Source organism: Ranitomeya variabilis, chromosome 4 (genome assembly GCF_051348905.1).
Source record: "Ranitomeya variabilis isolate aRanVar5 chromosome 4, aRanVar5.hap1, whole genome shotgun sequence".
NCBI classification, from domain to species: domain Eukaryota; kingdom Metazoa; phylum Chordata; class Amphibia; order Anura; family Dendrobatidae; genus Ranitomeya; species Ranitomeya variabilis.
In genome coordinates, this window is record NC_135235.1 from 375,302,556 (window position 1) to 375,374,644 (window position 72,089).

A 72,089-nucleotide genomic window follows, 5' to 3' on the forward strand; every position below is an offset into this window, starting at 1 on the left:
TACTGAAGCTATGCCGGTGGTGGTTTGATCTAAATCCTTGTGGCTTTTATTTTCTAGGGGTTTATGGCCCCTTGTCTGATGACTCCATGATATCTCAGTTTCATCAAACCTTGAAAAGTGGCCACTTGAAGGTCTGGGTGAAACTAGAGTTACAACATAGTGTAAATCACTATAAAAGACCAGAGAAACATGACTAAGACAGATTCCAAAACTGGGGTACCTGTACATGTACAGTATGCTAATACCTGCATAATTGGGGACGCCCATGCAGTGTAGGTACCATTTTTTTGTGACTATAAGACGCACTTTTGTTCCCCCAAATTTTTGGGGAAAATGGGGGGTGCGTCTTACAATCCGAATCTGTGTGCTGTGTTGTAGAGAAGGGGAGCTCTGGAGTGGTGTCAGGGGGCTTGAGTGGGCTGGCTGTGGGCTGCAGAGACAGCAGGAGGTCCTGTGCTCCCGCTCATTAGCCTCATGTAATATTCACTGCACCTGCTGTCCATCATCTTGGTGCTGAAGCTGCCCGAGTTGATTCACAGGGGAGCAGCGAATATTACATGTGCCTGCATCTGCCCCCTCCCATCATGGATATGGCCCCATCACTCTTATATGCCCCCCTGTGCTGCTGGCAGGCACATGATAAAATAACAAACACTTAACTCACCTTCCAATGATGGCTCCCTGCTCACAGCTCCTTTGTTGTGCTTCCTGTGTCTGTGCTGACATCTGATCATGTGATCGGCACAGCACAGTGATGACAGCTGTGAGCACGGAGCCATCATCTGAAGGTAAGTTAAGTGTTTGTTATTTTATCATGTGTCTGCCAGCAGCACTGGGGGCATGTGTCTTCCAGCAGCACAGGGGGCATGTGTCTTCCCGCAGCACAGGGGGGGCATGCATCTGCCAGCAGCACAGGGGGAGCATGTGTCTGCCAGCTGCACAGGGGGGAATATAGTGACCGGGGGCCTGTACCTGCCAGCAGCACTGGGGGGCATATTCTGACCGGGGGGCATGTCCCTGCCAGCAGCACAAGGGGACATATTGTGACCAGGGGGGCATGTGCCTGCCAGCACAGGGGGGCATATAGTGACCTGGGGGGCATGTGCCTGCCAGCACAGGGGGGCATATAGTGACCCGGGGGGCATGTGCCTGCCAGCAGCACAAGGGGGCATATAGTGACCGGGGGCATGTGTCTGCCAGTAGTACAGGGGGGCATATAGTGACCAGGAGGGCATGTGCCTGACAGCAGCACAGGGGGGCATGTGCCAGCACAAGGATGGGGGTTATATAGATACCAGGATGAGGGAAATATGATTTGTAAGACGCACACTGGTATTATAAGACAGACCCCCATTTAACAAAAAAAATATTTTTTTCTCTTTTTCTTTACCAAATTTGGGGGTGCGTCTTATATTCAGGTGCATCTTATAAAGCGAAAAATACTGTAATCTCCCAGGGGTTCTCTGCCTTGGTGTTGCTTCTCTTATATTCCAGATGGATGATGTTTAAAAGCTTCTTGGTGATGATCTAAGTATACTGTATGTAGTTAATCTTCATATATACATAATCACTATATTTATTTAATCCTTATATGTACTTATTAACCTGTGTATGTTAACATATACAAAAGTGTACGCACTCACATTATTCACTCATACTATTCCTTGAATTTTGTATTTTGCAATAAAATTGTGTTGTATTGCAAGTATTAGCCTTTTTTTAAAGCTGTATCTGAACCTTAGTGTTAAAAAAATTTCAAATAAAATTGCCAAATTCTCCTGTAAATAATTGTGCAAAGAGGGAACCATCATACCATTAAAAAATACAAGTGGATTTTCATGGGCCCATCCAGTATGTGGGTTCAAAGGCGTAATGGGGTGCATATGACTGACTATGCAGCAGGGCTGGTCTTGCTGCCAATGTGTAAAACAAAGGAGTACGGGAGTACAAAATGCATATTGTGAAGTGGATTTTCATGGGCCCTTCCAGTATGTGGTTTCCAAGGCCTAATGTGGTGTATATCACTGACTATGCAGCAGGGCTGGCCTTGTTGCCAGTGTGTAAAACAAAGGAGTACGGAGTACAATATGCATATTGTGAAGTGGATTTTCAGGGGCCCATCCAGTCCAGTATGTGGGTTCCAAGGTCTAATGGGGTGCATACGACTGAATATGCAGCAGGGCTGGCCTTGCTACCAATGTGTAAAACAAAGGAGTATGGGAGTACAAAATGCATATTGTGAAGTGGATTTTCATGGGCCCATCCAGTATGTTGGTTCCAAGGCCTAATGGGATGCATATGACTGACTATGCAGCAGGGCTGGTCTTGCTGCCAATGTGTAAAACAAAGGAGTACAGGAGTACAAAATGCATATTGTGAAGTGGATTTTCATGGGCCCATCCAGTATGTGGGTTCAAGGGCTTATTGGGGTGCATATGAATTGGTAGCAGGGCAGGCCTTGTATTCAATGCAGCACTTTTTCAGGAGTCCCCCTGGGCATCTTATGAAAGGGGTATTGTTGTGCGTCGTAATTCTTGGCAGCCCATTCACTCACAGCATAGGCTACAACAGCTTAGGAGACCCACTGTTTCATAATGGCCCTTTAAGAAGATTAATGCCGCCTGATGCACCAGTAAAAATAGGCTCTGTGACTTTAAGAGTCCCTCCTTCTTAAATGAAAGAAGATGGGTCTGCTTATGTATCACACACCACATGGCCAGCTAGGGTTGTTAAATGTTACAATGACATTTCCCAGTGAATGCATTTGTAGTGGTTGAAAGCCATGTTAAAGTTGAAAAACGCTTTAGAAACGCTGCGTCTGAACTAAGCCTACGTGGCGGAGGACATTTTCGGTCTGGGGTTAAATATTTGGCCTTACAGGCAAGTCATTAAACTGCAAATGATGTACCTTGACAAATTTCCAATCAAAACCCGTTTTGGTTTAGTTTTAATGTGTTTTTTGTGGCACCGGGAAAAATGGCATGAATCTCTGAAAAAATTATTAAAGCTGTGAACTAGGAGTCAGGAATGCTTCCAGGGGCGATCCCCAGGATGTCCCTGTGTCATTTAAACAGTGTTTCCATCATTTTCAGATGTTTTTAGACCTTAAAGGGACCTCCGGGGGGATCGCGGTAAAATTACTCGGATCTCCCATAGACCTACATTGGGCTCGTTGTTCTGGCCGAGTACCTGAGTATACCAATCTGCTCAACCCGAGCAACGAGCACCCGTGCATTTTAGTGCTCGCTTATCACTTATAATGGCCCTATGTATTGCTCTATAAAGTACAATGGCCCCATATATATATATATATATATTGCTCCATACAGTATATAATGGCCCCCACATAATGCTCCATACAGTATAATGGGCCCTATATATTGCTCCATACAGAATTTAATAGCCCCCCAAATATTGCTCCAAACAGTATATAATGGGCCCCATATAACGCTGCATGCAAAAAAAATCAAATCCTCCCCTTCCCTTCTTTTCCTGCAGGTCCGGTATCTGCAGCGTCCTCTGACTCTCCAGTGCTCAGCACAGAGGGCGTGGCATCATTGCTCTCTCTGCCCTAAGATATCACAGAGTAAGGAGCTGCTGAAGACACTGGAGCTGTGGAGAATGAAGAGGGGTGAGTACTGAGGGGGGCCCAGTGCCAGCCCTGATCTTCACAGCAGATCAGGTCTGCGTGCGTGCGCCCCTGTCTCCTAGGCTTTTAAAGGTCCCCTACTCCTAACACTTTTTTTTCTTCCTTAATCTTCTCTCTCTCTGACCCACCAGACATTTCACCGGTAACCCGCCAGTCCAGTCTGACCCTGTGTGGGGGTGAGATGTCAAAATTAGCTAAGGAATTTCTATCTGCACATAGTGGAAAGGGATGAAATGCTTAAAGGAGAGTGACATAACTTCTAATGTGGTGTACTTAATTATTTGTACTAAACGTCCAACTGGGGTCTGTATGTAGGGGAGACAGGGCAGAAACTGAGAACAAGGATGGACTCTCATACGCCATACAATAAGAGAAAAAAGAGTGGATCTACCTGTGGCAATACATTTCTGTCTCCCCAATCATAGCATTATGGACATGAAATTACTTGTATAAAATGGTAACTTCAAATCTCAGAGATACAGAAGAGTATGGGAATATAAGCTGATGATGACCTTTGACACTCTCAGTGCGGAATGAATGTGTCCCAGGGATTTATGTCTTTTTACATCAACTAAGGAATTTGCTCCTCAGACCATGTGGGGTCATCATAACAGAACCAGACCCCAATCAGAGGACAATAAAACATTCCTAATCTATGAACTGTTCCAATATTTATAGACATAACTGTTTATCACTCACTCTTGTAGATTGTGAGCCTTCGCGGGCAGGGTCCTCACTCCTCCTGTACCAGTTATGACTTGTATTGTTTAAGATTATTGTACTTGTTTTTATTATGTATACCCCTCCTCACATGTAAAGCGCCATGGAATAAATGGCGCTATAACAATAAATAATAATAATAATAATAATAATGGTAATTCTGCTACATGTCACCTGTCTTATCTATGGCATTTTTCTGTGATGTGTTGTACATAAATATGTGATTCTTCAGAATTTCTTTTAGTCTATGGCTGATGAAGAGACCTGAGTAGTCTCAAAAGCTTGCAATTTGTTACCATCTTTTCAGTTAGGCTACGTTCACATTTGCGGTCTGCGCCGCAGCGTCGGGCGCCGCAGCGTTGCCGCATGCGTCATGCGCCCCTATATTTAACATGGGGGCGCATGGACATGCGTCGCACTTGCGTTTTGCGCCGCATGCGTCCCTGCGGCGCCCGCGTCCGGGCGCAGAGGACGCAGCAAGTTGCATTTTTGCTGCGTCCAAAATCAATGAAAAAAAGGAAGCATGCTGCGCAAAACGCAGCGTTGTGCATGCGTTTTGCTGCGTTTTTGTTTGCGTTGTGCGTTGCGGCGCCGACGCTGCGGCGCACAACGCAAATGTGAACGTAGCCTTAGCCATTAAAAAATATCAACCACTGAGGACTCTCAATTCTAAATATTATTCAACACTCAAATGAACTTATCATTCTTTTCTTTCCTGTTGGATGCAATTTGAATCAAGTAGAAAAGCTCTACATTCTTTAGTGTTATTGGACGAATAAAAAGAAACCATATACTTCCATGTGTTCTTTATTACAGTACTGTACAAGTCAGAGGAAGTGTGGGGACATGCAGTAGCCATAACCAGGAGCCTTTAATGTGAGATTACATTTTCTAGACTTGTACAATGCAGCTAAAAATTAGGCCCATGTTTAGCAGTCTGAACATCCACAAAGTTATTTTTATTTCTTGCATTTCCAAAGCAGAAGGTACTGTTAGCCTCATTTTAGCATATGTAAATACTAAGTATTTTAGTTTCATATTGTGTTTGCTGTTAGGATAGAAACGTGAATGTAGCTTATTAATAATAAGGCAACTGGTAAAAATTCCAGTATGAAAATAGAATTTTGTGCTTCATTTATCGAAAACATTTTCCACATATGTAAAAAATAAGAATCATATTTTTCACAAACTTTCATACATTTTTGTGATGATAATCTAAATATACGGTATATGGGGCCCAATTTATCATTTGCAATTTTTTGAAGTCACTTTTCTTTTTTTTCTTGTGGTATTCGCTGATGGGCTTTGTGCTACATTAAATTCTTCAAAATGTCACACACAGCTCATGAATTTGGCACAAACAAAATGCACTTTTTTTGTCTTTAACCAGTTTTAACAAAACTGTGCCATATTGAAAACAACTCCAGAAATCTTAATCCAGGGACGTAACTGAGATGTGCAAAGAAAATTTGACATATGGTAAAAGTTGCATTTTATGAATTTGTCTAAAATATCTGTAAAAGCAAAGTTGTCACGGTAAATAATGACTTAAAAAAAGACACCTTAAAAGTGGTGCAAATAGTATAGAGAATATAAATGCAAAAGCAGGAAAAAAATGACGCAAATTATTCCAGAAAACTGAAGAAATGTTTCCCCAAGCAGCAGTCAGCGTCAATCATGCTACTGTATTTGTTACAATGATTCCTATTAAAGCATAGAACATCTCCAAATAGAAGAGTGCAATTCCATCTCAAGCTGTTGCAGCTGCTGCAGGAACCCACGATTGGGAGCAATACAACGGCGCTCAGAGACATGGCGGATGGCATCTACTAAGGAAAACCCTTGGAAGATCATTAGGTAGGCAAGAATCAATGTAGCAGAGCGACTTTTTCCCAGAACACAATGTACAAGAACTTTTCCTGTAAAGAAAGGTTTATATTTTAGTACATATCTCTCACCATAGTAGAATTCCTTATACTTGAGTTTTTTAATATTCATGTTTGGCAGCAGATAAATAACTTGATTATATCTATTAGTCCACTGAAAAATAAAAATTATGAGGATATTTAATCTCATCCATTATGTGAGTGAGAGCTAACTACCTTAAAAGGAATTTGTCAGTAGGATGAGCCCTTCTAAGCCATCTATATGGCCATGCAGGTTATAGGAAGCTGAATAAAAAATCTCTTTATTAGGGATGAGCAAACGTGCTTGGTGATACTAGATTATCAATAGAGTATCTGGGTGCTCGGATGTGCTTGGCACTCGAGTATTGGCTGGTGCTCGGATTTGAACTTGAATCTCCGTTCACATGTTTGGCACCTGTTACACAGCCAATAAAAATGTGATGATTGCCTGCCAGTCACTGTAATGACATAGCCATCTTGGTATCATATTACTATGATTGGCTGTTCGCATTAGGTTACTAGAGGTTATAAAAGGACAGGCGCCGCCATGCTCAGCTCACTGACGCCATTGCACAGCTCAGAGACAGTTCTGTTTGGAGGGAGAGAACAGTTATCCAGGCCTGTATTTGCACTGTTTAACAAATCAGAGTCCTCTAGTGTTGATACTGGCACTGATGCTGAACCTTCATACTAACAGTCCTTCTAAGGGCTAATCTTCGCTTTGCTGTCAGTATAAGATTCATTCTTCATTTAGCCTAGGGACAGTTGCAGGAGCCTCTGGGCAGGGATTGGGGCTTTACAGTACGTTGCTAAATATATACAGTGGGGAAAAAAGTATTTTAGTCAGCCACCAATTATGTAAGTTCTCCCACTTAAAAAGATGAGAGAGGCCTGTAATTGACATCATAGGTAGACCACAACTATGAGAGTCAAAATTGAGAAAACAAATCCAGAAAATCACCTTGTCTGATTTGGCAAGATTTATTTTTGAATATTATGGTGGAAAATAAATATTTGGTTGTAGAGAGGAGAGCCAAGATAACGGTCTCGCTTGCATGTCTGGGCCAGAACTGTCAGGGCTATCACCATTGTTGCAGGGGAAAGAGATTTCTGACCGGAGCTGGTCAGGACACCTGAGTTATGGGGGTGGGTTCAACATAAATAGCTGTCTGAGCGGGAAGACGGGACTATTGACGGGGAATGCGCTTGTGAGCAGTTAGACGGTTGACTCCTTCTCGACGGACCCACGCCAGCTAGCTGCGCCTGTATTCCTGGCTAGCAAGACTGCCGACACATTCTACCCTCAGCCTAGAGACACTTCCTCACAGGGTAGTGACCAGGATAGAGCGCATACCTTAGCTCCGTTCACCATCGCGGAGGCACCGCTTAGGCCCATTCTTGCGGTGCCTGCTGAGGACTGGCCTGTGCCTGTGGCTGTGCCAGCTGGACTGTGTGCTTCTACTGCCACCTTGCCTACTGAGCTTTCTGCTTCTTTCACTGTACTGCCAACCATCATCTCTAACCCATCGTGTGCCCGGATCAGAGACCACTAGCCAAAGGACAGGGAGGATTTGTCATCACAAGGACACCAGATCGGAGATATCTCGCGCTGCCTGTGGCGCCGCAGAGGGATCTTCTAGCCACCTCCCTCCACCACACAGAGAATGATAAGTTAACCTGTATTTACCTTCTGCATTTGACTTTGCCCATCCGCAAGTTTACACCCTTTACCCCCCTGCTTGTAATATCTCTGTTTGATAAAAAAGAACCTGTTAACCCTTGCTCTGCCTCCTGTTTGTCTCTGCATCCTACACATCTGCTAGCATACTACACTTGGCATAGTCAGCAGGATGCAGTCCAATAGCATGCAGGTGGCAGACCAAGCAGTGAGGGGTGTCCTCAGGACTAGCCTTTCCCTGGAGGCCATGCTGAGCAATTTGCCCAAATTCACGGGAAGCAACACTATGCTGTGGAGCTGGGCTGAATGCCTTAAAGACATGATGAGAATGCACCCTATGACCCCTGTGCTGGAGGCTGAGGTGGCCATTATGGCACTGGATGGAGAAGCCAGGGATTCAGTAATGTTACGGACCCCACTAGACTGGAATACCTTTAACAAGGTGTTACAGATCTTGGGGGAGACTCATGGAGACCCCACAGACATAGGGGAACTGAGAACACGTCTTTTAGCAGAATGCAGAGGGAGAGGGAGACTGTAACCCAATATATGAATGCACAGATGGGAAGGGGAGTAGGACCCACAGACATAATGTTATGAGACTTCCTAGTGACAGGTTTGCAAGACATGCTGATGAAACAAGCTCTGCAAGAACGTGTGCGAGTTAACCCCCATATGACGTTCCCTAAAGTAGGGAGTGAAACATGCATGCGTGAACAGGAGCAGGGGGTGACAGTCCCGGTGGGAAGGTTCAGAGTGTGGGGGTGTCTGCTAATGCCATTACTGAACCCCAATGGGTGGAAGAACTGAGGAGAGAACTTCTGAGAGTGAAAGTAGAACTGGCTGACATAAAGAAGAGAACAGAGGCTACCAGTAATTCTCCAGAGAGCAGGGAAGGCCCAGAGCTCTGCCGTGACTCCAGAATGCTTTGCCAGCTGAGGCCCATCACTTGTTACAACTGTGGAGAGAGCGAACACATCACACGGGAGTGCAGCCGCCGAGGAAGAATGAAGTCTCGCCACCCGTTAAACTAGAGGGCTCTGAGCCGAGGGAACACCGTCCGGAGCCAGAACAGGTGAGGAAGAGTAGTGGAAGTCCTGCAAGATTAGTGTCAACATGCCCCCTAATATGGGCAGAAATGGACGGACATGCAGTGCGATGCCTGGTGGACACGGGCTCACAGGTGACAACGTTGCTCAGAAGCCTACTTCCGGTGACATTTTCCCAGAGCAAAATGGCCTGAATGGGACCCTGTGTGTTGTGAATTCTGTTTGTGGGCTCCCTCTGGTGGCTACGGGTGGTACTGGCTGACTTCTGTCTTTTATTTCCAGTGCACCTGTTCCCATCAGGAATTGGGAGTTTTCTATATAGTCTGGCTTCTCAGTCATTTACTTGCCGGCTATCAATGTTACCAGAGCTCCTCTGTTACTTGCTACCTGCTCCAAAGTCTGCTGATTCAGATAAGTTGGATCATCTGTACCTTTTGTGCATTTTTGTCCAGCGTGCTTTTACTTTGAATCTTGCTGCTGGAAGCTCTAGTGAACTGAAATGACCACTCCGGTGTCATGAGTTGATACCGGAGTTTAAAGTTATTTCAGGATGGTATTTTGTAGGGTTTTGAGTTGACCGCGAAGTCCACTTTTGTATTTTCTGCTTTCTAGTTAGTGGGCCTCTCTTTGCTGAACCTGTATTCATACTACGTATGTGTTTTCCTCTTAACTAACCGTCATTATATGTTGGGGGCTACTATCACTTTGGGGTTTTCTCTGGAGGCAAGCCAGGTCTGTGTTTCCTCTACTAGGGGTAGCTAGATCTCCGGCTGGTGCGAGACGTCTAGGGATAAAACGCAGGCACGTTCCCCGGCTATTGGTAGTTGCGCGTGAGGTTCAGCATCGCGGTCAGCTTAGATTCCATCTTCCTAGAGCTAGTCCTGTTTTTGCCTATGTCCCTGCCATTGGGAACCATGACAGTATAGCCGGCCTAACTGTGTTAAAAGTATTGGCTGAAGAAGGAGAGAAAAGAAGTTTCTGACACCTTTTTTTTTTTTTTTTTTTTTTTACTCTGAAGTCTGTCTAGCCATAATTGCAGTCTGCTGCTTTTCCCTCCTCTTAATCCCTGAATGGCTCAGATCTCAGCTGCTGAGAAATGGATATCCAGAGTTTAGCTTCAAATCTGAATAATCTTGCTTTTAAGGTTCAAAATATACAAGATTTTGTCATACATGCTCCTATGTCTGAACCTAAAATTCCTATACCAGAGTTTTTTTCTGGAGATAGATCTCGTTTTTTGAATTTTAAGCACAATTGTAAATTGTATCTTTCTCTGAGATCTCACTCCGCTGGAAACCCCGCTCAGCAGGTTAAGATTGTTATTTCCTTGCTGCGGGATGACCCCCAGAATTGGGCATTTGCATTGGCGCCAGGGGATCCTGCGCTGCTCAATGTGGATGCGTTTTTTCTGGCGCTGGGGTTGCTCTATGAGGAACCTAATTTGGAGATTCAGGCTGAAAAAGCCTTGATAGCCCTCTCTCAAGGGCATGATGAAGCTGAAATATATTGTCAAAAATTTCGAAAATGGTCTGTGCTTACTCAGTGGAATGAGTGCGCCCTGGCGGCGAATTTCAGAGAGGGCCTCTCTGATGCCGTTAAAGATGTCATGGTGGGGTTTCCTACGCCCACAGGTCTGAATGAGTCCATGACAATGGCAATTCAGATTGACCGGCGTTTACGGGAGCGCAAACCTGTGCACCATTTGGCGGTGTCTTCTGAGCAGGCACCGGAGAATATGCAATGTGATAGAATTCTGTCCAGAAGTGAGCGGCAGAATTATAGGCGTGGAAATGGGTTGTGCTTCTATTGTGGCGATTCTGCTCATGTTATATCAGCATGCTCTAAACGCACAAAAAAGGTTGATAAGTCTTTTGCAGTTAGCACTTTGCAGTCTAAGTTTATTTTGTCTGTGACTTTTATTTGTTCGTTATCATCTATTACCGTGAATGCCTATGTGGACTCTGGCGCCGCCCTGAGTCTTATGGATTGGTCCTTTGCCAGGCGCTGTGGGTTTAGTCTAGAGTCTCTGGAAGTCCCCATTCCTTTGAAGGGTATTGATTCCACACCATTGGCTAGGAATAAACCTCAATACTGGACACAAGTGACTATGTGTATGACTCCAGACCATCAGGAGGTGATTCGATTCCTTGTGTTGCATAACTTGCATGATGTTTTAGTGCTTGGATTGCCATGGTTACAAACTCATAACCCAGTTCTTGACTGGAAAACAATGTCCGTATTAAGCTGGGGATGTCAGGGGGCTCATGGGGAAGTACCTTTGGTTTCCATTGCTTCATCTACTCCCTCTGAGGTTCCGGCATTTTTGGCTGACTACTGTGATGTTTTTGAGGAGCCTAAACTTAGTTCGCTCCCTCCTCACAGGGATTGCGATTGTGCTATAGATTTGATTCCTGGCAGCAAATTTCCTAAGGGTCGTTTGTTCAATCTGTCTGTGCCAGAGCATGCTGCTATGCGAGAGTATATTAAGGAGTCCTTGGAAAAGGGACATATCCATCCATCCTCATCCCCTTTAGGAGCAGGTTTTTTTTTTGTGGGTAAAAAAGACGGTTCCCTGAGGCCTTGTATTGATTATCGGCTGTTGAATAAGATTACTGTCAAATATCAGTATCCTTTGCCACTGTTGACTGATTTGTTTGCTCGTATTAAGGGGGCAAGGTGGTTCTCCAAGATTGATCTTCGGGGTGCGTATAATTTGGTGCAGATAAAGCAGGGAGATGAGTGGAAAACTGCATTTAATACGCCCGAGGGCCATTTTGAGTATTTAGTAATGCCTTTTGGTCTTTCTAATGCCCCTTCAGTCTTTCAGTCCTTTATGCACAATATTTTCCGTGAATATCTGGATAAATTTATGATTGTGTATTTGGATGATATTTTGATTTTTTCTGATGACTGGGAGTCGCATTTTCAACAGGTCAGGAAGGTTTTTCAGGTTTTGCGGGCCAATTCTTTGTTTGTAAAGGGTTCAAAGTGTATTTTTGGGGTTCAGAAGATCTCTTTTTTGGGGTACATTTTTTCCCCTTCTTCTATTGAGATGGATCCTGTCAAGGTTCGGGCTATTTGTGATTGGACGCAACCTACTTCTCTTAAGAGTCTTCAGAAGTTCTTGGGCTTTGCTAATTTCTATCGTCGATTTATAACGGGTTTTTCAAGTGTTGTTAAACCTCTAACGGATTTGACTAAGAAGGGTGCTGATGTTGCCAATTGGTCCTCGGCTGCTGTGGAGGCCTTTCGGGAGCTTAAGCGCCGCTTTTCTTCTGCCCCTGTGTTGCGCCAGCCTGATGTTTCACTTCCTTTTCAGGTCGAAGTTGATGCTTCCGAGATCGGAGCGGGGGCGGTTTTGTCGCAGAGAAGTTCCGATTGCTCGGGGATGAGACCATGTGCGTTCTTTTCTCGAAAATTTTCGCCCGCCGAGCGAAATTATGATGTTGGAAATCGGGAGCTCTTGGCTATGAAGTGGGCCTTTGAGGAGTGGCGTCATTGGCTTGAGGGTGCTAGGCATCAGGTGGTGGTCTTGACTGATCACAAGAATCTGATTTACCTTGAGTCTGCCAGGCGTCTGAATCCTAGACAGGCGCGCTGGTCGTTGTTTTTCTCTCGGTTTAATTTTGTGGTCTCATATCTACCAGGTTCAAAAAATGTAAAGGCAGATGCCCTTTCTAGGAGTTTTGAGCCTGACTCCCCTGGTGATTCTGAGCCTACGGGTATCCTTAAGGATGGGGTGATATTGTCTGCTGTCTCTCCAGACTTGCGACGTGCTTTGCAGGAGTTTCAGGCGGATAGGCCTGATCGTTGTCCGCCTGGGAGACTGTTTGTTCCAGATGAGTGGACCAGTAGAGTTATCTTGGAAGTTCATTCTTCTGCGTTGGCAGGCCACCCTGGAATCTTTGGTACCAGAGATTTGGTGGCCAGGTCCTTTTGGTGGCCTTCCCTGTCTCGGGATGTGCGTACTTTTGTACAGTCTTGTGATGTTTGTGCTCGGGCCAAGCCTTGCTGTTCTCGGGCTAGTGGATTGTTGTTGCCCTTGCCTATTCCGAAGAGGCCTTGGACGCACATCTCTATGGACTTTATTTCGGATCTCCCGGTTTCTCAGAAAATGTCCGTCATCTGGGTGGTGTGTGACCGTTTTTCTAAAATGGTTCATTTGGTACCCTTGCCCAAGTTGCCTTCTTCATCTGAGTTGGTCCCTCTATTTTTTCAGAACGTGGTTCGTTTACATGGTATTCCGGAAAACATCGTTTCTGATAGGGGATCCCAATTTGTGTCTAGATTTTGGCGGGCGTTCTGTGCCAGGATGGGCATTGATTTGTCTTTTTCGTCTGCATTCCACCCTCAGACGAATGGACAGACAGAGCGAACTAATCAGACCTTGGAGACTTATTTGAGGTGTTTTGTGTCTGCTGATCAGGATGACTGGGTCGCCTTTTTGCCGTTGGCAGAGTTTGCCCTTAATAATCGGGCTAGTTCTGCCACTCTGGTTTCTCCTTTCTTTTGCAATTCGGGGTTTCACCCTCGTTTTTCATCTGGCCAGGTGGAATCTTCGGATTGCCCTGGAGTGGACACGATGGTGGATAGACTGCACCGGATTTGGAGTCATGTGGTGGACAACTTGAAGTTGTCCCAGGAGAAGGCTCAGCAGTTTGCTAATCGTCGTCGTCGTGTTGGTCATCGTCTTCGTGTTGGGGACTTGGTGAGGTTATCTTCTCGTTTTGTCCCTATGAAGGTCTCTTCTCCTAAGTTTAAACCTCGGTTCATAGGTCCTTATAAGATTTTGGAGATTCTTAATCCTGTATCGTTTCGTTTGGACCTACCAGCATCTTTCACTATTCATAATGTCTTCCATCGGTCGTTGTTGCGGAGGTACGAGGTGCCGGTTGTTCCTTCTGTTGAGCCTCCTGCTCCTGTGCTGGTGCAGGGTGAATTGGAGTATGTTGTGGAGAAGATTTTGGACTCTTGCGTTTCCAGACGGAGACTTCAATATTTGGTTAAACGGAAGGGATACGGTCAGGAAGATAATTCTTGGGTGACTGCCTCTGATGTTCATGCCTCTGATTTGGTTCACGCCTTTCATAGGGCTCATCCAGATCGCCCTGGTGGTTCTCATGAGGGTTCGGTGCCCCCTCCTCAAGGGGGGGGTACTGTTGTGAATTCTGTTTGTGGGCTCCCTCTGGTGGCTACTGGTGGTACTGGCTGACTTCTGTCTTTTATTTCCAGTGCACCTGTTCCCATCAGGAAATGGGAGTTTTCTATATAGTCTGGCTTCTCAGTCATTTACTTGCCGGCTATCAATGTTACCAGAGCTCCTCTGTTACTTGCTACCTGCTCCAAAGTCTGCTGATTCAGATAAGTTGGATCATCTGTACCTTTTGTGCATTTTTGTCCAGCGTGCTTTTATTTTGAATCTTGCTGCTGGAAGCTCTAGTGAACTGAAATGACCACTCCGGTGTCATGAGTTGATACCGGAGTTTAAAGTTATTTCAGGATGGTATTTTGTAGGGTTTTGAGTTGACCGCGAAGTCCACTTTTGTATTTTCTGCTTTCTAGTTAGTGGGCCTCTCTTTGCTGAACCTGTATTCATACTACGTATGTGTTTTCCTCTTAACTAACCGTCATTATATGTTGGGGGCTACTATCACTTTGGGGTTTTCTCTGGAGGCAAGCCAGGTCTGTGTTTCCTCTACTAGGGGTAGATAGATCTCCGGCTGGTGCGAGACGTCTAGGGATAAAACGCAGGCACGTTCCCCGGCTATTGGTAGTTGCGCGTGAGGTTCAGCATCGCGGTCAGCTTAGATTCCATCTTCCTAGAGCTAGTCCTGTTTTTGCCTATGTCCCTGCCATTGGGAACCATGACACCTGTGATAAAGTTATAAAGTTAATGGTGGCCAACCAACTGCCCATCCCAGTCACTGGGGTGGTATAGATGCAAGTGTCTATCTGTGGGAAAGACCTGAGATGGAAAGGCGTTTTACTGACACAGGGAGAAGTGAGTAATGGACCCACTGTCACCTTGGGGATGAATGTGCTGAAGGAGTTTGGAAGTCTCCTCATCAAAGAGCCTTCTAACGAAACTCTAAAACAGTGGGGCCCACATACACTGCAGAGAAGAATTTTCCAACAACTAGTACGAGTGGCACAGGTACAGGAGTCTAGTTGTGAGGGAGAAGTGTTAGGAAAGGTAATCGTCCCGGCCCCCACCAAAATTGTTCTTCCACCAGGACAAACAGTACTGTCCCTGCCTGTTCGTGCCTGTGTCCCCTTGGAGGGGGTTGAGGTCCAAATTGAATCATTTTCTCCAGAACAACTACCCACGGGGCGCCTAGTGGCGCATACATTAGCCATTGTATGGGAAGGGACTGTTCCTGTGTGGTGCATCAACTTAGGAGATCAGGACATTACTGGTGTTCCCAGAAGTGTGATGGCCCAAATAATGAATCTACCTGAGGAAATAATGCCCCCCCAAACAGTGCAATTGGAGATACAACTTGGAGACCCCTGAAATGTATCAGTAAACTCCGTTTCCACGTCAGAACCTCTTTACATCAAGGAGGGCCGACCTATACTGGAACGAATGTGGACTGAGCTGGCCGAAGTCAAACCCACTCAGGTGCAAAAGGTAGAAGCTCTGCTGGGAAGGTATAAAGACGTTTTCGCCCTCCACGAGGATGATTTTGGATGCACCACAGCCACTACGCATGAAATACCAACTGGGAGCACTGCGCCCATAAGAGAGCGTTACCGACAAATTCCCCCACAGTTATACTAGGAAGTGAAGAGCATGTTGAATCAAATGTTGCAAGCTGGCTTTATTAGAGAGAGCCAGAGTCCATGGGCTGCTCCAATTGTGTTAGTATGGAAGAAAGACGGCACCTTACGTTTTTGTGTGGATTACTGAAAACGCCTGTAGAGTGAGGGACTCGTACCCGTTACCCCGGATTGAGGAGTGCCTGTCTGCTTGGGGAAAGCCAGGTTCTTTTCTACACTGGACCTCGTCAGCGGCTACTGGCAAGTCCCCATATCTGAGCAAGATCGAGCAAAGACTGCCTTCATTCTTCCCATGGGCCTGTACGAGTTCAACTGCATGCTGTTTGGCTTAGCCAATGCTCCTGGAACTTTTCAACATCTCATGGAGAGGTGCCTAGAGGATTTGAACTTTGAGTCGACGCTCATCTACGTGGACGACATAATAGACTTTGCGGCTTCATTCGAGGAACATCTGCAATGCCTGGAATAAGTGTTGGCCGGCCTTCAAAAACACGGACTAAAGGTTAAGCCCCAGAAGTGCCATTTGTTCCACACGCAAATTGAATACCTGGGCCATGTCATTTCAGCCGAAGGGGTAGAACCCTCCAGAGAGAAGGTCGCGTGATTCAAAACTGGCCCACTCCAGAGACAATGAAAGATGTGCAGGTGTTCCTAGGACTGACCGGTTATTACAGGCGGTTTGTGAAGAATTTCACTCGACAGGCAAAGCCCTTACAGGAACTGTTGAAAAAGGTACCCTCAGGTGCCAAGAACTGGAAGATCTGCTGGAAGGAGCCCCAAGAAGAAGCCTTTCAAGATCCATAAAAGGCACTCACTGAAGCTCCTCCTGGCTTATGCAGATTTCTCTCAACAGTTCATTCTCCACACTGACGGGAGTCTGCCGGGACTTCAAGCTGTGTTGTCACAGATGCAGGACGGAAGAGAGAGGGTGATCGCTTATGCAAGTCCGTCCATTTACGAAACGCAATCCGGACAATTACAGTTCTTTCAAGTTGTAGCTGTTGGCATTGGTGTGGGCTATGACAGAGAGATTTGCAGAATATTTGTCTGGCTCCAAAGTGCATACTGATAACAACCTGCTTGTGCACCTGGAGAACGCGAGACTGGGGGACCTGGAACCACGATGGGTGGCCAGAATGGTGAAATTTCGCTATAAGATTGCCTATAGAAGAGGGGCAGAAAATACCCATGCCAATTCCCTGTCCAAGAGGAAGAGTACTAGACCCGAGCGGGACAGAGATGAAGAGCTAGAAGAGGATGAAGTCCCTAGATTCCGGAGGTCCACCTGGAAGGTGGAGGCAACGCAGGGGCAAAAACATTCTTCAGTCCAAGATGGTTTACTGGGACATACTCGAGACGAGTGGGTTCAACTTCAACAGGAAGATGGTGAACTGGCTTTATTAAGACACTGTGTGGCTTCTCGGAGACTTCCCAGCTTGACAGAAAGAGGTACTTTGTCCCTGGATGTGTTGCGGATCCTATGGCAATGGGAACAACTGCGGATGAAAAATCGCTTGTTATATTGGAAAATGCAACTGTGGACAGAGCAGAATGTGCACTGGCAAGTCCTCGTTCCAACAACGTCATTGTCTGAAATTTCTGTCGCTGCACATGAGCAAGGAGCCCATTTTGGTCCAGAAAAAACCTTCCAATGGCTACAACAGTTCATCTTCTACCCCCCGTTGAAGTTGAAAGTCGACGAGGACTGTAAAAATTGTGAGACATGTGAACTGGCTAAGCTGCCGGAGCAGAAGTCTCCCGTTCAGCCCATTGTAAGCTCTGCTCCTCTGGAACTCTTGACAATAGACTATCTAACCATCGGCCGGGCTCATCAGGGCTATGAACATTGCCTGGTAATGGTGGATCACTTCACAAAATTTGCCGTGATGACTCCAACCCGGAATCAGACTGCAGAGTCCGCTGTATACACAATATGTAAAAACTTCATCCAACCCTATGGGTATTCGAAGATAATTCACTCCAATCAGGGAGCTTGTTTCTTGGGAAGAGTAATGTATGAATTGCACCACCTGTACTGGATTGACAAGTCCCACACCACACCGTACCATCCTCAGGGTAATATTGCCTGTGAACGATTTAACCGTACACTGATTCAGATACTAAGAACTCCAGAGGAAGATGGAAAGGCCTGGTGGCCAGAATACATTCCTGAACTGGTGTGGGTATATAATAATCGAGTACATCTAACCACGGGATATACACCTTACTCTCTTCTGTTTAGCCAAAAAGGAAAAGGAATCACCGAGTTGGCACTGGACCCAGAAGAGGACTTTCCATGGACGGGGGTGTCCTCCTGGGTTTGGGAACATCGACACCACCTGCAGACCCTACACCGGTTGGTCCAGACCAGATTACAGGAGCTGGTACATGCAGAAAAGACCCCATCCGGAGCAACAGAGTTTTGAGCTGGAGATCGTGTCTTAGTGCGGGAGAAGCGCCCTCGAAACAAGCTGGAAAATCGTTGGGAGAAAGAACCGTATCAGGTGAAGAGAACAGTTAGTCCAGAAGAACCTGTCTACTAAGTCCAGCCTGAAGGAGAGGAAGATGCCCCCACTCGAACTCTTCACTGGAATATGCTCCAACCCTGCCTGTATAAGAATCCTGTCCTAGTAGAAGAGGAGCCCGAGACTCCAGAGATGGTCCATATGCCAGTGGAAGAAGAGGACGAAGTAGAGAGTGAAGGATCAAGATCCAAGAGGTTGGAACCAGAGAATACGGACTCACCTATGGCTCTTCCATCACAGCCGGATTCAACCCCACAAGAGAGCTCCACTGCTTTTCCTGATCTGAGACGCCCCTTAACGAACAACAGCTGGCAAGCCCCCGATCGCTATGACCAAGAACATTTTATCTGGCAAAAATAAAGGGAAGACAGTCACACACTCCTCGAAGAGTCTCACCCATGGAATGGCGAGGAAAAAGAGCGGGGGAGTGAAGGGAGGAGAGCCAAGCTAACGACCTCTCTTGCGTGTCTGGGCCAGAACTGTTGGGGTTGTCACCATTGTTGCAGGGGGAAGAGATTTCTGACCAGAGCAGTTCAGGACACCTGACTGATGGGGGCGGGTCCGACTTAAATAGCTATCTGAGCTGGAAGACAGGACTCTTGGCGGGGAATGCGCTTGTGAGTAGTTAAATGGTTGACTCCTTCTCAATGGACCCGCGCCAGCTAGCTGCACATGTATTACCGGCTAGTGAGACTGCCGACACATCCTACCTTGAAACCAGAGAGACTTCGGCACTGGGTCATTACCAGGATAGAGTGCATACCTTTGCTCCGCTCGCCGTCTCGGAGGCTTCGCTTAGTCCCATCCTTGCGGTGCCTGCTGAGGACAAGCCCGTGCCTGTGTCCACTAGACTGTGTGCTTCTACTGTGGCCTTGCCTACTGAACTTTCTGCTTCTTTCACTGTGTTACCGACCATCATCTCTACCGCATTGTGTGCCTGGATCAGGAGACCACGTGCCAAAGGACCCGGAGAATTCATCATCGCAAGGAGACAGTGCATCGCCCTTCCGCGGGACTGGATCGGAGACATCTCGTGCCACCTGAAGCGCCGCCGAGGGATCTTCCAACCATCTCCCTCCACCACACAGAGACTGATAAGTTAACCTGTTTTTACCTTCTGCATTTGACTTTTCCCATCTGAAAGTTTTACACCCTTTACCCCCTGCTTCTAATATCTCTGTTAACCCTTGCTCTGCCTCCTGTGTGTCACTATGCACTACACCACGCACCTGAAGCATACTACATGGTCACCTAAAAACATGCAAGATTTCTGGCTCTCACAGACCTGTAGTCTAGTTAGTAGTTCACAGAGTATTTTGTGCTTTGTGTTACATTTTTTGGCACATAACAATGCAAAAAATGCATTCAAAATTTATTCTGGATTCAGTTAGTCATCCATAGAGTAATATGTGCTATCTGATACATGTCAGTAGTATATAGCATAAAAGCGTTCAAAACATTTTCCGGATTGAATTTGTCATCCATAGAGTATTACGTGCTTTGTGTTACAATTCAATGGTATATAGCACTCCAAAACAGTGTTCAAAATTTTTCTGCAATGAATTTGTCATCTATAGAGTATTACACAGTTTGTGTTACATTTCTATGGTATATAACACTTCAAAAAAAGGTTCAATATTTTTTCTCAATTCAATTAGTCATCCATAGAGTATTTCATGCTTTCCGTTACATATCGATGGTATGTAACACTTGAAAAAAGCATTCAAATATTTGTATCGATTCAATTAGTCATCCATAGAGTTTTACATTCTTTCTGTTACATTTTGGTGGTATATAACACTCCAAAAATCATTAAATTTTTTTCCAGGATTTAATTAGTCAATCATAGAGTATTACGTGCTTTGTGTTACAATTCAGTGGTATATAGCACTCTAAAAATTATTTCAAAATTTTTGCTGGATTGAATTTGTTATCCATAGAATATTACGTGCCTTGTGTTACATTACATTGATAAGTTCAACATTTTTTCTGGATTAAATTAGTAATTTATATAGTGTAACATGTTTAGTGGGCAACAATTAGTCAAAGATCACAGAATCCCTCAAGACTCACAAGAGAACGACCAGAGAATGCTTTCCTAGAACCACCAAGTCCTGAACCCAGGCTGTAGACTTCACCCCGCTGGGGTTCTTGAGGACTGCGGACAGGAAAGGCAGAATCCAGCAACTAGTGAATGGACTGCGGGGCCTAGGCTAATCAGAAAAGCGTATGGGTGCCAGGACCAAGGTTGGAAACATGCTAGCAGGCCTACTAGCTGCAAAGTATTGATAATTGGCATCCCAATTGGAGGTTGTTACATGTGACTGGCAGGGGAGGTGGAGGTCCATTGAAGAGTTTGGAAGCCATCATCACATCTTGTTCAACCAGCAGGCAGTAGAGATGGAACACTTGCCTCAAAGGCTGCAAGAGGTGACAGCTGGAACCAAGGTCACATTTATCAAAATAGATATGCAACATGGCTGGCATGTGGTGGGTGTGATCTGAGAAGTAAGGTAGGAGGAGTAACCCTTCTTGCAAAATGAATGAGCCTAGGAGAGGCTCCTCGAGACGGGGCTACCACCACAGAGAGATAGGATTGTACTTAGGATTCCCCATCTCTTATGCAGGAGCAAACAATTGTGCAGGTGGCACAGGGAGTTGTCACCCATTTCTACATGTTGAGGTCTCCGGAAATAACCAAAGCCATGTCACGTGGGAATCAGGCTCTAGGAAGCAGGTGGAGGCAGTCCCCCCAGCCTCCCGAGGAAGAAGAAGAAGCGGACACCTGAAAAGGATGACTGTATTACCCTCCTAATATTTTTTTTCCTGGCTTTTGTTGACCCACCTTAATGCAAAGCCTTAATGAGTGCAGAAGTGCCACAACAACACTTTATTATATTTTTTTAAAGGCATTACAGTTGATGCCTTCATAGGTGTATGGATGACCCTGCTTGTAATTTTGGCAGTCTTTACACTGTGTGCAGAGCTTTTATGAGTGTAGGAATACCACAACTACACTTTGTACACAATATTTGAATGAGGCAATACAATTGGTGCCTTCAAGGGTGTATGGATGATCCTGCTTGTAATTTTTGGCAAGCTTTGTACTTCTTGCATAGCCATTATGAGTCTAGGAGTACCTCTACATGACAATTTGAACATAATGTGTATGAGGCCCGCCTTTATTTCTAAAACAGGGTATATCTGAGTTCCTCTTCCATTAAATTTTGGGCAGTTCTTGCTTCTTTCATTAATTACTGTAAAATTTCCATTTTTTTATGAAATATAATAAACATTAATAAAAATTTAAATTTTGGTTTACTTAAATTATTATTTTTTAAAATCCTTATTAACCCCTTTACCCCCAAGGGTGGTTTGCACGTTAATGACCAGGCCAATTTTTACAATTCTGACCACTGTCCCTTTATGAGGTTATAACTCTGGAACGCTTCAACGGATCCTGGTGATTCTGACAAAGTTTTCTTGTGACATATTGTACTTCATGATAGTTGTAAAATTTCTTTGATATTACCTGCGTTTATTTGTGAAAAAAATGGAAATTTGGCGAAAATTTTTAAAATTTCGCAATTTTCCAACTTTGAATTTTTATGCAAATAAATCACAGATGTGACACAAATGTCATATTTTATGTCACACAAAATACTTAATAAGTAACATTTCCCACATGTCTACTTTACATCAGCACAATTTTGGAACCAAAATTTTTTTTTTGTTAGGGAGTTATAAGGGTTAAAAATTGTCCAGCAATTTCTCATTTTTACAACACCATTTTTTTTAGGGATCTCATTTGAAGTCATTTTGAGGGGTCTATATGATAGAAAATAACCAAGTGTGACACAATCCTAAAAACTGCACCCCTCAAGGTGCTCAAAACCACATTCAAGAAGTTTATTAACCCTTCAGGTGTTTCACAGGAATTTTTGGAATGTTTAAATAAAAATGAACATTTAACTTTTTTTCACAAAAAATTTACTTCAGCTCCAATTTGTTTTATTTTACCAAGGGTAACAGGAGAAAATGGACCCCAAAAGTTGTTGTACGATTTGTCCTGAGTATGCTGATACCCCATATGTTGGGTAAACCACTGTTTGGGCGCATAGCAGAGCTCGGAAGGGAAGGAGCGCCATTTGACTTTTCAATGCAAAATTGACTGGAATTGAGATGGGACGCCATGTTGCGTTTGGAGAGCCTAAACATTGAAACCCCCCACAAGTGACACCATTTTGGAAAGTACACCCCCTAAGGAACTTATCTAGATGTGTGGTGAGCACTTTAACCCACCAAGTGCTTCACGGAAGTTCATCGTGCAGAGCCGTAAAAATAAAAAAATCATATTTTTTCACAAAAATGATCTTTTCGCCCCCAATTTTTTATTTTCCCAATGGTAAGAGAAAAAATTGGACCGCAAAAGTTGTTGTCCAATTTGTCCTGAGTATGCTAAAACTCCATATGTGGGGGTAAACCACTGTTTGGGCGCATGGGAGAGCTCGGAAGGGAAGGAGCGCCGTTTGACTTTTCAATGCAAAATTGACATTAATTGAGATGGGACGCCATTTTGCGTTTGGAGAGCCCCTGATGTGCCTAAACATTGAAACCCCCCACAAGTGACACCATTTTGGAAAGTAGACCCCCTAAGGAACTCATGTAGGTGTGTTGTGACAGCTTTGAACCCCCAAGTGTTTCACTACAGTTTATAACGCAGAAACGTGAAAATAAAAAATAAAAAATTTCCACAAAAATTATTTTTTTGGCCCCAGTTTTGCATTTTCCAAGGGTAACAGGTGAAATTAGACCCCAAAAATTGTTGTCCAATTTGTCCTGAGTACGCTGATACCCCATGTGTGGGGGTGAACCACCGTTTGAGCGCATGGCAGAGCTCGGAAGGGAAGGAGCGTCATTTGGAATGCAGACTTAGATGGATTGGTCTGCAGGCGTCACATTGCGTTTGCAGAGGCCCTAATGTACCTAAACAGTAGAAACCCCCCACAAGTGACCCCATATTGGAAACTAGACCCCCCAAGGAACTTATCTAGATGTGTTATGAGAACTTTGAACCCCCAAGTGTTTCACTACAAGTTTATAACGCAGAGCCGTGAAAATAAAAAATCCTTTTTTTTCCACAAAAATTATTTTTTAGCCCCCAGTTTTGTATTTTCCCAAGGGTAACAGGAGAAATTGGACCACAAAAGTTGTTGTTCTATGTGTCCTGAGTACGCTGACACCCTATATGTTGGGGTAAACCCCTGTTTGGGTGCACGGGAGAGCTCGGAAGGGAAGGAGCACTGTTTTACTTTTTCAACGCAGAATTGGCTGGAATTGAGATCGGACGCCATGTCGCGTTTGGAGAGCCCCTGATGTGCCTAAACAGTGGAAACCCCCCAATTATAACTGAAACCCTAATCCAAACACATACCTAACCCTAATCCCAACGGTAACCCTAACCACACCCCTAACCCTGACACACCCCTAAACCTAATCCCAACCCTATTCCCAACCGTAAATGTAATCCAAACCCTAACCCTAACTTTAGCCCCAACCCTAACCCTAACTTTAGCCCCAACCCTAACTGTAGCCTTAACCCTAGCCCCAACCCTAACCCTAACCCTAACCCTTGCCCTAACCCTAGCCCTAACCCTAGCCCTAGCCCTAACCCTTGCCCTAACCCTAACCCTAGCCCTAACCCTAGCCCTAACCCTAACCCTAGCCCTAACCCTAACGCTAGCCCTAACTCTAGCCCTAACCCTAACCCTAATCCTAATGGGAAAATGGAAATAAATACATTGTTTTAATTTTTTAATTTTACGCTAACTAAGGGGGTGATGAAGGGGGGTTTGATTTACTTTCATAGCGGGTTTTTTAGCGGATTTTTATGATTGGCAGCCGTCACACACTGAAAGACGCTTTTTATTGCAAAAAATATTTTTTGCGTTACCACATTTTGAGAGCTATAATTTTTCCATATTTTGGTCCACAGAGTCATGTGAGGTCTTTTGCGGGACGAGTTGATGTTTTTATTGAAGACAAAAAGAGAAATGATCCAGCTGGAGGTGGAGGCAGTTCAAACTTTGTGAGACTTTATTAGACAACTAAACCGATGAATAGTTCTTCAAAATGAAAAATCTTTACATAGCAAACACCTGGCACACAAGACGTTTTTATTGGTGACATTTTCAGGCACGTGACATTTTTTGATCGCTTTTTATTCTGATTTTTGTGAGGCAGGATAACCAAAAACCGGCTATTCATGAATTTCTTTTGGGGGAGGCGTTTATACCGTTCCGCCTTTGGTAAAATGGATAAAGCAGTTTTATTCTTCGGGTCAGTACGATTACAGCAATACCTCATTTATATCATTTTTAGATGTTTTGCTGCTTTTATACGATAAAAACTATTTTATAGAAAAAATAATTATTTTTGCATCGCTTTATTCTGAGGACTATAACTTTTTTATTTTTTCTTTGATGATGCTGCATGGTGGCTCATTTTTTGCGGGACAAGATGACGTTTTCAGCGGTACCATGGTTATTTATATCCGTCTTTTTGATCGCGTGTTATTCCACGATCCAAGATGGCCGCGGCATCCGGGTCCTGCAGGGAGGTGGCTTCACAGCGCCTGCTCAGAGCAGGCACCGGGAAGCCTCCAGGATCTGTGCATGTCAGATCGCCGATCTGACACAGTGCACAGCAAATTGTCAGATCGACGATCTTACACTATAACATGATGCCCCCCCTGGGGCAATGTTATAGTGTAAAAAAAAAATATTCACATGTGTAAAAAAAAATAAAAAAAAATTCAAAAAAAAAAAATAATATTGTTCTTATAAATACATTTCTTTATCTAAATAAAAAAAAACAATAAAAGTACACATATTTAGTATCGCCGCGTCTATAATGACCCGACCTATAAAATTGCCCCACTAGTTAACCCCTTCAGTGAACAACGCAAAAAAAAAAAAAAACAGGCAAAACACAACGCTTTATTATCATACCGCCAAACAAAAAGTGGAATAACACACAATCAAAAAGACGGATATAAATAACCATGGTACCGCTGAAAACGTCATCTTGTCTTGCAAAAAACGAGCCGCGATACAGCATCATCAAAGAAAAAATAAAAAGTTATAGTCCTCAGAATAAAGCGATGCAAAAATAATTATTTTTTCTATAAAATAGTTTTTATCCTATAAAAGCGCCAAAACATAAAAAAAATATAAATGAGGTATCGCTGTAATCGTACTGACCCGAAGAATAAAACTGCTTTATCCATTTTACCAAACGCGGAACGGTATAAATGCCTCCCCCAAAAGAAATTCATGAATAGCTGGTTTTTGGTCATTCTGCCTCACAAAAATCGGAATAAAAAGAGATCAAAAAATGTCACGTGCGCGAAAATGTTACCAATAAAAACATCAACTCGTCCCGCAAAAAACAAGACCTCACATGACTCTGTGGACCAAAATATGGAAAAATTATAGCTCTCAAAATGTGGTAACACAAAAAATATTTTTTGCAATAAAAAGCGTCTTTCAGTGTGTGACGGCTGGTAATCATAAAAATCCGCTAAAAAACCCGCTATAAAAGTAAATCAAACCCCCCTTCATCACCCCCTTAGTTAGCAAAAAATTAAAAAATTAAAAAAAATGTATTTATTTCTATTTTCCCATTAGGGTTAGGGTTAGGGCTAGGGTTAGGGTTAGGGTTAGGGCTAGGGTTAGGGCCAGGGTTAGGGCTACGGTTAGGGTTAGGGCTAGGGTTAGGGTTAGGGCTAGGGTTAGGGCTAGGGTTAGGGCTAGGGCTAGGGTTAGGTGTGGGTTAGGATTAGGGCTAGGGTTAGGGCTAGGGATAGGGTTGGGGCTAGGGTTAAGGCTACAGTTAGGGTTGGGGCTAAAGTTAGGGTTAGGGTTGGGGCTAAAGTTAGGGTTAGGGTTTGGATTACATTTACGGTTGGGAATAGGGTTGGGATTAGGGTTAGGGGTGTGTCAGGGTTAGGGGTGTGGTTAGGGTTACCGTTGGGATTAGGGTTAGGGATGTGTTTTGATTAAGGTTTCAGTTATAATTGGGGGTTTTCCACTGTTTAGGCACATCAGGGGCTCTCCAAACGCGACATGGCGTCCGATCTCAATTCCAGCCAATTCTGCGTTGAAAAAGTAAAACAGTGTTCCTTCCATTCCAAGCTCTCCCGTGTGCCCAAACAGGGGTTTACCCCAACATATGGGGTATCAACGTACTTAGGACACATTGGACAACAACTTTTGGGGTCCAATTTCTCCTTTTACCCTTGGGAAAATACAAAACTGGGGGCTAAAAAATAATTTTTGTGGAAAAAAAAGGATTTTTTATTTTCACGGCTCTGCGTTATAAACTGTAGTGAAACACTTGGGGGTTCAAAGTTCTCACAACACATCTAGAAAAGTTCCTTGGGGGGTCTAGTTTCCAATATGGGGTCACTTGTGGGGGGTTTCAATGTTTAGGCACATCAGTGGCTCTCCAAACGCAACATGGCGTCCTGTTGTGAAATTGGATTTTGGGCTCCCCCGGTGGCCACTGGTGGAATTGAACTGGTGTGCATCATCCCCTCTGTTCACCTGCTTCCATCAGGATGTGGGAGTCGCTATTTAACCTTGCTCCTCTGTCACTTCCATGCCGGTCAACATTGTAATCAGAAGCATTTCTGTGCATGTTCCTGCTGCTAGACAACTCCCAGATAAGTTGGACTTTAGTCCTCGTTTGTTTTTGCATTTTGTTCCAGTTCACAGCTGTAGTTTCGTTTCTGTGTCTGGAAAGCTCTTGTGATCTGAAATTGCCACTCTGATGTTATGAGTTAATACTAGAGTCTTAAAGTAATTTCAGGATGGTATTTTTGATAGGGTTTTCAGCTGACCATGAAAGTGCCCTTTCTGTCTTCCTGCTATCTAGTAAGCGGACCTCAATTTTGCTAAACCTATTTTCATACTACGTTTGTCATTTCATCTAAAATCACCGCCAATATATGTGGGGGCCTCTGTCTGCCTATCGGGGAAATTTCTCTAGAGGTGAGCCAGGACTATATTTTCCTCTGCCAGGATTAGTTAGTCCTCCGGCCGGCGCTGGGCGTCTAGGGATAAAAAACGTAGGCAACGCTACCCGGCTACTGTTAGTTGTGCGGCAGGTTTAGTTCATGGTCAGTTTAGTTTCCATCCTTCCAAGAGCTAGTACTTATGTTTGCTGGGCTATGTTCTCTTGCCATTGAGAACCATAACAGTTTGACCGGCCATAAAAAGGGTTAAATTAATTGACAGAGAAAGGAGAGAAAAGAGAAGTCTGCTGAAGATTTTTTTTTTTTTCCTTCCCTTCAGTTCTGAGTGTGCTTGTAATTGAATCTCTTGCAAGTCTGCCTATATTGCAGCCCTTCTCTCTCTCTCTCTCCTTCTAATCCTGGAATGGCTCTGTGTTCACCTGTTTAAAATGGATATTCAGAGTTTAGCTGCAGGTTTGAATAATCTCACCACGAAAGTTCAAAATTTACAAGATTTTGTTGTTCATGTTCCTATATCTGAACCTAGAATTCCTTTGCCTGAATTTTTCTCGGGGAATAGATCTTGCTTTCAAAATTTCAAAAATAATTGCAAGTTCTTTTTGTCCCTGAAATCTCGCTCTGCTGGAGATCCTGCTCAGCAGGTCAGGATTGTGATTTCCTTGCTCCGGGGCGACCCTCAGGATTGGGCTTTTGCATTGGCTCCAGGGGATCCTGCGTTGCTCAATGTGGATGCGTTTTTTCTGGCCTTGGGGTTGCTTTATGAGGAACCTCAGTTAGAGCTTCAGGCGGAAAAGGCCTTGATGTCCCTATCTCAGGGGCAAGACGAAGCTGAGATATACTGCCAGAAATTCCGTAAATGGGCTGTGCTTACTCAGTGGAATGAGTGCGCCCTGGTGGCGAATTTCAGAGAGGGTCTCTCTGATGCCATTAAGGATGTTATGGTGGGGTTCCCTGTGCCTGCGGGTCTGAATGAGTCCATGACAATGGCTATCCAGATCGATAGGCGTCTGCGGGAGCGCAAACCTGTGCACCATTTGGCGGTGTCTACTGAGAAGACGCCAGAGAATATGCAATGTGATAGAATTCTGTCCAGAAGTGAACGGCAGAATTTAAGACGAAAAAATGGGTTGTGCTTCTATTGCGGTGATTCAACTCATGTTATATCAGCATGCTCTAAGCGTACTAAGAAGCTTGATAAGTCTGTTTCAATTGGCACTTTACAGTCTAAGTTTATTCTATCTGTGACCCTGATTTGTTCTTTATCATCTATTACCGCGGATGCCTATGTCGACTCTGGCGCCGCTTTGAGTCTTATGGATTGGTCCTTTGCCAAACGCTGTGGGTATGATTTGGAGCCTCTTGAAACTCCTATACCCCTGAAGGGGATTGACTCCACCCCATTGGCTAGTAATAAACCACAATACTGGACACAAGTAACTATGCGGATTAATCCGGATCATCAGGAGATTATTCGCTTTCTTGTGCTGTATAACCTACATGATGTGTTGGTGCTTGGATTGCCATGGCTGCAATCTCATAACCCGGTCCTTGACTGGAAAGCTATGTCTGTGTTAAGCTGGGGATGTAAGGGGACGCATGGGGACGTACCTGTGGTTTCCATTTCATCATCTATTCCCTCTGAGATTCCTGAATTCTTGACTGAATATCGTGACGTTTTTGAAGAACCTAAGCTTGGTTCATTACCTCCGCACCGGGAGTGCGATTGTGCCATAGATTTGATTCTGGGTAGTAAATACCCTAAGGGTCGTTTATTTAATCTGTCTGTGCCTGAACATGCTGCTATGCGAGAATATATAAAGGAGTCCTTGGAAAAGGGACATATTCGTCCTTCGTCATCTCCCTTAGGAGCCGGTTTTTTCTTTGTGGCTAAGAAAGATGGCTCTTTGAGACCGTGTATTGATTATCGGCTTTTGAATAAAATCACGGTTAAATATCAATATCCGTTGCCACTGCTGACTGATTTGTTTGCTCGCATAAAGGGGGCCAAGTGGTTCTCTAAGATAGATCTCCGTGGGGCGTATAATTTGGTGCGAATTAAGCAGGGGGATGAGTGGAAGACCGCATTTAATACGCCCGAGGGCCACTTTGAGTATTTGGTGATGCCTTTTGGTCTTTCAAATGCCCCTTCAGTCTTTCAGTCCTTTATGCATGACATTTTCCGTGATTATTTGGATAAATTTATGATTGTGTATCTGGATGATATTTTGATTTTTTCGGATGACTGGGACTCTCATGTCCAGCAGGTCAGGAGGGTTTTTCAGGTTTTGCGGTCTAATTCCTTGTGTGTGAAGGGTTCTAAGTGCATTTTTGGGGTTCAAAAGATTTCCTTTTTGGGATATATTTTTTCCCCCTCTTCCATCGAGATGGATCCTGTCAAGGTTCAGGCTATTTGTGATTGGACGCAACCCTCTTCTCTTAAGAGTCTTCAGAAATTTTTGGGCTTTGCTAACTTTTATCGTCGATTTATTACTGGTTTTTCTGATGTTGTTAAACCATTGACTGATTTGACTAAGAAGGGTGCTGATGTTGCTGATTGGTCCCCTGCTGCTGTGGAGGCCTTTCGGGAGCTTAAGCGCCGCTTTTCTTCCGCCCCTGTGTTGCGTCAGCCTGATGTTGCTCTTCCTTTTCAGGTTGAGGTCGACGCTTCTGAGATCGGAGCTGGGGCGGTTTTGTCGCAGAGAAGTTCCGATTGTTCCGTGATGAGACCTTGTGCCTTTTTCTCGCGTAAATTTTCGTCCGCCGAGCGGAATTATGATGTTGGAAATCGGGAGCTTTTGGCCATGAAGTGGGCTTTTGAGGAGTGGCGTCATTGGCTTGAGGGGGCTAGACATCAGGTGGTGGTATTGACTGACCACAAAAATCTAATTTATCTTGAGTCCGCCAGACGCCTGAATCCTAGACAGGCGCGCTGGTCGTTGTTTTTCTCTCGGTTTAATTTTGTGGTGTCCTACCTGCCGGGTTCTAAGAATGTTAAGGCGGATGCCCTTTCTAGGAGTTTTGAGCCTGACTCCCCTGGTAACTCTGAACCTACAGGTATCCTTAAGGATGGAGTGATATTGTCTGCCGTTTCTCCAGACCTGCGGCGGGCCTTGCAGGAGTTTCAGGCGGATAGACCTGATCGTTGCCCACCTGGTAGACTGTTTGTTCCTGATGATTGGACCAGTAGAGTCATCTCTGAGGTTCATTCTTCTGCGTTGGCAGGTCATCCTGGAATCTTTGGTACCAGGGATTTGGTGGCAAGGTCCTTCTGGTGGCCTTCCCTGTCTCGAGATGTGCGAGACTTTGTGCAGTCTTGTGACGTTTGTGCTCGGGCCAAGCCTTGTTGTTCTCGGGCTAGTGGATTGTTGTTGCCCTTGCCTATCCCGAAGAGGCCCTGGACGCACATCTCGATGGATTTTATTTCGGATCTTCCTGTTTCTCAGAAGATGTCTGTCATCTGGGTGGTGTGTGACCGTTTCTCTAAGATGGTCCATTTGGTTCCCCTGCCTAGGTTGCCTTCTTCTTCTGAGTTGGTTCCTCTGTTTTTTCAAAATGTGGTCCGTTTGCATGGTATTCCGGAGAATATCGTTTCTGACAGAGGAACCCAATTCGTGTCTAGATTTTGGCGAGCATTCTGTGCTAGGATGGGCATAGATTTGTCTTTCTCGTCTGCTTCCAATCCTCAGACTAATGGCCAGACCGAGCGGACGAATCAGACCTTGGAGACATATTTGAGGTGTTTTGTGTCTGCAGATCAGGATGATTGGGTTGCTTTTTTGCCTTTAGCGGAGTTTGCCCTCAATAATCGGGCCAGCTCTGCCACCTTGGTGTCTCCTTTTTTCTGTAATTCGGGGTTTCATCCTCGATTTTCTTCTGGTCAGGTGGAATCTTCGGATTGTCCTGGAGTGGATGCTGTGGTGGAGAGGTTGCATCAGATCTGGGGGCAGGTAGTGGACAATTTGAAGTTGTCCCAGGAGAAGACTCAGCTTTTTGCCAACCGCCGGCGTCGGGTTGGTCCCCGGCTTTGTGTTGGGGACTTGGTGTGGTTGTCTTCTCGTTTTGTCCCTATGAGGGTTTCTTCTCCTAAGTTTAAGCCTCGGTTCATCGGCCCGTACAAGATATTGGAGATTCTTAACCCTGTGTCCTTCCGTTTGGACCTCCCTGCATCTTTTTCTATTCATAATGTTTTTCATCGGTCATTGTTGCGCAGGTATGAGGTACCGGTTGTGCCTTCCGTTGAGCCTCCTGCTCCGGTGTTGGTTGAGGGCGAGTTGGAGTACGTGGTGGAAAAAATCTTGGACTCCCGTGTTTCCAGACGGAAACTCCAGTATCTGGTCAAATGGAAGGGATACGGTCAGGAGGATAATTCTTGGGTGACTGCCTCTGATGTTCATGCCTCCGATCTGGTCCGTGCCTTTCATAGGGCTCATCCTGATCGCCCTGGTGGTTCTGGTGAGGGTTCGGTGCCCCCTCCTTGAGGGGGGGGTACTGTTGTGAAATTGGATTTTGGGCTCCCCCGGTGGCCACTGGTGGAATTGAACTGGTGTGCATCATCCCCTCTGTTCACCTGCTTCCATCAGGATGTGGGAGTCGCTATTTAACCTTGCTCCTCTGTCACTTCCATGCCGGTCAACATTGTAATCAGAAGCATTTCTGTGCATGTTCCTGCTGCTAGACAACTCCCAGATAAGTTGGACTTTAGTCCTCGTTTGTTTTTGCATTTTGTTCCAGTTCACAGCTGTAGTTTCGTTTCTGTGTCTGGAAAGCTCTTGTGATCTGAAATTGCCACTCTGATGTTATGAGTTAATACTAGAGTCTTAAAGTAATTTCAGGATGGTATTTTTGATAGGGTTTTCAGCTGACCATGAAAGTGCCCTTTCTGTCTTCCTGCTATCTAGTAAGCGGACCTCAATTTTGCTAAACCTATTTTCATACTACGTTTGTCATTTCATCTAAAATCACCGCCAATATATGTGGGGGCCTCTGTCTGCCTATCGGGGAAATTTCTCTAGAGGTGAGCCAGGACTATATTTTCCTCTGCCAGGATTAGTTAGTCCTCCGGCCGGCGCTGGGCGTCTAGGGATAAAAAACTTAGGCAACGCTACCCGGCTACTGTTAGTTGTGCGGCAGGTTTAGTTCATGGTCAGTTTAGTTTCCATCCTTCCAAGAGCTAGTACTTATGTTTGCTGGGCTATGTTCTCTTGCCATTGAGAACCATAACAGCGTCCCATCTCAATTCCTGTCAATTTTGCATTGAAAAGTCAAACGGCACTCCTTCTCTTCCGAGCTCTCCCATGCGCCCAAACAGTCTTTTTGCCCCCACATATGGGGTATCAGCGTACTCAGGACAAATTGGACAACAACTTTTGGGGTCCAATTTCTTCTCCTACCCTTGGGAAAATAAAAAATTGGGGGCGAAAAGATCATTTTTGTGAAAAAATATGATTTTTTATTTTTATGGCTCTGTATTATAAACTTCTGTGAATCACTTAATGGGTCAAAATGCTCACCACACATCTAGATAAGTTCCTTAGGGGGTCTACTTTCCAAAATGGTGTCACTTGTGGGGGGGTTTCAATGTTTAGGCACATCAGGGGTTCTCCAAACGCAACATGGCGTCCCATCTCAATTCCAGTCAATTTTGCATTGAAAAGTCAAATGGCTCTCCGCTTCCGAGCTCTGCCATGCGCCCAAACAGTGGTTTACCCCCACATATGGGGTATCAGCATACTCAGGACAAATTGGACAACAACTTTTGCGGTCCAATTTCTTCTCTTACCATTGGGAAAATAAAAAATTGGGGGCGAAAAGATCATTTTTGTGAAAAAATATGATTTTTTATTTTTATGGCTCTGCATTATAAACTTCTGTGAATCACTTAATGGGTCAAAGTGCTCACCACACATCTAGATAAGTTCCTTAGGGGGTCTACTTTCCAAAATGGTGTCACTTGTGGGGGGGGTTTCAATGTTTAGGCACATCAGGGGCTCTCCAAACACAACATGGCGTCCCATCTCAATTCCAGTCAATTTTGCATTGAAAAGTCAAATGGCGCTCCTTCGCTTCCGAGCTCTCCCATGCGCCCAAACAGTGGTTTACCCGTACATATGGGGTATCAGCGTACTCAGGACAAATTGTACAACAACTTTTGGGGTCCATTTTCTCCTGTTACCCTTGGTAAAATAAAACAAATTGGAGCTGAAGTAAATTTTTTGTGAAAAAAAGTTAAATGTTCATTTTTATTTAAACATTCCAAACATTCCTGTGAAACACCTGAAGGGTTAATAAACTTCTTGAATGTGGTTTTGAGAACCTTGAGGGGTGCAGTTTTTAGAATGGTGTCACACTTGGGTATTTTCTATCATATAGACCCCTCAAAATTACTTCAAATGAGATGTGGTCCCTAAAAAAAAATGGTGTTGTAAAAATGAGAAATTGCTGGTCAACTTTTAACCCTTATAACTCCCTAACAAAAAAAAATGTTGGTTCCAAAATTGTGCTGATGTAAAGTAGACATGTGGGAAATGTTACTTCTTAAGTATTTTGTGTGACATATCTCTGTGATTTAATTGCATAAAAATTCAAAGTTGGAAAATTGCGAAATTTTCAAAATTTTCGCCAAATTTCCTTTTTTTTCACAAATAAACGCAGGTAATATCAAAGAAATTTTACCACTATCATGAAGTACAATATGTCTCGAGAAAATAATGACAGAATTATCAGGATCAGTTGAAGCATTCCAGAGTTATAACCTCATAAAGGGACAGTGGTCAGAATTGTGAAAATTGGCCTGGTCATTAACGTGCAAACCACCCTTGTGGGTAAAGGGGTTAAAGTGGAGTAAAAGTGTGACATAATTATTCTCAGCAGAGATCTTCAAGTCAGAGATGCTTCCACAGGCCTTCTCATGCTGTTCTCCCTTCTATTCATCCCTTTTTCCATCCATTTCATCATTTTCATTGGCCCCCAGACTTCCTTGTACAGTCCGTCAGAAAAATGCTTGTATTTCCCTTTGACTCCCATTATACACGCTACTTGAAACGAGCACCGAAACATTAGGAATTGCACTGTTTGAGTAACAAGCATCCAAGCATTTTAGTGCTCGCTCATCCCTCTCTTTATATAATCTTGTAGATCTCCTTGAGAATCTGGCTGTAGACCTTATTAGAAATGATAGGATGCATAGTGTGAGACATGTAGTGACAGACAGTTTTTTAATTTATAATAATCTCTGGAGGCAGGTTCTCACGCAAATCAGTTTCTGATCCATAGTTCTTGATGGATAATTTACATATTAATAAAATGCAGATTTCTCTGGAATAAAACTTCAGATCGCAGATATCAAGGTACAATTTTATTCAGCTTCCTATGACCTACTTAGAAGGGATGATCCTACTGACAGATTCGCTTAAAGCCATTTGTCACAGTATTATGGGACAATTGTTTGAAGGGTGCATCTGCGACCGGGCGCATGTTGAAACTGTGCCTGCTGATGCCCAGCACCCATTTCAACTAGATATGTGTCTGAGAATGCACTTTCAACTCAAATGTATTGCAACATCAAGACTCGCTAGCTCACTGCACTGTAATACACGTTGCCAATGACCGACATGTCAATGAGATTGACATGTTGGTCACGGGTGGCATATGATGTCACTGCTAACATGATTAAGTCAACTGCCAGCCTCTGTGCCAGCTATGGATGATGAAATTGTATTGCTTGTTTTTTTAAAATATGTTCGAGAAGAATGGCAGAACAAGGAACATTGCAATTGGAAAGGGCTCAGGATGGGGCACTGTCATGATTCTCAATGGCGAGAGAACATAGCCCAGCATATATGAGAACTAGCTCTTGGAAGATGGAAACTATACTGACCATGAACTAAACCTGCCGCACAACTAGAAGTGGCCGGGTAGCATGCCTACGTTTTTTTATCCCTAGATGCCCAGCGCCAGCCGGAGAACTACCTAATCCTAGCAGAGGAAGAGACAGTCCTGGCTCACCTCTAGAGAAATTTTCCCAAAAGGCAGACAGAGGCCCCCACATATATTGGCGGTGATTTTAGATGAAATGACAAACGTAGTATGAAAATAGGTTTAGCAAAATCGAGGTCCGCTTACTAGATAGCAGGAAGACAGAAAGGGCACTTTCATGGTCAGCAGAAAACCCTATCAAAACACCATCCAGAAATTACTTTAAGACTCTAGCATTAACTCATAACACCAGAGTGGCAATTTCTGCTCACAAGAGCTTTCCAGACACAGTAACGAAACAGCAGCTGTGAACAGGAACAAAATGCAAAAACACACAAGGACAAAAGTCCAACTTAGCTGGGAGTTGTCTAGTAGCAGGAACATGCACAGAAAGGCTTCTGATTACATTGTTGACCGGCATGAAACTGACAGAGGAGCAAGGTTATATAGCGACTCCCACATCCTGATAGGAGCAGGTGAACAGAGAGGATGATGCACACAAGTTCAATTCCACAAGTGACCACCGGGGGAGCCCAGAATCCAATTTCACAACAGTACCCCCCCCTCAAGGAGGGGGCACCGAACCCTCACCAGAACCACCAGGGCGATCAGGATGAGCCCTATGAAAGGCACGGACAAGATCGAAGGCATGAACATCAGAGGCAGTGACCCAAGAATTATCCTCCTGACCGTATCCCTTCCATTTGACCAGATACTGGAGTTTCCGTCTGGAAACACGAGAGTCTAAGATCTTTTCCACAACGTACTCCAACTCACCCTCAACCAACACCGGAGCAGGAGGCTCAACGGAAGGCAAAGCCGGTACCTCACACCTGCGCAACAATGACCGATGAAAAACATTATGAATCGAAAAGGATGCAGGGAGGTCCAAACGGAAGGACACAGGGTTAAGAATCTCCAATATCTTGTACGGGCCGATGAACCGAGGCTTAAACTTAGGAGAAGAAACCCTTATAGGGACAAAACGAGAAGACAACCACACCAAGTCCCCAACACAAAGCCGAGGACCAACCCGACGCCGGCGGTTGGCAAAAAGCTGAGTCTTCTCCTGGGACAACTTCAAATTGTCCACCACCTGCCCCCAAATCCGATGCAACCTCTCCACCACAGCATCCACTCCAGGACAATCCGAAGATTCCACTTGACCGGAGGAAAATCGAGGATGAAACCCCGAATTACAGAAAAACGGGGACACCAAGGTGGCAGAGCTGGCCCGATTATTGAGGGCGAACTCCGCCAAAGGCAAAAAAGCAACCCAATCATCCTGATCCGCAGACACAAAACACCTCAAATATGTCTCCAAGGTCTGATTAGTCCGCTCGGTCTGGCCATTAGTCTGAGGATGGAAAGCAGACGAAAAAGACAAATCCATGCCCATCCTAGCACAGAATGCCCGCCAAAATCTAGACACGAATTGGGTCCCTCTGTCAGAAACGATATTCTCCGGAATACCATGCAAACGAACAACATTTTGAAAAAACAGAGGAACCAACTCGGAAGAAGAAGGCAACTTAGGCAGGGGAACCAGATGGACCATCTTAGAGAAACGGTCACACACCACCCAGATGACAGACATCTTCTGAGAAACAGGCAGATCCGAAATAAAATCCATCGAGATGTGCGTCCAAGGCCTCTTCGGGATAGGCAAGGGTAACAACAATCCACTAGCCCGAGAACAACAAGGCTTGGCCCGAGCACAAACGTCACAAGACTGCACAAAGCCTCGCACATCTCGTGACAGGGAAGGCCACCAGAAGGACCTTGCCACCAAATCCCTGGTACCAAAGATTCCAGGATGACCTGCCAACGCAGAAGAATGAACCTCAGAGATGACTCTACTGGTCCAATCATCAGGAACAAACAGTCTACCAGGTGAGCAACGATCAGGTCTATCCGCCTGAAGCTCCTGCAAGGCCCGCCGCAGGTCTGGAGAAACGGCAGACAATATCACTCCATCTTTAAGGATACCTGTGGGCTCAGAATTACCAGGGGAGTCAGGCTCAAAACTCCTAGAAAGGGCATCCGCCTTAACATTCTTAGAACCCGGTAGGTAAGACACCACAAAATTAAACCGAGAGAAAAACAACGACCAGCGCGCCTGTCTAGGATTCAGGCGCCTGGCAGACTCAAGGTAAATTAAATTTTTGTGGTCAGTCAATACCACCACCTGATGTCTGGCCCCCTCAAGCCAGTGACGCCACTCCTCAAAAGCCCACTTCATGGCCAAAAGCTCCCGATTCCCAATATCATAATTCCGCTCGGCGGGCGAAAATTTACGGGAAAAAAAAGCACAAGGTCTCATCACGGAGCAGTCGGAACTTCTCTGCGACAACACCGCCCCAGCTCCGATTTCAGAAGCGTCGACCTCAACCTGAAAAGGAAGAGCAACATCAGGCTGACGCAACACTGGGGCGGAAGAAAAGCGGCGCTTGAGCTCCCGAAAGGCCTCCACAGCATCAGGGGACCAATCAGCAACATCAGCACCCTTCTTAGTCAAATCAGTCAATGGTTTTACAACATCAGAAAAACCAGCAATAAATCGACGATAAAAGTTAGCAAAGCCCAAAAATTTCTGAAGACTCTTAAGAGAAGAGGGTTGCGTCCAATCACCAATAGCCTGAACCTTGACAGGATCCATCTCGATGGAAGAGGGGGAAAAAATGTATCCCAAGAAGGAAATCTTTTGAACCCCAAAAACACACTTAGAACCCTTCACACACAAGGAATTAGACCGCAAAACCTGAAAAACCCTCCTGACCTGCTGGACATGAGAGTCCCAGTCATCCGAAAAAATCAGAATATCATCCAGATACACAATCATAAATTTATCCAAATAATCGCGGAAAATGTCATGCATAAAGGACTGGAAGACTGAAGGGGCATTTGAAAGACCAAAAGGCATCACCAAATACTCAAAATGGCCCTCGGGCGTATTAAATGCGGTTTTCCACTCATCCCCCTGCTTGATTCGCACCAAATTATACGCCCCACGGATATCAATCTTAGAGAACCACTTGGCCCCCTTTATACGAGCAAACAAATCAGTAAGCAGTGGTAACGGATATTGATATTTAACCGTGATTTTATTCAAAAGTCGATAATCAATACACGGCCTCAAAGAGCCGTCCTTCTTAGACACAAAGAAAAAAACGGCTCCTAAGGGAGATGACGAAGGACGAATATGTCCCTTTTCCAAGGACTCCTTTATATATTCTCGCATAGCAGCGTGTTCAGGCACAGACAGATTAAATAAACGACCCTTAGGGTATTTACTACCCGGAATCAAGTCTATGGCACAATCGCACTCCCGGTGCGGAGGTAGTGAACCAACCTTGGGTTCTTCAAAAACGTCACGAAAGTCAGACAAGAATTCAGGAATCTCAGAGGGAATAGATGATGAAATGGAAACCAACGGTACGTCCCCATGAGTTCCTTTACATCCCCAGCTTAACACAGACATAGCTCTCCAGTCGAGGACTGGGTTATGAGATTGCAGCCATGGCAATCCCAGCACCAAAACATCATGTAGATTATACAGCACCAGAAAGCGAATAACCTCCTGGTGATCCGGATTAACACGCATAGTCACTTGTGTCCAGTATTGTGGTTTATTACTAGCCAATGGGGTGGAGTCAATCCCTTTCAGAGGTATCGGAGCCTCCAATGGCTCCAAATCATACCCACAGCGTTTGGCAAAGGACCAATCCATAAGACTCAAAGCAGCGCCAGAGTCGACATAGGCGTCCGCGGTAATAGATGACAAAGAACAAATCAGGGTCACAGATAGAATAAACTTAGACTGTAAAGTGCTAATTGAAACAGACTTGTCAGGCTTCTTAGTACGCTTAAAGCATGCTGATATAACATGAGTTGAATCACCACAATAGAAGCACAACCCATTTTTTCGTCTAAAATTCTGCCGCTCGCTTCTGGACAGAATTCTATCACATTGCATATTTTCTGGCGTTTTCTCAGTAGACACCGCCAAATGGTGCACAGGTTTGCGCTCCCGCAGACGCCTATCGATCTGAATAGCCATCGTCATAGACTCATTCAGACTCGCAGGCACAGGGAACCCCACCATAACATCCTTAATGGCATCAGAGAGACCTTCTCTGAAAATCGCCGCCAGGGCGCACTCATTCCACTGAGTAAGCACAGACCATTTGCGGAATTTTTGGCAGTATATTTCAGCTTCATCTTGCCCCTGAGACAAGGACATCAAGGCCTTTTCCGCCTGAAGCTCTAAATGAGGTTCCTCATAAAGCAACCCCAAGGCCAGAAAAAACGCATCCACATTGAGCAACGCAGGATCCCCTGGTGCCAATGCAAAAGCCCAGTCTTGAGGGTCGCCCCGGAGCAAGGAAATTACAATCCTGACCTGCTGTGCAGGGTCTCCGGCAGAGCGAGACTTCAGGGACAAAAACAATTTGCAATTATTTTTAAAATTTTGAAATTGAGATCTATTCCCCGAGAAGAATTCAGGCAAAGGAATTCTAGGCTCAGACATAGGTGCATGAACAACAAAATCTTGCAAATTTTGTACCTTTGTGGCGAGATTATTCAAACCTGTAGCTACACTCTGAAGATCCATTTGAAACAGGTGAACACAGAGCCATTCAAGGATTAGAAGGAGAGAAAGAGAGGAAGGCTGCAGTATAGGCAGACTAGCAAGTGATTCAATTAAGAGCACACTCAGAACTAGAGGAAAAAAAAAAAAAAATTGTAGCAGACTTCTTTTTTCTCTCCTTTCTCAGCCAGTAATTTAACCCTTTTTTGGGCCGGTCAAACTGTCATGATTCTCAATGGCGAGAGAACATAGCCCAGCATATATGAGAACTAGCTCTTGGAAGATGGAAACTATACTGACCATGAACTAAACCTGCCGCACAACTAGAAGTGGCCGGGTAGCATGCCTACGTTTTTTTATCCCTAGATGCCCAGCGCCAGCCGGAGAACTACCTAATCCTAGCAGAGGAAAAGACAGTCCTGGCTCACCTCTAGAGAAATTTTCCCAAAAGGCAGACAGAGGCCCCCACATATATTGGCGGTGATTTTAGATGAAATGACAAACGTAGTATGAAAATAGGTTTAGCAAAATCGAGGTCCGCTTACTAGATAGCAGGAAGACAGAAAGGGCACTTTCATGGTCAGCAGAAAACCCTATCAAAACACCATCCAGAAATTACTTTAAGACTCTAGCATTAACTCATAACACCAGAGTGGCAATTTCTGCTCACAAGAGCTTTCCAGACACAGTAACGAAACAGCAGCTGTGAACAGGAACAAAATGCAAAAACACACAAGGACAAAAGTCCAACTTAGCTGGGAGTTGTCTAGTAGCAGGAACATGCACAGAAAGGCTTCTGATTACATTGTTGACCGGCATGAAACTGACAGAGGAGCAAGGTTATATAGCGACTCCCACATCCTGATAGGAGCAGGTGAACAGAGAGGATGATGCACACAAGTTCAATTCCACAAGTGACCACCGGGGGAGCCCAGAATCCAATTTCACAACAGGGCACATTATTACATGAAAGTGTCCAAGATGGGGGACATTATTATTACATGAAGGATGCCCAGGATGGGGACATTATTACATGAAGGATGCCCAGGATGGAGGATATTGAGGATATTATACTTAGAAGGCATGGAGAAGAATATTACAGGAAGGAGATGCTAATATTGTATATGATAGGGATATTATTACAGGATGGGGCCAGGATGGGGAACATTATTACAAGGGAAGTCGAACACATCTGTCTTTATAGGATCTGGAATGCTTCAAGGGTCTAATTAAATTGAAGATCCAGATCTACAAAACAAAATTACAACAAAGCCCCCATTAGCACAATTTTAATAGCACTGGAATCTTCATATGGGGCATAGAGTTCCTTGAGCCCGCTCACATTTTTGGTCCCAAATGTGAATGCTAACTAGGCACTCTCTATAGTTAGACCTCCATCTGCTTCTACTACATGAAGTCAGTGTACATGGTATGCAGAGTTAAGCTCCACCCCTCAAGTGACATCACTTGAGCTGTTCTCTGCACGTCGCCGGGTATTCTGACATCACAATCTGACCTTACTCACTCCTCTGTGTTGCTGGCTTTGTCAATGCTGATCTGAGCCAGCAACACAGAGTGCAATCTGTGATTGTGCACAGCATGCTGGGATTTCAGGGAGAGGGCAATGGCTGTGGTAGTGACCACAGCCTGTAACCCTTGATGATGCTTCATTTGAGTATCACAGCATACACTGGAAATAGTAGAAAAAAATATATAATATCATTTAGTGCAGATAGGTAACAGTAGGGAATTTTTAATGCAAGCATATTAGAAATTAGTTTAGACTAATTAAATAGGGATTTAGATGAACAGTTCCTTGTCCTGTGGACCACCCCTTTAAGGTATTTCAGGTACTTGAAGTGCTTGTAAAAGAACTAAAGATTGGCATAAATGAGTAATATGACATTGATTAATACTTACTGTATAACCATTGATGGCAGTACTGAAAGTGTAGCTGTGCGCTATGAATCAGATTCTTCTCTGTAGATGTTCATTGTGATGATATTTTAGATCCATCACTAAAGAATTATGATGCTTAGCAAGATAATTGCAAAATCATAAATGAATATCATTTTTTATATAATGCGAATGTTAAACGCATACAATGCTCAAAAAAATAAAGGGAACACTAAAATCCCACATCCTAGATATCACTGAATGAAATATTCCAGTTGTAAATCTTTATTCATTACATAGTGGAATGTGTTAAGAACAATAAAATCTAAAAATGATCAACAAAAAATCACAACTAATATCCCATGGAGGTCTGGAGTTGGAATGATGCTCAAAATCAGTGGAAAATTAAGTTACAGGCTGATCCAACTTCAGTGGACATGCCTCAAGACAAGGAAATGATGCTCAGTAGTGTGTGTGGCCTCCACGTGCCTGTATGACCTCCCTACAATGCCTGGGCATGCTCCTGATGAGGCGGCGGATGGTCTCCTGAGCGATCTCCTCCCAGACCTGGACTAAAGTATCCGCCAACTCCTGGACAGTCTGTGGTGCAACGTGACATTGGTGGATGGTGCAAGACATGATGTCCCAGATGTGTTCAATCAGATTCAGGTCTGGGGAATGGGCAGGCCAGTCCATAGCTTCAATGACTTCATCTTGCAGGAATTGCTGACACACTCCAGCCACATAAGGTCTGGCATTGTCCTGCATTAGGAGGAACCCAGGTCCAACCGCATCAGCATATGATCTCACAAAGGGTCTGAGGATCTCATCTCGGTACCTAATGGCAGTCAGGCTACCTCTGGCGAGCACATGGAGGGCTGTGCGGCCCTCCAAAGAAATGGCAGCCCACAGCATTACTGACCCACTGCCAAACTGGTCATGCTGAAGGATGTCGCAGGCAGCAGATCGCTCTCCACGGCGTCTCCAGACTCTGTCATGTCTTTCACATGTGCTCAGTGTGAACCTGCTTTCATCTGTGAAGAGCACAGGGCGCTAGTGGCGAATTTGCCAATCCTGGTGTTCTGTGGCAAATGCCAAGCATCCTGCATGTTGGGCTGTGAGCACAGCGCCCATCTGTGGACGTTGGGCACTCAGACCATCCTCATGGAGTTGGTTTCTAACCGTTTGTGCAGACACATGCACATTTGTGGCCTGCTGGAGATCATTTTGCAGGTCTCTGGCAGTGCTCCTCCTGTTCCTGCTTGCACAAAGCCTGAGGTAGTGGTCCTGCTGCTGGGTTGTTGCCCTCCTTCCACCCCTCCACATCTCCTGGTGTACTGGCCTGTCTCCTGGTAGCACCTCCAGCCTCTGGACACTACACTGACAGACACAGCAAACCTTCTTGCCACAGCTCTCATTGATGTGCCATCCTGGATGAGCTGCACTACCTGAGCCACTTGTGTGGGTTGTAGAGTCCGTCTCATGCTACCACCAGTGTGAAAGCACAACCAACATTCAAAAGTGACCAAAACATCAGCCAGAAAGCATTGGTACTGAGATGCGGTCTGTAGTCCCCACCTGCAGAACCACTCCTTTATTGAGTGTGTCTTGATAATTGCCAATAATTTCCATCTGTTGTCTATTCCATTTACACCACAGCATGTGAAATTGATTGTCAATCAGTGTTGCGCCCTAAGTGGACAGTTTGATTTCACAGAAGTTTGATTTACTTGGAGTTATATTCCATACCTCCCAACTTTTGAAGATGGCATAGAGGGACAAAGTTTGCGGCAAATTTTAGGCCACGCCTCTGACCACATCCATTCATAATTAGTCACACCCATATCCATGTCCCAACCACACCCATTTAGCACTGCTGATCACACTGTTTCATATACAATAATTATAAACAAATAAATATGGCCACACAGTGCCCCATACTGTATAATGGGCACACATGATGCTCCATACTGTATAATGACCACACATGATGCTCCATACTGTATAATGACCGCACATGATGCTGCATACTGTATAATGACCGCACATGATTCTCCATACTGTATAATGACCACACATGATGCTCAATACTGTATAATGACCGCACATGATGCTCCATACTGTATAATGGCCACACAGTGCTCCATACTGTATAATGACCCCACATGATGCTCAATACTGTATAATGACCGCACATGATTCTCAATACTGTATAATGACCGCACATGATGCTCCATACTGTATAATGGCCCTACATGATTCTCCATACTGTATAATGACCACACATGATGCTCCATACTGTATAATGGCCACACAGTGCCCCATACTGTATAATGGCCACACATAATGCTCCATACTGTATAATGGCCACATTATGCTCCATACTGTATAATGGCCACACATGATGCTTAATACTGTATAATGACCCCCCCCCTCCTGTATGCATGGCTCATATCCCCCCCTGTATGCATGGCTCATATTCCCCCCTGTATGCATGGCTCATATTCCCCCCTGTATGCATGGCTCATATCCCCCCCTGTATGCATGGCTCATATTCCCCCCTGTATGCATGGCTCAGATTCCCCCCCCGTATGCATGGCTCATACCCCCCCCTGTATGCATGGCTCATTTCCCCCCCTGTATGCATGGCTCATTTCCCCCCCTTGTATGCATGGCTCATTCCCCCCCACCTATATGCATGGCTCATTCCCCCCCCTGTATGCATGGCTCATTTCCCCCCTCCCCCCTGTATGCATGGCTCATTTCCCCCCCTGTATGCATGGCTCATTCCCCCCCTGTATGCATGGCTCATTTCCCCCCCCCTGTATGCATGGCTCATTTCCCCCCTCCCCCCCTGTATGCATGGCTCATTTCCCCCCCCCCACCTGTATGCATGGCTCATTCCCCCCCCCACCTGTATGCATGGCTCATTTCCCCCCTCCCCCCCTGTATGCATGGCTCATTTCCCCCCTCCCCCATATGCATGGCTCATTTCCCCCCTCCCCCCTGTATGCATGGCTCATTTCCCCCCCCCCCGTATGCATGGCTCATTTCCTCCCCCCTGTATGCATGGCTCATTCCCCCCCCCTGTATGCATGGCTCATTTCCTCCCCCCTGTATGCATGGCTCATTTCCCCCCCCTGTATGCATGGCTCATTTCCCCCCCACCTGTATGCATGGCTCATTTCCCCCCCCTGTATGCATGGCTCATTCCCCCCTCATACTTACCTGTTCCTCACCGCGCGGCCATCCCACTCCCGGCTCAGCAGTGCACCTTCTTCCTGCCTGAGCGGTCATGTGATACTGCTCATTATAGGTCATGAATATGCGCATATTCATGATTCTAATGAGCGGTACAACATGACAGCTCATTCAGGAGCGCTGCAGAAGCCGGAACCAGGCATTGCTGGAGCAGGGTGAGTATCGTCTTCAAGGAGGGTGGGTGGCAGGTGGGTGGGAGTCGCTTTCGGGCGGGCAGGGGGGGCGGGGCAGGGGGTCGGGCGGGAGGTGGCCCAGCTTTTATAAAAAAAAAAAAAAAAAACAGCAACAAACCTTGCGTAGTGCGGGACAACTAATGTCCCTCCCGGGATCGCAGGGCTGACTGTCAAAATCAGGACAGTCCCGCGGGATCCAGGACGGTTGGGAGGTATGATATTCTGTTGTTTAAGTGTCCCCTTTATTTTTTTGAGCAGTGTATATTGTCATGCAACTGTTGGTGGTTCCTGGTGTGGAATTTTCATTGCGACCAAGGAGTTTCCATTATTCCTTTGTTTTAATGGTCAACTAGTTATCTAGCTGGATAATAATGAAAGGGATAGCTTAAGTGACTTTGGGTGTTTTGTTGAAAGATGTAACTTTGTTTATTTAAATAGGGTAAAAATTATTTTAGCAATTGGCAAAAGATTGCTCTGTTTACCTTCTGTATACATTATAGATAACTGACTGCAAGATGTCTCAGGGAAAGAAAGATAAATGTTACAAACTGCTTTTGGAAAAAGCTCATTGAATGATTCACTTTTAAAGGGATATAATGTAAGCTCTTATTGTCAACTAGGCAGTCTCTCTCTCTCTTCTATAGAGTGTAAGCTCTTCTGGTCAGCAGGGTCATTTCTCTCAAAAAAATAAAAAAATTCAAACGAGCTTAATTGGCAGGACTAAGTACATGTTAGCATTGCCAAAGCAAATGGTAAAAATAGGGGGACAGGGGTAGGAAGGCATATAGAGGTCCAGGATATATCAGGCTCATTTTAGAAGATAGGGGCATGTCCAGGGTGGGGTATAGGAGTCCATGACATATCAGGCTCTTAGTGGGTGGATAGGGACATGGCCAAGGTGGGGTATAGAGGTCTATGACATATCAGGTTCCTCTTAGTCTGGGGATAGGGACATGTCCAGGGTGGGGTACGGAAGTCCATGACATATCAGTCTCCTCAGTCTGTGGCAGACATATTCCGCTGCTATGGACGCTGCACTTTCCTCTTCCCCCAGTATTATTTGCAGTTTCTCTTCTTCCTCCATGGAGGTGGTCTGGGAGGAGATCAGACAGTCTCTTGAAATGAGTGTCCCTCACTGCAGAGTATTTGGGGCATCTCAGCAGGAAGTGGGCCTCATCCTCAATAGCCTCCTGGGGGCACTGCTGACAGTCTGCTCTCTCTCGGCTTGTAGTTCTATTGGTGCCGCCTGGATTCGATAAGTAGGCTGTGGACACTCAGTCTGTATCAGCTCAGGATCTGTCGCTCTTTGGGTTTTTCTAGTTTATCTAGATATGGGGCCAGTTTGTACTCCCTCTGTAGGTTCTGGTATATCATCATATTCTGGGATTTGTTTGTCATTCCTCCAGATGCTAAGATATTCCTCTTTGACTTTGTGTACCATCTTGTGTATTTCGCCTTCTGTCAGGCCATGTAGGTTGATGGCTTGGTAAGGCTGGCTGTGGGTACTTTGTGTTGGGAGGCTTCCTGGGGCTTCATGGTGTAGGAAGGCTTTGTGATGGTAGGAGCTGGGACTACCACTTTGTAGATGAGCCTTGATGTAGATGAGCCTTGAATGACTGTGCCTTCTTCTGGATTGAGAGGTGTAGAGGGAATCTGCCCAGTTCTGCTCGGCAGGCACTGTTTGATGTGCTCCAATGGACTTAGAGAAGATGCTTGCAGAACTCTAAGTGGAATATTTCAGTCGGCCCAGGGTCCCACTTTGACCAGTTTGGGTATGGAACTGGGCCCCAGACCTCACTACTGTACAGAAGGATTGGGCAATGATGGAGTCAAAGATTTATTATGATGGCATAGACCGTTTTGGATGCCTTGTCTTTCAGTAACTCTATGGCTTGCTTGAAGCTCCCTGACTGGCTGAGTTCTAGGCCCAGGTAGGTGTACTTGTTGGTTTCTGTAAGGCTACTTTCACACTAGCGTTAACTGCATTCCGTCACAATGCGTCATTTTGCCGAAAAAACGCATCCTGCAAAAGTGTTTGCAGCATGCGTTTTTTCACCATTGATTAACATTAAGCGACGCATTGTGACGGATTGCCACACGTCGCACCCGTCGTGCGACGGATGCGTCGTGCAGTGGCGGACCGTTGGGAGCAAAAAACGTTGCTTGCAACGTTTTTTGCTCCGTCGTAAACGTCTTTTCCGACCGCGCATGCGCGGCCGGAACTCCACCCCCACCTCCCCGCACCTCACAATGGGGCAGCGGATGCGCTGGAAAAATGCATCCGCTGCCCCCGTTGTGTGGCGGAGACAACGCTAGCGTCGGGAACGTCGGCCTGACGCACAGCGACGGGCCGAGCCCGACGCTAGTGTGAAAGTAGCCTAAGTGGACAGTTGTTTATCATAAAGGTAGAATGGCCAGCAGGTTTCTGCTTTCTTTTCTGAAAGACTATGATATTAGTTTTCTTCTGGTTGATTGGCAGTGCTGAAGGTCTCTAGGATTTTCAGATGATCTTGCAGGCCTCTCGTGGTTGGTGATAACAGTACGAGGTCATCAGCATACTGCAGAAATTTCACCTGGGTGTCATGGAGGGTGAGTCCTGGTGCAGAAGAGGACTCTAGGGCTATCGCCAGCTAATTGATGTAGATGTTAAAGAGCGTTGTACTGAGGCTGCAGCCCTCTCTCACTCCTCGGTTCTGTTGGAAATAGGCCGTCCTCCTTCCAGTGACACTCACTCTGCAACTGTTCTCAGTGTAGGAGCTTGGGATGACATCATATGTTTTGACTCCTATTCTGCTCCTCAGCAGTTTTAGGAATAGTCCTGGGTGCCACACTGAGTGAAAGGCCTTCTCTCTCTTCTGTAGAGTATAAGTGCAGCGCCCCAGAGTCCTGGTCATTGCAGTAATGTTATTCTTCCACCAGGGGGAGTGATGTTACGTCTGAAGGCAATAAAGGAGATCTCTTTACCAGGTATCACAAACCACACAACACACTCCACACTCCAGGCATCAGGGGGAGCTATGCTTCTATCTATTAGGGGACTCCTCTCCATCAGGTAAAACTGGGAGTCTGGACAGAAAGTTAGGCAGAAGCGAGATGGGTTTCACCCAGTCAGCACCAGTCTGGTGGAGGCTGGCTGGGCTGGGCCTAGTAAGCTGCTATCTGGGCTCCGCTCAGGTAGTGGGTCCCTGACAGGGGTGGGATCCTGTCAGAGGCCAAGACAGAGGGCCACAGATCTGCACCTGCCCCATGTGCGGCAGCATCCAAAGAAAGAGACATTGAAGGGATTTGCGTTGCAGAGAGTGAGAAACGAAGTCATAGCACAAGGAGAGGAAACCAGAAGGAGTTCTGCCCTGCAAAAGGCTGCCTCCTTCTGAGGCGCAGAATCCGGTGGCCGGAACACCGAGGGAGTAAGGATCTCTACGCTTTACTTCAGAGACTGTCAGGACAGATAATTCCACGTTACCTGCCTGACCCAGGAGGCACGGTGGCAACTTGTGGGGGCTGGGGCGTGCTAGAGTCCCTGTAAAAAAGCCTCAGGCCATCAGTCATATTGGTTGTTCCTATCCATCTGGAGGACAGAGAGAAAGACATAACATCTAGAACATCTACAGCAGTTGTGAGGACCTTATGAGAGGCTCAGCAGTAAGGTACTACAACATCCAGGCGCTAGAGGAAGGCTACTGATTTCCACCTGGATAAGGGGACTCTGGATTTGCCTTCAGACCGGCCGGACTCTGCCTACCCTGTGGTCTGTATCCTGGACTGTGGATGCTGATGCCTTCAGTAAAGGTAAAGAGACTGCAACCTTGTGTCCTCGTTATTAACTGCGCCTTACATCATCCACTATCCACCATCTACACTCTGGGAAGCCCTGGGGATACACTTCACCTGTGGGAAGGTATACCATCTAGCTGCCATCACATCACCCCAGCGGACCCCTAAGCAGCATCGGTCACCCTGACCGAATACCACAGTTGGCATCACGAACATTATCCCTTTAAAGACCTTTCCCCCATTTATAACGGACGTCCCTAGGGCCACGGACCAGGTAAGCCACCGTGACATCCTCATCGAGAACCGAAGGGCCCAGTACCAAGTACCCCATAGCCCTATGGGGGCGATCCATAAGCTCTTATGGTCAGCAGGGTCATTTCTCTCTTCTGTAGAGTGTAAACTCTTATGGTCAGTAGCGTCATTTCTCTCTTTTCTGCAGAGTATAAACTCTTATGGACAGTGGGGTAATTTTTCTCTCTTCCGTAGAGTGTAAACTCTTATGGTCAGCAGGTTAATTTCCCTCTCTTCTGTAGAGTTTAAACTCTTATTGTCCGTGGGGTCATTTCTCTCTCTTCTGTAAAGTGTAAGCTCTTATGGTCAGTGGAGTAATTTCTCCTATAGAGTGTAAACTCTTATGGACAGTGGGGTCATTTCTCTCTCTTCTGTAGAGTGTAAGCTCTTATGGTCAGTGGAGTAATTTCTCTCTCTTCTATAGAGTGTAAACTTTTATGGACAGTGGGATCGCTCCTCTCTCTTCTGTAGAGTGTAAGCTCTTATGGCCAGTGGGGTCATTTCTCTCTCTTCTGTAGAGTGTAAACTCTTATGGTCAGCAGGGTCAATTCTCTCTCTTCTGTAGATTGTAAACTCTTATGGTAAGTGGGGTCATTTCTCTCTCTTCTGTAGAGTGGAAGCTGTTATGGTCAGTGGGGTCATTTATCTCGCTTCTGTAGAGTGGAAGCTCTTATGGTCAGTGGGGTCATTTCTCTCTCTTCTGTAGAGTGGAAGCTGTTATGGTCAGGGGAGTCATTTCTCTCCCTTCTATAGTGTAAACTCATATGGACAGTGGGGTCACTCTACTCTCTTCTGTAGAGTGTAAACTCTTATGGTCAGCAGGGTCATTTCCCTCTCTTCTGTAGCGTGTAAGCTATTATGGTCAGCAGGGTTATTTCTGTCTCTTCTGTAGAGTGTAAGCTTTTATGGTCAGTGGGGTCATTTATCTCTCTTCTATAGAATGTAAGCTCTTATGGTCAGTGGGGTCATTTCTCTCTCTTCTGTAAAGTGTAAACTCTTATGTCAGTGGGGTCATTTCTCTCTCTTCTGTAGAGTGGAAGCTGTTATGGTCAGTGGGGTCATTTCTCTCTCTTCTGTAGAGTGGACGCTGTTATGGTCAGAGGAGTCATTTCTCTCTCTTCTTGAGTGTAAACTCTTATGGTCCATGGGGTAATTTCTCTCTCTTTTGTAGAGTGGAAGCTCTTTTGGTCAGTGGGGTCATTTTTCTTTTTTCTGTAGAGTGGAAGCTGTTATGGTTAGTGGGGTCAATTCTCTCTCTTCTGTAGAGTGTAAGCTCTTATGGTCAGTGGGGTAATTTCTCTCTCTTTTGTAGAGTGTAAGCTTTTGGTCTGTGGGGGTCTCTCTCTTCTGTAGAATGTAAGCTCTTTAGGTCAGTGGGGTCATTTCTCTTTCTTCTGTAGAGTGTAAGCTCTTTTGGTCAGTAGGGTCCTCTCTCTTTCTCTTTTCTGTACAGTGTAAACTCTTTTGGTCAGTAGGGTCATTTCTCTCTCTTCTGTAGAGTGTAAGCTCTTATGGTCAGTGGGATCATTTCTCTCTCTTTTGTAGAGTGTAAGCTATTATGGCCAACAGGGTTATTTCTGTCTCTTCTGTAGAGTGTAAGCTCTTATGGTCAGTGGGGTAATTTCTCTTTCTTCTGTAGAGTGGAAGCTGTTATGGTCAGTGGAATCATTTATCTCTCTTTTGTAGAGTGTAAGCTGTTATGATCAGTGGGGTCATTTCTCTCTCTTCTGTAGTGTAAGCTTTTGGTCTGTGGGGGTCCCTCTCTTTCTCTCTCTTCTGTAGAATGTAAGTTCTTTAGGTCAGTGGGGTCATTTCTCTTTCTTCTGTAGAGTGTAAGCTCTTTTGGTCAGTAGGGTCCTCTATCTTTCTCTTTTCTGTACAGTGTAAACTATTTTGGTCAGTAGGGTCATTTCTCTCTCTTCTGTAGAGTGTAAGCTCTTATGGTGAGCAGCGTTATCGCTCTTCCCTTACCCCAAGTGCATTTTACGAGCTTTGCAGCATGGAAATTAGTGCAAATGTATTCACCGCAAAAATTCAGACAAGCCAGCAAGCTGGAGTTTCTAAAATCCTGCTTATCTCTAGTTATGATGCATTGGTATGCATGCATTTTTTTTCCAATTTTTTCCCCACTCATTAGTATGACATAATGGAGATCTAAATCTGCTGCAAATCAGGAAAAAATAAGCAATGTGTGCACGAGACTTCAGAATTCTCATTCATTTTGCTGACCCTAAGAAATCTTTCAGACTTTGTGACAAATGTATGCAGAAAAAAACACAACAAAACCACAGCGGGCACTCCGACCCATAGGGCTCATACTCACATGCGAGAAACTCGGATGAGTCTCGCACGTCAATACCTGGCACTGCACCTGGCACTCAGATCTGAGCGTGCGACAGCATAGCAATACATGCAGCCGCATGCTCCGCTCCTGAGTGCCAGGTGCAGTGCCAGGTATTGACGTGCGAGACTCATCCGAGTTTCTGGCATGTGAGTATGAGCCCTTAGGCTACAATGAAATGTGGAGGATTTATCACAGATTTTGGCTGTGAATTCCTATTTAAAAACATAATGTACATAGGAATACATTTTTCTACAAACACTACAGATTTTCCAAGACTTCTAAGCTTTTTCATTTAAATGTTTTACTATACATACCAGAGGATGCATTAAGGGCTTGATGAATAAACTGTGCACCTCGACGAAAATATACACTCATGTTAAATTCAGGACAATCTTCTGCAGTAATGCCATAGTACTGGATGTCAGGGCCATAGTCAATGCCATCTCCTGTGCATTCCCATGAAGCATGAGCTGCATTTAGGATGTGGGTAATGTTCATCTTCTTTAGCTTCTTTATGTCACTGGCAATCACACTATTATGGATTCAGATGAGAAAATTTACTTAAGTATATTGTATTTTCAGGAAAAGGTAGCACTAGTCTAAAGGTACATTTACACTGCAAGATTATAGTAAGCGAATATTCCTAGGATCATTCATTTCACAATAATCTCGCAGTCTATTCAGGTTGTCTATCATCCAATGAATGAGCAATACATTTATTTTTTGGTTGCTGCCCAAAAGTTCATGGTTCTCGGCAGCGTATTTTCTTGTGTAAATCGGACCTGTGATTCCAAGACTTATGCTGCTGAGAACAATGGCAGCCTATGCGCACTGAAAAATCTATTACTGATCATTCTATGTGCATCTGTGTTAACAGGCTATTAAACTGTAAGGGGTTGTAATACACATAGCCCTTTTCCCCAACCTCTTTAAGTATGTTTGTCATGCTATTATAATGTGTATACTTAAAGTTACTACTGTTACATATAAGATGCATGTTATATTAGGGAAAGTGTATTACCCCGGGTCGGTCACTAGATGGGGCACAATGTAAAAGGGGAACATTGTCTCAGAAGGGCCACTAGATGGGGAATTGTAGTTAATAGTTAAACATAGGAGGGGCATGGTGGGATAAGGAGAAGGATACTTACTGATTGTATTCAGTCGGGGCCAGGGCGCCTATTGGCTGAGCAGGGCTGGCTAGCCCTGAGCAACACCGTGCCATGCAACGTTTGATAAGACATGAAACCCAGCATATATTTGGGACCTGGATTGTCTCAGGAGGGAGATATATCAGCAGCGCTGGCAGTGCAGTTAAGTAGGTCTGCATTTGCTGGTAGAAGAAGGCTAAGCAGTATGGGCAGGTCGCTCATCATGTGGCACAGTACGGTCATGTGGCATGAGGTACGGTCCGTCCCAGAAGCAAGCTTAGCGGTAGAAAGAGAAGGAAAGGGACAGAAGAGGAGTTTACTGATGTATACCCTGATGATGACAATACTGTGAAGAATCTCATGCTGTGCACAAGCCCAAGTAAAGAAGTTCTTGTTAAAGTTGGAATGGACCGTGACTCTGCTTATTCTAAAGTGAATCCAGAGGACCTCCTAAAACATGCTGAGGTTTTTGAAGGAGCCGGAGAAGACACTGCAGCTTTGATGTGCGATGGGCAGCGTGTCTATGTGATGGGAGGTCAGGGCACACTGTTAGGCTAGTTTCACACTATCGTTTATCCGGGCTGCGGAGGGATGCGGACTTCCTCCGTGAAGCCCTGTCCACTGCCGCGCCTCTTCATTAAGCTCCGCCTACGGCTGCATGCGACGTGCGCACCCTATCTTTAACATTGGGTACGCAGGCCATGCCGTTGTAAACTACAGACAGTGTCAGGTTGGCACCGTTATATTGATTAAAATTATACCTTGACAGTGACCTCTCAGAAGCCATACAGATGAATATGTAAGCAAAGCTCCGCATGAATCCTAGCCCACAGGCCCTCCCGGGGCATGAGAATCTCATTAACTGAAAACTACAAATACAGATTAAACAACAACCACAAGACATATTTCATCAGCCAAGATATCATTTTAATCAATAAAACGGCGCCGACCTGGCACTGTCTGTAGGTTACTGAGCACAATCCTGCTGACAAGTTCCTTTTAAATGTCATTTGAACATGAAATAAAGACTACAGTTCTAGGCACAAGTAAAAAAATAATATATTCTATAGTGATCTCAGTTAGTGTTAAACCTGTGGGATAAAACAGTAACATATTTAAGCCATTTACAACAAGTAATGCAGCATACTATTGAATATGTCAGCTGCTCGGATTTCAGCTCATTGACATCATTAGCAATTACTCTGCATTAGTTAGATGTAACTTGACACACATCATTATATTATTTATTGCTAAAAAAAAAATGCAACTTACCCATCTCCTAGGTATAGGTTTGGAATGATTTCATCCACATGGTGTGTACCCCCTTTGTAGTTTTCTAGCAGTGCTTCTAGCTCTTGCACAGGAGGGGCATCCCTGTATAACTTTCTCATTTTTGGAGCCCCAGTAAAACAGCAGCAGTGAAAAGAGATTCCTGGCAGTGACAGTTGTGTCGCATATATCAGACTGTGTTTCTGAAATGACACTTTGATGTCAAGCAACAGCTGACTGCCAGTCTTTAAATGCTGCTTGATGTTTTACAGGGGGCAGGGGAGGTTGAGACACAGACTAATTGTCTCTAGAATGAAAGGACAATTCTGGCATTACAACGAATTTATTGTATTAAAGAGGAGAAGACGCTGAAGCAAACAATGTGTCTTTCACTAGCTAACGTCTAGGACAATGGAGTTTTAAACCTCCTAAAATAAGAAAAATAATGGCAAGAAACTATTTTATAATATACTATTTTTCAATTCCCATTTATTCAAATGCATGCAAAGCCATAACAATTTAATTATCTCTAATAAGCTGAAAAACATTTCAGACAACTACATTTTTCATAATCAGTTTTATTTTTTTTATTATATTTTTCATTTACATTGCAAATAATATATGTATATATAAATATATATAGACAGAGATCACAATATATGACTATATATATGCTATATGCATATATATATATATATATATATATATATATATATATATATATATATATCTTGTATTTTTCAGACTATAAGACGCACCGGACTATAAGACGCACCCTGGTTTTAGAGGTGGAAAATAAGGAAAAAAAATGTGGTAAAATATTTAATAACATAAATAACATACTATTATATGTGTTTTTATTATGTATAATAGTATGTTATTATGTTGGAAGCTGCGGGTAGAAGATGGTGCTGTGGGACCAGTGTGGTGGCTTTAAAGTACTATATGAAGGGAGGGTGAGTATAAGAATGAGGGCACAGGGCTTATATTTAAAGCACCACTCCAGCACTGAAAAATAACACTGGAGTGCTGCTTTAAGAACCCATGGGAGAACTATAACTCCCAGCCTGTCCTGCAGATCCTATGGCATGCTGCGAGTTATAGTTCACCACAGGAGTGGCATAGTGCTTTATTGTGTGTTGTAAAGACTAACCTTTTAATTGTTAGCCTTCGCGGGCAGGGTCCTCTCTCCTCCTGTACCAGTTATGACTTGTATTGTTTAAGAATATTGTACTTGTTTTTATTATGCATACCCATCCTCACATGTAAAGCTCCATGGAATAAATGGTGCTATAACAATAAATAATAATAATAATAATAATTGTGGCAGCCAGCCATGCTGTGGTGAGGTAAAAAGCTGGAGTGTTGTGAAATTGGATTCTGGGCTCCCCCGGTGGCCACTTGTGGAATTGAACTTGTGTGCATCATCCCCTCTGTTCACCTGCTCCTATCAGGATGTGGGAGTCGCTATATAACCTTGCTCCTCTGTCAGTTTCATGCCGGTCAACAATGTAATCAGAAGCCTTCTGTGCTTGTTCCTGCTACTAGACAACTCCCAGCTAAGTTGGACTTTTGTCCTTGTGTGTTTTTGCATTTTGTTCCTGTTCACAGCTGCTGTTTCGTTACTGTGTCTGGAAAGCTCTTGTGATCGGAAATTGCCACTCTGGTGTTATGAGTTAATGCTAGAGTCTTAAAGTAATTTCTGGATGGTGTTTTGATAGGGTTTTCTGCTGACCATGAAAGTGCCCTTTCTGTCTTCCTGCTATCTAGTAAGCGGACCTCGATTTTGCTAAAACTATTTTCATACTACGTTTGTCATTTCATCTAAAATCACCGCCAATATATGTGGGGGCCTCTGTCTGCCTTTTGGGAAAATTTCTCTAGAGGTGAGCCAGGACTGTCTTTTCCTCTGCTAGGATTAGGTAGTTCTCCGGCTGGCGCTGGGCATCTAGGGATAAAAAAACGTAGGCATGCTACCCGGCCACTTCTAGTTGTGCGGCAGGTTTAGTTCATGGTCAGTATAGTTTCCATCTTCCAAGAGCTAGCTCTCATATATGCTGGGCTATGTTCTCTCGCCATTGAGAATCATGACAGTTTGACAGGCCCAAAAAAGGGTTAATTACTGGCTGAGAAAGGAGAGAAAAAAGAAGTCTGCTACAATTTTTTTTTTTTTTTTTTTCCCTCTAGTTCTGAGTGTGCTCTTAATTGAATCACTTGCTAGTCTGCCTATACTGCAGCCTTCCTCTCTTTCTCTCCTTCTAATCCTTGAATGGCTCTGTGTTCACCTGTTTCAAATGGATCTTCAGAGTGTAGCTACAGGTTTGAATAATCTCGCCACAAAGGTACAAAATTTGCAAGATTTTGTTGTTCATGCACCTATGTCTGAGCCTAGAATTCCTTTGCCTGAGTTCTTCTCGGGGAATAGATCTCACTTTCAAAATTTTAAAAATAATTGCAAATTGTTTTTGTCCCTGAAGTCTCGCTCTGCCGGAGACCCTGCACAGCAGGTCAGGATTGTAATTTCCTTGCTCCGGGGCGACCCTCAAGACTGGGCTTTTGCATTGGCACCAGGGGATCCTGCGTTGCTCAATGTGGATGCGTTTTTTCTGGCCTTGGGGTTGCTTTATGAGGAACCTCATTTAGAGCTTCAGGCGGAAAAGGCCTTGATGTCCTTGTCTCAGGGGCAAGATGAAGCTGAAATATACTGCCAAAAATTCCGCAAATGGTCTGTGCTTACTCAGTGGAATGAGTGCGCCCTAGCGGCGATTTTCAGAGAAGGTCTCTCTGATGCCATTAAGGATGTTATGGTGGGGTTCCCTGTGCCTGCAAGTCTGAATGAGTCCATGACGATGGCTATTCAGATCGATAGGCGTCTGCGGGAGCGCAAACCTGTGCACCATTTGGCGGTGTCTACTGAGAAAACGCCAGAAAATATGCAATGTGATAGAATTCTGTCCAGAAGCGAGCGGCAGAATTTTAGACGAAAAAATGGGTTGTGCTTCTATTGTGGTGATTCAACTCATGTTATATCAGCATGCTTTAAGCGTACTAAGAAGCCTGACAAGTCTGTTTCAATTGGCACTTTGCAGTCTAAGTTTATTCTGTCTGTGACCCTGATTTGTTCTTTGTCATCTATTACCGCGGACGCCTATGTCGACTCTGGCGCTGCTTTGAGTCTTATGGATTGGTCCTTTGCCAAACGCTGTGGGTATGATTTGGAGCCATTGGAGGCTCCGATACCTCTGAAAGGGATTGACTCCACCCCATTGGCTAGTAATAAACCACAATACTGGACACAAGTGACTATGCGTGTTAATCCGGATCACCAGGAGGTTATTCGCTTTCTGGTGCTGTATAATCTACATGATGTTTTGGTGCTGGGATTGCCATGGCTGCAATCTCATAACCCAGTCCTCGACTGGAGAGCTATGTCTGTGTTAAGCTGGGGATGTAAAGGAACTCATGGGGACGTACCTTTGGTTTCCATTTCATCATCTATTCCCTCTGAGATTCCTGAATTCTTGTCTGACTTTCGTGACGTTTTTGAAGAACCCAAGGTTGGTTCACTACCTCCGCACCGGGAGTGCGATTGTGCCATAGACTTGATCCCGGGTAGTAAATACCCTAAGGGGCGTTTATTTAATCTGTCTGTGCCTGAACACGCTGCTATGCGAGAATATATAAAGGAGTCCTTGGAAAAGGGACATATTCGTCCTTCGTCATCTCCCTTAGGAGCCGGTTTTTTCTTTGTGTCTAAGAAAGACGGCTCTTTGAGGCCGTGTATTGATTATCGACTTTTGAATAAAATCACGGTTAAATATCAATATCCGTTACCACTGCTTACTGATTTGTTTGCTCGTATAAAGGGGGCCAAGTGGTTCTCTAAGATTGATCTCCGTGGGGCGTATAATTTGGTGCGAATCAAGCAGGGGGATGAGTGGAAAACCGCATTTAATACGCCCGAGGGCCATTTTGAGTATTTGGTGATGCCTTTTGGTCTTTCAAATGCCCCTTCAGTCTTCCAGTCCTTTATGCATGACATTTTCCGCGATTATTTGGATAAATTTATGATTGTGTATCTGGATGATATTCTGATTTTTTCGGATGACTGGGACTCTCATGTCCAGCAGGTCAGGAGGGTTTTTCAGGTTTTGCGGTCTAATTCCTTGTGTGTGAAGGGTTCTAAGTGTGTTTTTGGGGTTCAGAAGATTTCCTTCTTGGGATACATTTTTTCCCCCTCTTCCATCGAGATGGATCCTGTCAAGGTTCAGGCTATTGGTGGTTGGACGCAACCCTCTTCTCTTAAGAGTCTTCAGAAATTTTTGGGCTTTGCTAACTTTTATCGTCGATTTATTGCTGGTTTTTCTGATGTTGTAAAACCATTGACTGATTTGACTAAGAAGGGTGCTGATGTTGCTGATTGGTCCCCTGATGCTGTGGAGGCCTTTCGGGAGCTCAAGCGCCGCTTTTCTTCCGCCCCAGTGTTGCGTCAGCCTGATGTTGCTCTTCCTTTTCAGGTTGAGGTCGACGCTTCTGAAATCGGAGCTGGGGCGGTGTTGTCGCAGAGAAGTTCCGACTGCTCCGTGATGAGACCTTGTGCTTTTTTTTCCCGTAAATTTTCGCCCGCCGAGCGGAATTATGATATTGGGAATCGGGAGCTTTTGGCCATGAAGTGGGCTTTTGAGGAGTGGCGTCACTGGCTTGAGGGGGCCAGACATCAGGTGGTGGTATTGACTGACCACAAAAATTTAATTTACCTTGAGTCTGCCAGGCGCCTGAATCCTAGACAGGCGCGCTGGTCGTTGTTTTTCTCTCGGTTTAATTTTGTGGTGTCTTACCTACCGGGTTCTAAGAATGTTAAGGCGGATGCCCTTTCTAGGAGTTTTGAGCCTGACTCCCCTGGTAATTCTGAGCCCACAGGTATCCTTAAAGATGGAGTGATATTGTCTGCCGTTTCTCCAGACCTGCGGCGGGCCTTGCAGGAGTTTCAGGCGGATAGACCTGATCGTTGCCCACCTGGTAGACTGTTTGTTCCTGATGATTGGACCAGTAGAGTCATCTCTGAGGTTCATTCTTCTGCGTTGGCAGGTCATCCTGGAATCTTTGGTACCAGGGATTTGGTGGCAAGGTCCTTCTGGTGGCCTTCCCTGTCACGAGATGTGCGAGGCTTTGTGCAGTCTTGTGACGTTTGTGCTCGGGCCAAGCCTTGTTGCTCTCGGGCTAGTGGATTGTTGTTACCCTTGCCTATCCCGAAGAGGCCTTGGACGCACATCTCGATGGATTTTATTTCGGATCTGCCTGTTTCTCAGAAGATGTCTGTCATCTGGGTGGTGTGTGACCGTTTCTCTAAGATGGTCCATCTGGTTCCCTTGCCTAAGTTGCCTTCTTCTTCCGAGTTGGTTCCTCTGTTTTTTCAAAATGTTGTTCGTTTGCATGGTATTCCGGAGAATATCGTTTCTGACAGAGGGACCCAATTCGTGTCTAGATTTTGGCGGGCATTCTGTGCTAGGATGGGCATAGATTTGTCTTTTTCGTCTGCTTTCCATCCTCAGACTAATGGCCAGACCGAGCGGACTAATCAGACCTTGGAGACATATTTGAGGTGTTTTGTGTCTGCAGATCAGGATGATTGGGTTGCTTTTTTGCCTTTGGCGGAGTTCGCCCTCAATAATCGGGCCAGCTCTGCCACCTTGGTGTCCCCGTTTTTCTGTAATTCGGGGTTTCATCCTCGATTTTCCTCCGGTCAAGTGGAATCTTCGGATTGTCCTGGAGTGGATGCTGTGGTGGAGAGGTTGCATCAGATTTGGGGGCAGGTGGTGGACAATTTGAAGTTGTCCCAGGAGAAGACTCAGCTTTTTGCCAACCGCCGTCGTCGTGTTGGTCCTCGGCTTTGTGTTGGGGACTTGGTGTGGTTGTCTTCTCGTTTTGTCCCTATGAGGGTTTCTTCTCCTAAATTTAAGCCTCGGTTCATCGGCCCGTACAAGATATTGGAGATTCTGAACCCTGTGTCCTTCCGTTTGGACCTCCCTGCATCCTTTTCGATTCATAATGTTTTTCATCGGTCATTGTTGCGCAGGTATGAGGTACCGGCTATGCCTTCCGTTGAGCCTCCTGCTCCGGTGTTGGTTGAGGGTGAGTTGGAGTACGTTGTGGAAAAGATCTTAGACTCTCGTGTTTCCAGACGGAAACTCCAGTATCTGGTCAAATGGAAGGGATACGGTCAGGAGGATAATTCTTGGGTCACTGCCTCTGATGTTCATGCCTCCGATCTTGTCCGTGCCTTTCATAGGGCTCATCCTGATCGCCCTGGTGGTTCTGGTGAGGGTTCGGTGCCCCCTCCTTGAGGGGGGGGGTACTGTTGTGAAATTGGATTCTGGGCTCCCCCGGTGGCCACTTGTGGAATTGAACTTGTGTGCATCATCCCCTCTGTTCACCTGCTCCTATCAGGATGTGGGAGTCGCTATATAACCTTGCTCCTCTGTCAGTTTCATGCCGGTCAACAATGTAATCAGAAGCCTTCTGTGCTTGTTCCTGCTACTAGACAACTCCCAGCTAAGTTGGACTTTTGTCCTTGTGTGTTTTTGCATTTTGTTCCTGTTCACAGCTGCTGTTTCGTTACTGTGTCTGGAAAGCTCTTGTGATCGGAAATTGCCACTCTGGTGTTATGAGTTAATGCTAGAGTCTTAAAGTAATTTCTGGATGGTGTTTTGATAGGGTTTTCTGCTGACCATGAAAGTGCCCTTTCTGTCTTCCTGCTATCTAGTAAGCGGACCTCGATTTTGCTAAAACTATTTTCATACTACGTTTGTCATTTCATCTAAAATCACCGCCAATATATGTGGGGGCCTCTGTCTGTCTTTTGGGAAAATTTCTCTAGAGGTGAGCCAGGACTGTCTTTTCCTCTGCTAGGATTAGGTAGTTCTCCGGCTGGCGCTGGGCATCTAGGGATAAAAAAACGTAGGCATGCTACCCGGCCACTTCTAGTTGTGCGGCAGGTTTAGTTCATGGTCAGTATAGTTTCCATCTTCCAAGAGCTAGCTCTCATATATGCTGGGCTATGTTCTCTCGCCATTGAGAATCATGACACTGGAGCATCCCATGATCACACAGAGCTCTCCCTCTTGTTGCCTCTCTACAGGTCATAAGAGGAAGCTTGCAGATTCTAGTGCAGTGTCTGAAGGAACTGTGATGACTAGTGTTGAGAGATACCGTCCGATACTTGAAAGTATCGGTATCGGATAGTATCGTCCGATACCCGAAAAGTATCGGATCTCGCCGATACCGATACCCGATACCAATACAAGTCAATGGGACTCAAGTATCGGAAGGTATCCCTTATGGTTCCCAGGGTCTGAAGGAGAGGAAACTCTCCTTCAGGCCCTGGGATCCATATGAATGTGTAAAATAAAGAATTAAAATAAAAAATATTGATATACTCACCTGTCCGGAGGCCCCTGCACCTTACCGCTGTTAACCGGCAGCTTCCGTTGCTTAAAATGAGTGCGTTTAGGGCCTTCCATGACGTCACGGCTTCTGATTGGTTGCGTGCCGCTCATGTGACCGCCACGCGACCAATCACAAGCCGTGACGTCATTCTCAGGTCCTAAATTCCGAATTCCTGAGAATGACGTCACGGCTTGTGATTGGTCGCGTGGCGTTCACATGAGCGGCACGCGACCAATCAGAAGCCGTGACGTCATGGAAGGTTCTGAACGCGCTCATTTTAAGCAAAGCTGGCTGCTGGTTACTACCAGGGCGTATCAGAGGGTGAGTATATCCCTATTTTTTATTTTAATTCTTTATTTTTTACATGGATATGGATCCCAGGGCCTGAAGGAGAGTTTCCTCTCCTTCAGACCCTGGGAACCATACACTGGGAACTTCCGATTCCGATTCCCGATACCACAAAAGTATCTCGGTATCGGAATTCCGATACCGCAAGTATCGGCCGATACCCGATACTTGCGGTATCGGAATGCTCAACACTAGTGATGACATCAAGAAGAGGGAGGGCTCTGTGCTGCCATGTGATGCTCCAGCCCGCCCACTTCATGACATCACACAGGTCCTTATGCCTCAGCATTCAGCACAGCCCAGGCAGGTATCCAGCGATCTTGTCCCCTCTGGCCCCTGCTGCTGCCCCCTCCTCCACCAGACACACAATCTCCCCAGCTGCTGCAGGAATCCGGTGCTGGGGAAACCATGTGTGTCCCTGTTTAATTGAAGGACTATTCATTTGCTGCTCCCCTCTCAATGCTCAGAGCTGACAGGTGGGCGGGGAAGCGGATAATGAATATTCACTGCACTTTAATCATCGGGATGTGGTTTCCCCAGCACTGCAGCGTGGCAGCAGGGACATTTTTCTGCTCCTATGAGTGGGATCACAGTAGATCCCACTTCCCGTTGCTACCCCCTCCCCACATGTTACATCCGGACGAACCCACACTTTCCTCCCAAATTTGGAGTAAAATAAGTGCGTCTTATGGGCTGAAAAATACGGTATATATATATATATATATATATATATATATATATATATATATATATACAGTACAGACCAAAAGATTGGATACACCTTCTCATTTAAAGATTTATCTGTATTTTCATGACTATGAAAATTGTAAATTCACATTGAAGGCATCAAAACTATGAATTAACACATGTGGAATTATATGCTTAACAAAAAAGTGTGAAACAACTGAAAATATGTCTTATATTCTAGGTTCTTCAAAGTAGCCACCTTTTGCTTTGATGACTGCTTTGCACACTCTTGGCATTCTCTTAATGAGCTTCAAGAGGTAGTCACCAGAAATGTTTTTCACCTCACAGGTGTGCCCTGTCAGGTGTACCCCTTATAAATGGGGTTGGGACCATCAGTTGTGTTGTGCAGAAGTCTGGTGGATACACAGCTGATAGTCCTACTGAATAGACTGTTAGAATTTGTATTATGGCAAGAAAAAAGCAGCTAAGTAAAGAAAAACGAGTGGCCATCATTACTTTAAGAAATTAAGGTCAGTCAGTCCGAAAAATTGGGAAAACTTTGAAAGTCTCCCCAAGTGCAGTTGCAAAAACCATCAAGCGCTACAAAGAAAGTGGTTCACATGAGGACCGCTGTTGTGAATTCTGTTCTCGAGCTCCCTCCTGTGGTTATGAATGGTACTTCGGTGAGTTCTGTTCATGGACTCCCTCTGGTGGCTGTGAGTGGAGCTGCTGGTTCTGAGATTCCTTCTCCAGCTGATCTCGTTCAGGCCTTGGCTGGCTGCTCTATTTAACTCCACTCAGATCTTTACTTGATGCCAGCTGTCAATGTCCTAGTACTGGTTCAGTTCACTTGGATCTTTCAGATGACCTGTCTATTTCAGCAAAAGCTAAGTCCCTGCTAGCTTATTTGTTTCCACTGTGTTTTTGTCCAGCTTGCTATTATGATTTAATCTTGTTTGCTGGAAGCTCTGGGATGCAGAGTGGCACCACCGCGCCGTGAGTCGGTGCGGTGGTTTCTTTTGCACACTCTGCGTGGTTTTTTGTTAGTTTTTTATGCTGACCGCAAAGATACCTTTTCTATCCTCTGTCTGTTTAGTTAGCCTGGCCTCCTATGCTGAAATCTATTTCATTCCTGTGTTTGTGACTTCCATCTTAACTCACAGTCAATATATGTGGGGGCTGCCTATTTCTTTGGGGAATTTCTCTGAGGCAAGGTAGGCCGTATTTTCTGTCTTTAGGGGTAGTTAGCTCTTAGGCTGTGAAGAGGCGTCTAGGCAGAGTCAGGAACGCTCCACAGCTATTTCTAGTTGTTGTGATAGGATTAGGGGTTGCGGTCAGCAGAGTTCCCACTTCCCAGAGCTCGTCCTGTATTGCTAGTTTGCTCATCTGGTCATTTCTAGTTCTCCTAACCACCAGCCAAACATAACAGACCGCCCCAGGAAAGGAAGACCAAGAGTTACCTCTGCTTTTGAGGATTGAGGTTGGAGGAGTGTTCAAACTAGGGATTGGGAGGCGGATATTCTTATTATTATTTTACATTTTTTATAGCGCCATTTATTTCATGGCGCTTTACATGTGAAAAGGGGGCAAATATAGACAAATACATTAAACATGAGCAAAAAACAAGGCACTAACAGGTATAGAGGGAGGGAGGACCCTGCCCGCAAGGGCTCACAGTCTGCTGGGGATGGGTGAGGATACATTAGGTGAGGGTAGAGCTGGTTGTGCAGTGGTTCAGTAGATTGAGATTCCATGGGCCTGTGCTGCATTATATTCTATGGGGCTGTGCTGCATTACATTCTATGGGGGCTGTGCTGCATTACATTCTATGGGGGCTGTGCTGCATTACATTCTATGGGGGCTGTGCTGCATTACATTCTATGGGGGCTGTGCTGCATTAAATTCTATGGGGGCTGGCTGCATTACATTCTATGGGGGCTGGCTGCATTACATTCTATGGGTGCTGTGCTGTATTACATTCTATGGGGGCTGTGCTGTATTACATTCTATGGGGGCTGTGCTGTATTATAGTCTATGGGGGCTGTGCAGCATTACATTCTATGGGGCTGTGCTGTATTATAGTCTATGGGGGCTGTGCTGTATTACATTCTATGGGGACTGAGCTGTAATGCTGGATACAGCTGTAATTATATGTTATATAGTCGTGTTACACTCCCCTCGGTTCTTGTAGCCTACAAGTGTACAAAGATATACAGTCACCATGCGACAAGTGGGCCTGTGTGACTTCAAATGCCAGGGCTGAATTTTAGTCCCAGTCCGGCCCTGAGCACCTCATAGAGGTTGTGCAATAGTTGTTCAACATGAGGTGGTAAAAAGTGAAGCTTTACCTTCTAGGATGTCTGCTCAGGAAGCTGAACTGAAAGCACTCGCTGAGGCATGTATAATGGCAGAGCATTCACTGATAGTGCCACGCATTCGGCATTTTCAATGATTGCGGTCCCATATGGAAGAGCAGAAAGTTTATTGGTTCTTCTGGTAAACCCGTTAGAGATGCAGACTTGGTTGCTCAGCTCCTCAGGGCACTAGAACTGCCAAAGAAAGTTGGTGCAGGTTCATACTAGAGAGCGCACTAGGGAAGCCGAAGGCAACAGCAGAGCTGACCTTGCAGCAAAAGCCGCTGCTTTGTTTCCTCTCCCCGCAGAAATACACACGGTGCAGTTGTCCGGGGGGATGGACCTATAACTACTTCAGAGCCTGCAAGATCAGGCTTCTGCACCAGAAAAGGAAGACTGGCAAAGGCACTCTGGTGTGAAGGAAGAAGATGGTCTGTGGAAAATGGATAGTAAGTACTGCCTTCCTAGGGCACTGTTCCCCATGATGTGACCTCTCTCTCTCATGGACTATCCCATCAGTCCAAAGACGCAATGGTAAGTCAGGTAAAAGCTAATTAGGTGATCCCAGAATTCCATTGAGCTGCTGCTATATTCGTATATGGATGCGTAGTCTGTGTATGCCTAAATGTGGGAAAAGTGCGCTGCCTGACCATTGTACCTGCTCCAGCTACCTCAAATTAATTTCATACAGCTTCTAGAGGTAGGCATCTATGAATATGTGTTGGTAAGTATCGACTAGGTGACATTTTTGATAGTATAATTGATTATTTATTTGATGCTCTAAATGTTAAATCAGTCTACATGAAACAGCTTATAGTTTTTATTAATCATCATTCTATAGTGCATAATTATCTCACAGCCTCTCAAGGAGGCTTCTGTCAGATGGTCGGACCTGCCTGTTGCCGCTATATAGATCCTTCCGGACTAATGACTAATGTTACTCCTGATATAGAATAACTTGAAATGATAAAGGGAAGGGGTGCGAAAAGCTAATTCACTGGATGATTTACCCCTCCCTGAATGTCTCTTATAAATAAACCCCGTGAACCTGTTCAAAGAAATAGGTGGATGGATATCGGGTGTAATTAATTTCCTAATTCTCAAGCAGCTTTAGTGATACTAATCATTGCAGTGATGAATAAGTTATTTGTTATGCAATAAAGAAAATTCTCAGTTCTAATTGCAAATGTTTTCCAGGTAAATGTAAAGCTAAAATCGATACTGACTCTGAGATATGGCAAATTCAAGTGATCACTACCTTGATAATAAAGCAAACCCAAGTGATGACTACCTCAATAACTGCACTCCAACCTGAATGCATATTCTGCAACAAGCAAACTTCAGTAGACTAGGCGGATTGTATTTGAGAAGACCAAAGGTCTGATAAAAGACAAAAAGCCTACAGAGAACTTATAAAGACTCATTGACAATATGGACTCTATGAATTATACTAACAACCAAAAACTATATTCTATTTTCTAACATATATTTTAATATATTAATATAAATGTCTGTACTTCTATGTCATAAAAATTTATCTATATCATCCCCTTATAATAATCCCTCGATAGAAGTAGGGTTAGAAGGAACAGAAGGTCTGACCCACAAGTATAATTTGAATGGATACACAGCATGTCGGTATCCCATGATATACACCGGATAAGCCATGTATTTCGTGAAGTAGGGTTATCTTGCAGACCTGAGTAACAGGAAGGGATCAGCTAGGGCAAGGTAGATCAGATGATAAAAAGAGGGGAATTGTTAAAGAAATTATAGTTGTTGCATTTGTTGAAGAAATGGTTAATCTTCATCTTTTTAATATCTAATAAATAGCTGAAAAACAAGTCTTGCACAATGTTATCATCTGAGTCGAATTTAGTACCATTTCCCGGATATCATACATACCATTGGTCAAGAATTTCCCAGAAAATGTCAAGGATATCTGGTCGTTAGGTTGTTATTGCCCAGATTATGTTTTTCTGTCCGAAAAACATCCAGAAATGTCAATGTCCAGCCAACATCTCATAAAACTGCAGACATGCACAACAACTCCCCACATTCTTTCACCTCATCCATCTTGTATCCCAGGATGTATATGACAACCCATTGTGTAACCCATGTATATGTGCCAATTTATTATGTAACTCTACATTTCCTTTTGATCTTGGGCCTTTAAAAGCCCAGCCCTAAAAATAAAGACCAGAGAGACTATTTGGACAGACAACGAGCGTGTGTCTCTCTGATTATTGCTTCATCGCTTAGGTACCTAAAAGACAAAACACCTGAGTAGGTTGGAAATCCCTTGTCTAACACCTCGGAACGGAATCAATTTGCATGGGCACCTCCTCCACCTCCCGAGTGGTTTTACCTGCAGGCTCTTTGGAAGGAAGGGAAAAGTTAGAAACACGGTTATATGCAGCAAATTTCTCCTGCCTACGCTCAGTAAGGCGAATGTCTATGCGCACACAATGCTGTATAAATGTCTCTAGCTCTTGTGGTGACTCAGAGTGGGCTAGTTCATCTTTTACAATACTAGACAGACCCCTTTTAAAAATAGGCAATTGTGCATAAGTGTCCCAATTGGTATCTACCGCCAATCTCCTGAATTCAGTGGCATACTCAATAACAGAACGTTTAACCTGACGTAAAGACAACAAAGCAGATTCAGCGGTTGCACGGCGATTAGGGTCATCAAACATTAATGCCATAGCGGCCAAGAAATCATCCAAGTCATTTAACCGTGGGTCACGAGACTCAATCATCGGATTTGCCCAGGCGAGCGCTCGTGAGGTCAGTAGCATTATTACACACAATACTTTGGATCTATCAGTAGGAAAATGGTCAGCATGCACATCAAAATATAGCATACATTGATTCACAAAGCCACGAAATTTGTCGCGATCACCATTAAATCTGAATGGGGGCAACTTAGGTGGGCTAGCTGGTGGCGGTTGCCCATTGGGTAAAGTCACATGTGCAGCTATTTGCGTGCTTATGTCCTGAAAAGCCCGTCCATACTGGGACTCTATGCCAGCAAGTTTGTTTTCCTGGGCTGCCATGCGGTTGCTCAAGTCCTGCAAAGTCTGTCCACACACTTGTTGATTGATTTCAAAGCTTCCAAACTTCTTTTGCAGACCTTCCACATCTTTCTGCAGTGATCTAATTATGGAAAACACCTGCTCTAATCTGCTTTCTGCAGTCATTGTTCCAGCAGTCTCCTTTTTTTTTTTTTCTTAGGCTAGAGTATCCTGTAATAATTATAGGGGATAACTCAGGAGACTCTTTGCGTGGAACAAGACAACTACAGGACACAGTTTTATAAGTGGTAAAGTCTATATTATCACACGGTGATTCAAACAGGTGCAGAGAGAAACTCAAGACCACAACACTTGGTGCAAATAATAAACGCAGCTTAGCAGTCTTCAGAGAAAAATGCAATCAAGCAGAAAGTCTATGAAGCACAGTTATTCTTGAGGATACTTGACACAAATAAATCCTTGTCTTAGTCCAGACACAGATAGATATGCTTATAGGCAGTTCAAATCATATCTTAGCTCAACCAGGGAGGCCTGGTTAATAGTCTCAGGTTAATGCAAAGCAGCAGCAGCTTACATGTCCAGCAAATGCAGATGAAGTAAACACGAGCAGCAGATGAAGGAGGATTACTGGAAACTTGTGTATGCAGCAGGAACTCAGAGCAGAGTAGCAGGATCACCACAAAGGTTCACAGGAGCAGGTGTATAGCCAGGGAGTAATCAGAGGTCAGGAGCTGGATGCAAGGCAGAATACTCTAGCACAGACTGAAGGCTGGGGTGGAGTTTTATAGCAGATAGACACAGTGCACATGAGACCAAAGACGCCATCTTGGAAGAGGGCAGTAAGGCACAAAAGGTAAAAAAATTTCAGAGTCCTGACAACCCACTTTAGAAAGTCAGTGTCATGATCCATGTTTGGATCTGTGGCAGATCTGTTTTCCCTCAGATTAATACCTTTTTCCTTTCAGGTCATTGGGGGTTAATGCAGTTTTTCCCCCGGTGGCCGCTGGTGTAATTAGATTGCTGCTTAGTCTGCTGATGCGGGTGGTGACCACTCCCACCAGCCTTCATAAGCTCACCTGATGCATCAGCTGACTGTTGGTTATACAGGTCCTTTTGGATACCAACCTTGCAGGAAAAGGAGCTTGCTGAGTGCGGTGGTTCTTCAGCTGAATTCTCATACAGTGGGGCAAAAAAGTATTTAGTCAGTCAGCAATAGTGCAAGTTCCACCACTTAAAAAGATGAGAGGCGTCTGTAATTTACATCATAGGTAGACCTCAACTATGGGAGACAAACTGAGAAAAAAAAAAAAAAGAAAATCACATTGTCTGTTTTTTTATCATTTTATTTGCATATTCTGGTGGAAAATAAGTATTTGGTCAGAAACAAACAATCAAGATTTCTGGCTCTCACAGACCTGTAACTTCTTCTTTAAGAGTCTCCTGAGTCTCCTCTTTCCTCCACTCATTACCTGTAGTAATGGCACCTGTTTAAACTTGTTATCAGTAGTGTTGAGCGATACCTTCCGATATCGGAAAGTATCGGTATCGGAAAGTATCGGCCGATACCGTCAAAATATCGGATCTAATTCGATACCGATACCCGATCCCAATGCAAGTCAATGGGACGAAAATATCGGAATTAAAATAAACCCTTTATAAACTTGTAGGTTCATTCTACATGAAGGAAAACAACTAAGAATAATGTAGGATGTATTGGGGGACGTGGCGGAGACATTAAAGGCACAGAGGTTTAGCCCAATGTAATAGAATAGCAGGATTTTGTTTTGTTTTTTATGACGTTCGGCGTTAGAAAGATTTTGACTATGTTAATTTTTTTTTTATTTTGTCAGATATTGATGTTTCACTACTTCCACGCCCTTCACCTTCTTTTTTACTTCTCCCACACTTTCTTCTTCATTATCCTCATCATCAGCTTCTTTGACATCAACTTCTTCACCTTATTCATCTTCTTCTTCATCTTCTACCTATTATTTTTTTGGTTACATTGTTCATATTCTTTTTATTTTACTATTATCTTCATCATATTCTACTTCTTCATCATATTCTTATTTGTGACAGGCATTCCCGTAGTTGTTATCTATAAAAGTTTGAAGATTACACCTTCCGTTCTGCCTGTCACAAAACAGTTACATTTGTCCGCGTTCAGTTTGGCCTGCAGCATCAGGCTTTATCCAGGGGCACCACGAGGAGGAACGGACTCACCCCCATACACTGCTTAGTCATCTTCTGCTTATAATTTAGATAATATTTTTTGCTCTGATATTTAGTGTTATGCTTAATGTTCTTCTGCTCTTTGTTCTGCAGCCTCTTGTTCTTCTGCTTCTCGGTCTTCCAGGTCGTCGTCGTCTCCAGGGTCGTCGTCTCCGGGGTCGTCGTCATCGGGGTGGTCTTCAGGGTCGTCGTCTCCGGGGTCGTCGTCATCGGTGTGGTCTTCAGGGTCATCGTCTCCAGGGTCGTCGTCATCACGGTGGTTGTCGTCTCTGGTGTCGTCGTCATCTTAGGGGTGGTCTTCCGGGTCATCGTGTTTAGTCTCTTGAACTTGGAAATGTAGCAGAAGGTACAAGAAGGCTGAGAAAATGCCGAGAACCAGCTGATGGAACTGGAACTCGGATGGCTACCCGAAGGTCCAAGAGCCAATGGAACTACCGAGGACCAGCTGACGTTACTGGAACCCGGTTACTAAGCAGGAGGTACCCGTGCTTGAAAGCACTACCAAGGACCACCTGACGTTGGTGGAACTCGGATACCCAGAGGGAGGCACCTAAGCCAAAGGCTCTGCCCGGAACCAGCTGACGGTACTGGAACCAGGATGGGGAGTAGAAGGTACAAGAGCAAAAGACAGTGCCGAGAACCAGCTGTCGGTGCTGGAACCCGGATGGGTAGCCGAAGGTCCAAGAGCCAATGGAACTACCGAGGACCAGCTGACGTTACTGGAACCCGGTTACTAAGCAGGAGGTACCCGTGCCTGAAAGCACTACCAAGGACCACCTGACGTTGGTGGAACTCGGATACCCAGAGGGAGGCACCTAAGCCAAAGGCTCTGCCCGGAACCAGCTGACGGTACTGGAACCAGGATGGGGAGCAGAAGGTACAAGAGCAAGTGTCTGCGTGGCTTTTGCAGGACACGATGCCGGCTGCACAGCAGGGGAACAGCTGGCGGTGCTGAACCCCACTGACACATTGGCTGGTGTTTTTCTCTGTGCAGCTAGCAGTACCGGGCCCCAACTGGCGGTGTTGGAGCCCGGGCTCTGCAGGGGGAGCAGAGTGTAGGCCGAAGCCTAATTGAACCAATTTCAAAGGTAACCTTTAACCCCCCCTCAGGGGTTACAAAGTAGAAGAGCCACAGCTTATGCAGCAGTAGTGCTGCACAAGTCAAAGGTTGCTCTTTTAATGTTTCTCCTTGCACACGCTGAATGAAACACGTATAACATTTAGCCCTTTATACAGTCAAACTGTGTTGGAGGCGCGAGTTCCCTTTGTAATGAGACGCAGCACAGATGTCAAGAATTCCAACCTTGGTGCTGGGTGCAGCCTCCAGAGCGTTGTTATTTGCTGTACAGGAGTCTGCGCTGTCGTATTATCCCCTGGCCTAGCGCTGTTAGCGCTGCCCATCTTCTGACATCATTTAATGTCGGCCGGTGCGGTTCGCGATGACCATGAATCCCAGCCCCGCAGTGTCTTAACATTGTTAAAACACTGCGGGGCTGGGATTCCTGGCCTGGCGCAGCACATATGTTCGCCTCTCACACTCGGGTCCTTACACCCGCTTCAGACTGTGCGGCGTCAGCTGATCCTTTATCGCATGCCACGGCCATGAAGCCGCACAGTCTGAAGAAGGCGGAAGGAGATGAGGGACAGGCGAACTGATGCACTGATCATGCCCATCAATCACACCCTCGCAGTCCCAATAAATAAGACACCGAGGGGCGTTGTGTGGGTCAGGGCGGCCGCAGAGGCGCAGGCAGCCAAACAATGATGCCAGAAGACGGGCAGCGCTACCAAGGGGGTTGCAGCGTGTCATTACTAAGGAAAGTCACACCACCGGGACGGTTAAATGGTCACACAGAGGACACATTTTAGACGTGTTTTCAGTTCCACATGTGCGAGGAGAATACGTTTATGAGCC

General features: G+C 45.0%; 1 protein-coding gene across 1 annotated transcript; it reads right to left on the bottom strand.

Moving 5' to 3' along the window:
- Window positions 1-5,143: 5,143 nt before the first annotated feature.
- Window positions 5,144-54,298, bottom strand: LOC143764795 (dual specificity protein phosphatase 13A-like). The gene is made up of 3 exons (XM_077250765.1): window positions 54,073-54,298; window positions 51,964-52,181; window positions 5,144-6,288 (listed from the first exon to the last, which is right to left on the bottom strand). Exons 1-3 carry the CDS (start codon window positions 54,189-54,191, stop codon window positions 6,077-6,079), a joined length of 549 nt encoding a protein of 182 aa, XP_077106880.1. The 5' UTR covers window positions 54,192-54,298; the 3' UTR covers window positions 5,144-6,076.
- Window positions 54,299-72,089: the final 17,791 nt, after the last annotated feature.

What these genes read in the sequence shown, in the direction of transcription:
- LOC143764795 (XM_077250765.1), bottom strand. Translation starts at nt 54,191, where the DNA reads ATGAGAAAGTTATACAGGGATGCCCCTCCTGTGCAAGAGCTAGAAGCA. An exon ending in AACCTATACCTAGGAGATGG is followed by an intron (nt 52,182 to 54,072) that starts GTAAGTTGCATT and finishes AATCCATAATAG; the next exon opens with TGTGATTGCCAGTGACATAA. An exon ending in AGCCCTTAATGCATCCTCTG is followed by an intron (nt 6,289 to 51,963) that starts GTATGTATAGTA and finishes CTTTCTTTACAG; the next exon opens with GAAAAGTTCTTGTACATTGT.